At 40.4% G+C, this 72089-nt stretch overlaps 1 protein-coding gene across 1 annotated transcript; it reads left to right on the top strand.

Annotated features, from left to right (window-relative positions):
• Positions 1 to 13324: 13324 nt before the first annotated feature.
• angpt2b (angiopoietin 2b) lies at positions 13325 to 36577 on the top strand. Its single transcript, XM_061255001.1, has 9 exons — positions 13325 to 14186; positions 21903 to 22058; positions 23144 to 23265; positions 24891 to 25123; positions 25956 to 26080; positions 32179 to 32280; positions 34067 to 34233; positions 35284 to 35414; positions 35740 to 36577. The coding sequence occupies exons 1-9, from the start codon at positions 13905 to 13907 to the stop codon at positions 35904 to 35906; spliced, it is 1485 nt and encodes a 494-aa protein (XP_061110985.1). The 5' UTR covers positions 13325 to 13904; the 3' UTR covers positions 35907 to 36577.
• Positions 36578 to 72089: the final 35512 nt, after the last annotated feature.

Here is a 72089-nt window from a genome sequence, read left to right on the forward strand (position 1 = left end):
ACTATCTCGATAAGACTTCCATTTCCATTTGATAGTACCTGGTGAAAAGATGAATTGTGATAACTTAGTGAGTAAAACATTGTGATTCACTATATCAAATGCTTTTCTCAAATCAAGGAATATAGCACCAACTACACCTTCACTGTCCATTCTGGCAAATCTCTTATCTCTTTCAATTTAAAAATTTTTTCTATTCACAAAGGTCACAAGTAACACACATTGTCATGTAATACTCCTTTAAGTGAATGTGCCAAATCTCAAAAGTGCCAACATCAGTGAACAAAATGAAACCAGAATATATAATATATAATTTCCAATTAAATTACAAATTGAGCAGTATCACTGATTAAGTCAATGAAAGGAATATGTCACTTCTTCATGCCAAAACCTGGCCACAGGTCAACTGCTTTAACAGCTTAAGCATGCTGCTTCCCAATGCTGTATTGCTGTTAGACCTGGTGGTTATGCAAATTGAGACCTGGAATGAAAAATCACTACCCAAACACAGGAATGGCACTTCGAATTTCAGGAGCAGTGTCCAAGCTTGTTTGTACACCTGGGTTATGTATGCCTAGCCACTCTGCTACTTTGCCTTTGCTCCACCTCCCAATTGAAATGTAATTAAATTTGATTTCAAAACAGGACGAGTGCTCTCATGTACCTACTCCCACCACTGACCCCCAGCCCTGTGCTTTGCCCCCTCCACTTAGTCTTCATAATTCTGACATGATCCCTGTGTGTCCCCCAAACCTGCTGTGATGGAAAAAGGCCTGGAAGCTTCCATGGTGCTTGATGTAAAGGAGTGCCCATGTGTCCGTTCGGTTTCATGAGTGGGCGAGCGTGCCGGCGTTCCTCACCACTGTGCCACGCGACTCAGCAGCCGGAACGCTTCAGAGGCAGACTCACTTATCCCGCCCTCCTTGTCAAAAAGCGTTTGGCACAAGGGCGAGGCGACTGTTTTCCCTCCATTGCAGGGGCAGGTGGCTCTCACCCGTGTGCTAATGCCTGGTAATGCGAGAAGGAGCCGATCCAGGCCCCATAAAACTATATGTCCCTTGACGCAAGGCAGATGCAGTTATTTACGGAGCTTGCATGCAAATGAGATGGCAGTCTTCCCTCCCCGCTCATTCTGGCTCTTTCTGTTGGACTTGAGTGAGCAGATAATTCCTCCTAAGCAAGCAGGGTTTGTTACTATAACCAGACTATAGTTCTCTATTCCAGGAGAAGGCTGAGTAAGTAAGCTATGTTGAAGATGAGAATAAGAGGAGAGTGGGAATGCGAAAGAGAGAGAGAGAGAGAGAGAGAGAGAATAAAGCATAAAAGAGAACAGTTGCTGACTCACTGGAGTGAGCCCTGACTGCAGGTTGACCTCCATTCATTATCTTTCATCCAGGCCACATGCACCTTGTGATCGCTGAGTACACTATCTCTGTGTGTGTTTGTGGAAGAGTTCACCCAGAGGAGCAATCATTTATATTTATACAGCCAGCAGTTCCATCAACTTCTCTCTAACTAATGTTGCTAATGCTACCTTGGGGTTCTCTGACTGTTGCATGTACTTTACAGATCTGATATATATTTTTTAATGTTTTATTCCTCCTTTCCCTCCCTCCCTGGATGATGCTGAGGCTAATTATTTGGCACCCTTTAAGAACTGCAGCAATTGTCTGAATTTACACTGAGATTGTATTCCAGATATGCCATATCACCCTAACAAGGGCTTTTCCTTTTGCTGCTTATGCCATTATAGGAACTTTAAATTCCTACATTTTTCTTATATAACTTTCCAGTTCTTTTCTGCAGTGTTCTTGTCAACAAGGTGTACTGTGGTACCATGATATCTGTATATTTTGTCCATATTGTTATGTGTCACAAAAACATATCACTATCACACCATGTTTATTTACAATGCAGTTAGACAACCCTGTTGAAGAATCAACTTAAAGGAAAAACAAATGAGAATGTTATTTACATCAAAATCAGTCACAGAAATGCTGTAACTTCTCACAGTCTTGTTGTAGCCCTACAGCTGTTGCACATGCAGTTTTTGGATGTTTCAAGGCCCGGTATAGCAAGTGACTTATCTTTCCAGTTAAAGCTCTGCTGAACCTCAAAGTGATGATGGTGCGCACGTGTGTGTGTGTGTGTGTGTGTGTGTGTGTGTGCAGCCTGGTCTCACACTAATTTGATAACAGGTGGCTACTGAAATCGGCCTCTGTTGAAGTTAACAGTATGTTCTAATTCCCCAACCAAAACTGAGGTACTCGAACGCGTGCGTACAAAACATTTTTGTGTTTACATCTTAACCCCAACCCTAACCTCGGTTGCTACAATTTGTTTGCTGTTTGCCCATGGATTTTGTATAAATTGTTGGGAGACAGACGAATTTGTGTATTGGACCACTTCACATATGATAATGGCCGCTATCAGTTTCAAGGTTCCCCCTCTGGGGATTTTCCACTGGACTCCAGGGGGGAGCAGGGCAAGGCCTCACAACCATTAAGGATTTGAATGGCCCAATCCGAGGTGCTCGGGATAGGCACAATTCCTTACCACCAATCAGAGGTTACACTTGGATTTGTAGACATATTTGAATATATGCAAATGTAATCCTTTAAAACATCCCTAACACCATTGCTCTTTGGAACATTTTCCTGATTGTAATAAACTTTCCTGTTTTCTAATGACGAACATCGGATCTGCTTCTTCCTGTGACAACGGTCATCTTACTGGTTCCTGGTAAAACTTTGTTTTACTAACAAAATATATATATATATATTATATTGCAGAATGTCATCGTCGGCTGGCGCTTATTCAGGTTTCGGAACACATGAACCGATTCCCAGTGCATGAAAAATTGGTGCCAATCGGTGCAAGATCATGTTGGGATGTGAGAGGAAGTCTCTAGTCAGAGGTGTCTGGTACAGTGTCTCCCCAGTCCACAGTGGTGTTCTTCTGAAAAATTCCAGCTGCTTCGATGTTTAACTCCCAAGAGGCCTGCAATAGGTTCTGGGAACCACTGACATCACTTCTACTCCCTACACCTCCAACACACAAACCCGCAAGTGTTGAAATGATGTTGATGAATCATGACGAAAAAAAGCTCAATTGCGACATAATGAAATGAAAGTGCTGGACTATATAAAACACATAAACCTTGTGGGGGCTAGATCATTAAGGGGGCTTTTGCAGTTCATACCCCTGAAATATGCCAAGACACCCTGCCATAGGAGCCAACCACTGAAGGACAGCATTGCAATTGTACAGCAGACACCATTTTTTTCAGAGATTTGTTTGAGCAGACCTGTATTTTTTGTTCAGGCATGCAAATATAAGAATCTATTCTGAAGTGACTGAAATGGAACTGACCTAAAACACACAATAGCCAATCTATTCAATTGTAAAGAGCAAATGCTCAGCATTATGGTTTATTCTAAATTGGGCTGAAAACTGCAATTATTTATACAGATCATTCATTTGAGATTCTCTTCACAAAGAGATACATGCAGAAATGGTTTGCCTATAATTTCAAACTATGAAATTGCAGGGCTCTGTTTTGTTAAAAACAAATGAGAAAACAAGTTGTATTGTGCTTCCAAAAGTCACTGGATTCAACACATTTACTGCAGAACCCTCTTATGATGTTGAATGTTTGATAAGTCCCTAGTTTAACAGTAATGTTGAGAGTTTAAAATAAGCCCAAACTATTATGTTCACATGGTGAAATCAGAGTGTATAAAATACCCTGGAATAAATGTTGAGAATGCATAACCTTTTCCCCAAGACCTATGTAGCTGACTGTATAATACTGTGTTGCTCCTATACTCTATTCTAGCCATGAACTTCTCTTTCAAGCAGGTGCATGAATTGCATTCAAACCCTGGAACTTCTTTATAGCATTACAATACACATAAAATCCTTCAGGATTAACAGCTATTATTTGTGATCATTTGCTTGGTAGGACCTGCTTAGCTGATTTGATTTCAGTTGATTTTCCGAGTCTCAGTTTGAAAATTCATCTGTAAATCCATTTGTATTTTTTTCTGTCATAATTTCAATAAAACATTGCCTAAACATTTATTATGGGCTAGTTTAAACTCCCCATTAAACCTGTAGCTCAATACCTACTTTTAACACATTGTTTTATAACTAGCAAATAGGTAACATCGGGGCATAAACCAACACGGGCATGTTGAAACATGGGGATTGGTGAAGAATGTTTGGTTTGTTTTCACTTATGTATTATAGCAACCTGCTTCATGTGTGTGAGTGGCATGGCAATTCCAAAAAACTTTATCAAGAGTTATTAACCAATCTGTTTAAGAGCACCCTGAAAGTAATGTTTTTTCACCAAAGTTTTTTTTGATGAACTGATGATGTGCGAATGCCACAGACTCCAAAGATAAGTCAGTTAAATCACTGTCTTGTGGGTTATAAAGCAGTATAGCTTTGGCACATTTCACTAGCAAGCCGAGACTGTGAGCCATACAAGAGTACAACTAGCAGAGCCAGGGCATGACAGAAGGCTGTGCCAATGTCGCCCCTCTATTTCTTAGTCTATGCAAATTATAGACCACTTTTACAGGACAATTATCAGTTTAAAAATGTTAACTGCTGGATTCACCAACCTTTGACTTGTATTAAAATAAAGCATTTTCCAGTCCGTACTGTACAATGGGAAAAGCCACAAACAATTAAAAACATAATTAAATACAGGAATTTAAAATGATAAAGAATTCATTTTTCCTGCTTGTGGGATTTATATCACAGACAAACTGAACAGTATACAATCTATGAAAACTGTTAACTGGCTTTTGAGTTGGCTGATAATGTGCACATTGCATATGAAAGGCCAGAAATGATCAATATGCCATAGAATTGGCTTGTGCAGTAGACCAGGGCTGAGCAGGCTGGTGGCAAATGTTTACCTGTCTGACCATAAAATTACAATGAGCTTAACCAAAATGGAAATAAGCTTGACTGACACACCCCAAGAAGCAGCTCTCCTCCCACTTCAGCATGCTGCGAGTCCCGAAATTACCAGAGGCATCTGAATCGTCCGGAAAATATGAAAAATGGACAGCACGCCAGCTCCCAACGCTACAGCCACTGGCTGTAAATATGGCCCACCATATTCTCACTGGTTTTATACACATGCATCTCTCTTTCATGAGATTTTCTCTTTCTTGATATGATGCGAAAACCACAAATCACTTAGGGTAAGAAATGAGAGGCGAGGTGCTGCCTGTCTATCACAGCTGAAATCGCTCTAACCTCTTAACAGAGGACGGAAAAGATATTCTCTCTTTCTTCTGGTTGAAACGGTCAATCGTGAGCACTGGACCATTGGCTCTGAATGGAGCATTAGTAGCCTAATGCAGTTGTGCATTATACACTGCGAGTGAGCTTCATGATGCCATTCCAAAAAATAAAATAAAAAACCTCTGTCAGAATCCTGCCTTTTAACAGAAATGTCATTCAACAGCTGCTTGCTGATTTGAATTCAGTTCAGGTTTTAGGTACAGAGCAGCATTAAGAGTGGCCGTGTTTGAGTGATGTATTTCAGAACGCAGTCATTTTTCTTTGCAGTTGCCTCGGCTTACTGTGATTTTTTTTTTTTCTGTAATTTATTTATGTATTATTTGTGAATAAAGGCTTACTTTGCCAGTAGTTTTTGAAATTGTGTTTTTTTAAATGTAAATTGACAGGTGGATTCATTGGTGAGAGCTGTAATAGAAAGAGTCTACACCTCGGTTGATTCATTTGTTGGAGTGATGCCCTACTCCAAAGTGACTGACGGGTATAAAGAATTGGTATTGACAATGGAAAGTCCCAGTCAGTAAACCCCAGCATTGGGACAGTTTTACAAGACATTTGTTTGACTTTGGACAGTAGGATCAATCCATTAAGCTGCCTGGCCAAGAACATTGCTACTTGACACCCTGGAATACGGTTGTTCAATTAAATTGAGACAAAACACTGGGCTGAATTTGTGTCTGTTAATTACATCTCCTAAGCTGCCTTTCTCGGTAGGAAGGAACACTGTTGGAAATCTAAGTAACGCAGGTGGTGTGCTAGAACATGCCCACTGCACTCTGTGAAAGAAGTGATACAGACAGGGTTGAAGTCCCAGGACACCTGCCATAGAAATGCAGCAGCTGCCAGGCTAAAAGCATGGAGTCGGGAGCGAAAGAATGTGACAGAAAAGTCTAGAACTTGGCGCTTCTCTCCCGCCACGGTTACAGCTTGTCTCCAGCTATCACAGCGTTTCAAAAGCACATCAAAACATTTTTGCAATGTTTATCCCTTGGCTGCCACACCAGTGCAACAACATGGAGATAATGTGGGGATAACTTGTTACAGGTGCTTACCACTGCAGGAATGGAGGGTGCAGTTGCTGCTTGCTGCTGTATGTGTTTGGGTGTGTGTGGTTGGAATGACTTGCCATAGCCATGAATGCAGGTTAACTGGTGAATGCATGCTTTTGGGTCCACTGGTTTTGGGGAGAGGAGTCTATTACTCTTTGTTGATCAATTCTGCATATTTTTCACATAGCTGCAATATTCCAGGGGACTGATTTAATACCTGAACACCTGCAAGCATACACACACCCCCTATATTTCTCAACTATAAGGGAAACCGAAGGTCACACATGCATACACACTTTTTAACCTTTCATCTCAAATGCAAAGGTGGAAGGCCTGCGACAGCTAGTCAGAAGAAAGGAAAAAATGTGTTACTTCCTGCTCCATGCACTATGCACTCACTCTGCACACAGTCCATACACTGGATGCACACATGGCTTCAATAAACTACCAAACCATAAAATACGGCATGTCCTCTAAAACCAAACCTTCTGTGTACTCTCTGCACTCTGACCATAGAAATCCCATTAATACTTCCCGAAGCTGCAAATGTGAGTTGCCTCTTAAGGTCACAAGGTGCACTTTTATCACCGAAGGGGAACAAAGAGAAGGCACAGGACCGACTGGGATTCAATTAACATTTGTCCTTAACTTTGACATGTAGAAACATGTCATTCAAATTATTTCTTTACCGACAGCTTGGTGAGTTCGGCAATCACTAAAACTGTGTTTCCTGAGAAAAGGCAAAGAGAAAATGTGTGCATTTCTTCAACCCATGTACTTATAGTTAAGGACAAATGTGGATTGACTAACTGCTTTTGACAGTCCCAAATTGATTTTGTGTACACAAATAGGGTCAAATAATGCTATGTTCAGAAAACAGCAGAACATTGAAAAATAATGTAGGACTAAACACTATGATTAGACATAATACCTAATACCCAACAGGAAGTGATGGAGGAGTTATGTTGTTCGGCAATGTTGACAACTACTCTGGAAAAACAAAATTAGTGCATAAACAGTAATGTATTCTACAATATTCTTATTTTTTTTCTATTTATAGCTGCATAATCAGCTTTGAGCAAGACATGGCATTTTTCATTACTAGATGCATCATGCTGTGACTAATGAAGAATTAGAAGACTTGCATTGGAATGCATGGGCTATTTTTTTCCACCAAAACAATTAAATTAGCTGCAGGTTGTAAAAACCAGAACAAGGACATGACTGATTTTAATATGTCCAAGGGAGAGTATCCTCTTGGCTGATTTTGTCAGGAAAATTTGGACTCGATTTTATTGTTCTGGTTTACATGGAGTGATAAATGGTCATTGTGTTTGTGGTTGGTCTCTCTGTAACAGAATGTGAGGACTGATTAGGCAGTGGGGTTTAAGCAGGTTCAATGAGTCAATAGAATATGGATGAAAAATAGGTACAGATCCAGTGCTATTTTGATTTTCCACATATACAGTCTCACTCTTCCCTTGAATAAGACCATGGTCACTCATTGCTCCTGGCTATGAAAATGTAAGCAGTGGAAAGAGAACCCTAGTCTAAAATTGCCAAGCTTGAACCTTTCATAGTTTCAAGCTGGAGCTTCAATCTCAAGGGAAGGCCATATAGAATGAGATATGCTATGAGAACCATGCACTATTTAAATGAAGTTATTATGATGACTTGAGAGGGTATTGGTTTGAGGGAACAGACACCGATAACTCTTGTTGTACCTCAGATGTTGGTTACTCATCTGACACTCCATGCTTCACAGTTTTAAACTCCCTAAGTTGGCAGAATCCGTGGTTGCCCCATTTGAAGCACCATGCTACAATCATCCACTTTTCCAATCAATTCCACTCCTAAACTCATCTTTGTGTTCAACTTTTTCCAGGGCACAGTCAGGCATTTCCTTTCTCCTAAGAGTAGTTCACCCCAAAAAAGAAAGTTGATTTCCACTCACCCAGTACTATCTTTCCATATTTTTTTAGACGCAGTTTATTGTGTTTAATTTTTTCTGGTAATGAAAATGGCGGCACGGATGGTGCAGTGGGTAGCACTGCCGCCTCACGGCAAGGAGGTCCTGGGTTCGAATCCCCGTCGGCCGGGGCCTCTCTGTGCGGAGTTTGCATGTTCTCCCCGTGTCTGCGTGGGTTTCCTCCGGGTACTCCGGTTTCCTCCCACAGTCCAAAGACATGCAGGTTAGGCTGATTGGAGAGTCTAAATTGCCCATAGGTATGAGTGTGTGAGTGAATGGTGTGTGTGCCCTGTGATGGACTGGCGACCTGTCCAGGGTGTATTCCTGCCTTTCGCCCAATGTATGCTGGGATAGGCTCCAGCCCCCCTGCGACCCTGATCAGGATAAGCGGGTTCAGATAATGGATGGATGGATGGATGGATGGTAATGAAAATGTAAAAAAAAAATTATAAAAACTCAACAGCAGTGTCTCCTTCCAAATATAATGGCAATTAATAAACAGTTACTTGCGAACATCAACAGAGCTCAAAAATGCACATTTTGCCAATGCAAGCAGAAGTTTCCAAAGTGTCCATGTCTTCTTCATTGTCCAACATTGTGAACTGAAGCAGTAAAGCCCGGGTTACAGAATGGTCAGTGTTTGCTTGTGGAAAATTGTATTGGACCTTATTCACAGTGAAAGAGAAAAGCTACATTGAGAAACAGACTTGTTTTCCATTTCATATGGCTGTGCCGGTATAGAATAGCCCTAGAAATGTCACAGTTTCTCATTCACTCAGAGATGGATTAGCTCCCTCCATGCCAACAGTTTTACCAGTTGAAGCCAGTAAACAAGGCACTGCTTCAATGAATGGTTCCAGGAATTCCACAACTTTGTGCTCTCTTCTCCCCATGGAGTCCAGCAGGGGCATGCTCTTTAATGCCAGTGTGAACTGACGGCCACTCTGAAAACGACATTATCGGCCAGCTGATATGGCCATAGGCTTTTCCCTGTTGAGGTGTCCCTGCTGTCCCTGTAGAGCGTACAACTTGGACAGCCCAGTGCACAAACAAAGCCAGATGGACAGACGGACTTGTGTCACTTTAAGACCAGCCAGCCTCTCTGATTTAGTGATCGGAGTGTCCAGTAAAATATCCAACCCCAGACAGAGGCAAAGCAAAATAAACCGGTCTGAAGGATTTACACGCTGGTGGTATCAGCTGAGCGGAAGGGAAAAGGCTGCTGTGCCTGTCTGTGGTTAAATAAAGAGGCTGAGCTGGCCAAGGATTGTCCGTATGTAATATTTCACATGCATCTTATCACTCAACGAGAGCAGAACTCTCAGTCCCCTGAGGAGAATGGCTCAAGCGACTGGGCATTCTGGGCTTTTTTCAAATCAGAGTGATTCCTTAAGCTTCTTTGCCTTTGCTAAATGACCCCTAATCTCAATGTTCCATTGATGCTACCAGTTTCAAAGCTATTGTAATATTATTACATGAAATTTATTCTTGGATATAATTGTTTGTTCTTCAGTTACTCAATTTATTTGTATTTTTATGAATAATATGATGCTTCATATGTACATCGTAATGCTTGCCGTAAGTAACATGAGAAAGAAGCTGAATGCAATGTTGATATAGCAACATATTATTTGTGACATTTCACTAATAAACATGCACAACACATTCACTATGATTTATATGGCAAAGCTGACTACATATACGTACACCCGCATACACACATTCATCTGTCATCGTGTGTGTGTGTGCGTGTGTGTGGTGAGGAGAGGTGTTCACTGTTTTAGAGAATCTATGGGGAACATTTTACAGGGACATCTGTGAAAAGCTGTTCTACATTCTTGTTGGATTGTGGTTTGGCTGCTGGAATTGGTTCTCTGAAACGGAAGATTACTTAATGAGTAGCAAGGATGGACATTCTTACTGAAAGCTTGGATTTTGCTTATTTTGTGGCTTATTGTTTATTGGTGGATTTATTCACTAACCAATGTGGTACTTAATCTACATTTTCTTTCAAACAAATGTAATTTAATTTACTTTACAACATGTCAAAAACATTTTTGTAGTTATTAAAAAATTTAGTAAATGATAATTTAATTACATATTGCATTGCAGTGCACTAATGTGGTAATTATCAAGGGCAACTGCAACCTAATATGGTTACTTGATAAATAATGTTGTATGGATGGAAAGTGCCTGATTCTGATGTTATGCTATATAGCCTTCAGCAAACTGAAGTTTGCAGCACAAAATGCGGCCTGGCGAGGGTGTATTGGTGTGGTCGCAGTCTGCCTGAAATGTCTTATTTACAAAGGCAACAGCTACTTAAGCAATTAGGGTGGCATATTCCCAGGTGAGAGTTGCAAACCGTTAGAGTGGCAAGGGGGTGACTGGAGTTTTATTGGCCTGTTCTGCAAATAAGAGGCTGATAAGCATGTAAACTACTGTTCTTGCTAGTTGAGAGTTTTTGCATCACGTTGCAGTTTTTATTATCTTAGGAATATGAATGCAACAATAATTTGGAATGTTGACGACACAATTACAAGGGGGCAAATTGGATGGGGTTCAGTGAACAACAGTTGAAATAAGGGGATAGAATGGCCAGATAGAAAACAAAATATTTCAAAAGCTGTAACCTTTTGAATTGTAACCTCAATCAGGAAATGCTGGTCAGCTACTAAATACTGAACAGAGGTTCCACAACAATATTAACTTAATGATACTTCAATTGCTAATGCATGAATAATAGAATCAAAATCTATGGTATCATCACCAAGGTTACTATATAAGTGACAGAACAAGGTCATGCATTATGACCCTGAACCTATCATCTGTATTGATAGCTGTTGATGAGAATTGCCACAGAATCTCACATAAAAAGAGGAACATCAACAGATATTGCATGCACATATATCGTAGAGGGGGAATGAAACATCACATGAGGAATTCAGTCCTGGCCATGTGAGTACTGACTGTGTCCCAGAGCTATGTGCGGTGATGCACAGCGTTGTTACACAGTGTTGCCCAAGGAGGGAGGGTATTTCCTGTCTCATTACACAATAGCACGGTCAGTAAGGTGCCTGTTGCAACTGCAAGATATGTAGTAAGTGCAGCAGCCCAGTGTGCTGGCTGTATAGCTAAGCTGTTGGACACTAATGCCTGCATGCATTGTGGAAGATGTGTAATATGACAGCGTGGCAGGCTGCCTTCCTTACTTGACAGAGAATGTGGTTGCATTTTGCTTTATTATTTCTGTGTCTCATTCTCCGTCTCCCTTTCCCTCTTCCACTCTCTCTCTACACACTTTGCCAAGAGTTCTGTAAAGACATCCAGTGCCCTGGGGTGACCTCTGTTCAGGATTCCCTGACAGTCAACGTCAGTTGCCTCCATTCTCACATCAACAAAGACCTGGACCATTTGCTGGACGTACTCTAAGTTTGCTACTCACATGAGGGAACACTTTCTTCTCCTTTGCCACAGGAGGCCCGATAGTCCAAAAATAAAGATCAGCATAGACATGTGTTTCTCAAGACCCATTGGCTTTCCGCATTGGCTGTGGTTTCAGGGAAGACAGGAAAAAAAGGACAAACAACATTTCCCACTCACGAGCCTTGTTTAGTAGTTTCAAACCCTTTGACCTAAAGAGGTTCCGTTTAAATCCCATATCAGCTGAAACAATTCAACCGTTGACTGGAATATCCTTTTTTTAATCATTGTCATTGTGCTTTATGTTCCAAAGCAGATGTTTCTCCAGGGCATATGGCATAAAAACATATACACAAGGGTGAAACTATTTGCTCTGGAATGAAGATATGCTCCATATATTTACTTCAATGCTCCCGGATTTCTTATTTTTATTTTTGTTTTAGTAGACTTGTCTGAAGGGGACTCTTTCAAATGCTATTCCAAATACTTCCTGGTTGTTTTATGAAAATACACATAACAGAGGCTTTTGACAATGAAAAATTAGGCAAATAACATCTGAATAAAGCTGGAATTCTAAAAGAAAAAAAGTGAAAAAAGTGTTCACATGCTTCCAAGAATAGTTTTGCAGGACGGACTACATAAGTAAACTGTGGTATTAACACAGTTTACAATGAGATATAAAGCAGTACCAATGGGCTGACGTAAAGCATGGTACATTAGTTAGCACCATGATCCCAGGCCATTGGAAAACTGGGCATCCCTTCATTCTGTGAATGTTCAGCTCTGTATTCTCCCATCCTTATTCCCGCTTCTCTGGGACTCTTTTCCAGTTCCAGATACATTTGTGACTGCGTCATCCTGCTGCATCCTTTCTCTGCCTCCCTCCAACTGACAGATGCTGCTGTATCTGTTGTAGCTCAGGACTCGGCATGGCATGAGGTCATTGATATGTCTATCTATAAATAGATTATGGCATGCAGGCTACTGATTATATTGTTGTTTCTTAAACTCAGCAGGAGGTAACACCCAGTCGCACAAAATGGTTGGCCGCTATATTTCCAAAGAACATTGTGATGACTGTCATTGCCGCATGGTGAGTGTTGATGTTTTACATGTGTCCCAGAAAGCTGTTTTTAACCCTCCCACCTCCCCTCCCCTCCCTGCATGCCAACTTAAATGGCCCACTCAGTGCTGTCATCTTTGAGAGGTGTCCCACAAAACAGATAGGGGAAAGGGGATGCATTAGAACAGGCCGTAATATAGGTGTACACCCTCATTTGGCCTGTTCAAAATATGAATGTAAATTCAGAACATGATCTGCCCTTTGGGGTTTGTGAGTGGAAACATGGATTTAATTCAATTTGAACCTGTGGCTGTGCCCCCACCTCCAAACATGTGCTTTATGACACGGGTGTGGAAAAAGAGTACTTACACAGTTGAAGACAAGAGAGGAGGGGGTAAGGAGAGAGTGAGTGAGAGAGCAAGAGAGAGAGAGAGGTGGGGGGGGGGGGATAATGAGTAGAGAATGTTCCTGGTCTAAAGCATTGTGGTGGTTGCTGCACATTTTTGTGGCTTCCTCCTCTAAACCCTGAGAAGTGGGTGGGTGAATGATTATGTGTGGAAGGAGTGGTGGAGATGGGGGGTAGTGGTGGAGCCTCTGTACTTAAACAGCCCCTGGCACCTAAGTGACTACCCCTCAACAGCTCTCGACCTCCGGCTAGCAGATAAAAAGCGAGGTGAAAAGAAAACAAGGCGAAAGTGAAATAAATAGAGGGAGTGTACTCTGTGTGTTTCCTGTAGCTAGCGAAGCGAACGGCAGCCTGGGCGAAGAACAGGAAACACTCTCCTTATCCCCCTCACCAGGCAGACAGCGCTGAAGTCAGAAGACTGTGGTGAAGAGGTGCTTCTGGCGGCCAGTAAAGTGCACTGTCAGAGGAGGAGAAAAATAAATTACATCATTGTAGTAACAGACCAAGAAAGAAAAGAGGGGACAAGATAGAAGGGGAACAGAGAAAGTGAGCAGACCTTAGAGAGAGAAGGAGAAGGACACAAGCCTTGGGAACTGCCTTCAGTTCTACCTGAAAGCCGAGTGAACGGACATTACTTTCTTCTTACTCTGCCCACTCTACAGTTACTTACCTGGGATGGGATGGCTGCTAGTGATTGGCTGTCTGATGGCAGCAACGATGGCTGTGATTGGCTCGGAGAGGAAACGCCATCAGGTGCAGCATGGCCCCTGCAGCTACACCTTCCTCCTACCAGAGGTGGACAACTGCCACAAACCTGGGGACCTCCAAGTGACAAACTCCCTCCAGAGGGACTCGCCCTTGCCCCCGGACACTCCGCCCATCGAGCCATCCTGGCAGAAGAAAAAGCTGGAGACCTTGGAGAGCGTGACAGAGAATAACACTCAGTGGCTGCAGAAGGTAAGGGTCCTTCACTTAAGACACAATGCCTACCTGTTTGCTTAGCAGAAGTTAGCGATTCAAATTTATCCTTTTTTTGTACTAGAATATTATATTATTGATAGTGAGGTAAAGCACAGGATCCCATACAGAATTTGCTTCTTTTTAGAAATAATTAGTCAGTCCAATTCTATAACCCTAATAATGTACAGTATATTCATTATTCTTTTGCAAATGTTCATAAGACAGGAGCATTTGTTATACATAATATAGATTTCTTGGACCATTGCCTGCATACTAACGTGTCGCCTGCTTTCACTCTCACATTTATAAGCTTTCAGGAATTTAACAATATATTGCCCTTTTTATGAAAAAGTAAATAGAGGCACATTTATGTTTGTCAGAGTGATTTATACTTCAGGCGTATGCTTCTAAATTTCCTCAGTTGAAAGGACCTGCTTCACATTTTCTCGGTTTTCAGCAGTAATTTCCTGGGTTTGGATTCAAGCTTAGCAATTTGTTGTCCTACTGACAGTTTATTCTTTGGGTCTGAAGTTATATTTAAGACCAGTGGGAATACAAAACTCTGTTGCATGTTAGAAGTGAAAGGAAAGGCCTTTAGACATTAAATATCAGGAAAAAGCAAACTTACAGCTATTTCCTGTCATTGACAAAGCAGAATTAGTCAATGGCTGAAGTCATCGCCCTAAGAATAATAAATACAAATAATGTTTGTTAACCACTCTCATGTACCACAGGAACTCCGGCATATTTGTATGGTTACGTTTGCTTCAGAATCATTCTTGTATTAAGACCAACGACTCACACGAACAGCACAGGGTTAGGTTTTTATTTAGATCATTATCATGGAGCCAATCAGAATGAAAATAATTGTAGCTTAAATAAGCAGGGTTTTACCAGACATAAAAAAAAAACAAAAAAAAAACATAAAATAAATGTTTTGTTAAGCAAGAGATAAAGGCTGAAATATCCCTAATAAAACAAATGAAAAAAATATATAAATATGATAACATAACATTACAAATGATTTTTAAATGAAAAATGTTTTCAAATGTTGATGCTAACAAGGATGCAAAACAAAGCAACGCTATGTCATTGAATTTTAAAATTCGAGAAGCTTGACATTGCACAAACAATGATCTGCCGACAGAACAAAATATTTGTATGCTCTAAAATTGTTCTGAAGTGAACATAAACTTTTCTTGTCCCTCTGTGATCTACCTGTCTTGCGGTCCTCATTGCCACATCTGCAAAAGGAATGAGAAACATGTGTCAAGCTGAACGCAAAGCCTGTCAGCCTTTACTGTAGTATATGTTTAGTATATGATTCCTGCAATGGTGAATTTGGCTCCAGCACAAAGCCTCAACTGGTATGTTCACTATAAACTTGCAGGGGCGAGCGGGCTATGTTCACACAACTGAGCAGAGCCAGACTGGCAGCCAATGACGCGGGAGCAGAAGAGTTGGTGGGGTCTGCCTGTGTGCCGCTAAGCTAGCTTTCCGCAGCCAGTCCAACACCTGGAGTTAGGGTGCATAATTGACACAATCTGGACCCCAGGAGCCTGACACAGACCGAGCAGTTGCACTGAGAGTGAGAGATACTGTACAGTCTCGGCTTTTACCGGCAGGCAGTGGCTTCCTGCAGCCAATTACACATTCACAGCAGGACCTGGTAGATCACAGGCGGTACAACAGCTCCTGAAATTTAGAGGAACACAGCCTCCTGCAACCTTCCCTGTAACGGGGTGGAAAGGGTTTTCAACACCTCTAACGGGCTGCAAAGTATATTAGACACCCTTATTCACAGGGCTTTTGCAGCTCTGCTTGTGATCAAGACTAGAAACCAACTCCCCCCTTTGAGCTCTGAGCACTCCCCTCTTTCTCCACCCAAACACACACACACGCACAGCCTCCCAAGAAAGGCCAGTACACAACTGTGCCATGCTGTGAGATTGAATCTCTATCAGGCGACAAGCCTTGGAACTCTATTTAAACTCCAGATTCTTTCAAATCTGTTTTTCTGCCATCAGTTATTGTGTCAGAGGGGAATTTGAGTGGGCTTATGCACCGTGTGTGGTTATCTCTGAGACCCCAACAGAGGCCTGGGTGGATAGTAGACCGGAAAAAAATTTGTAGTAAAAAACAGAAAAACAGAAGAAGTACACTTGTTCTGGACACATTTATTTTCTACAGCATACTTTACTCAAACATGACAACAAGATAAAAAGAAAAGTAAAATGCAGTATAAGTGACTTGCTGCTCTGAATTGAATCTGATAAAAAGATTAGCGATGCCTAAATAATTTCAGTAAACTTTGATGGAGAGATCTGTAATTAAAATTTTTCGCCTGTCTCATCTGTCTTGCTTTGTCACCATTTGATATTGTTACTCTATGGTCTGTAACAGGCGCGCAGATATATTTCCATCACACTACACAGAATAATAAAGACACTGCTTTTATTAAATTATACACATTTTACTGACACAATTCACTTGGTTTTAGGATCACTTGGCTCATTGTATGAAACAAACGTCCTTTATCAGTAGAGGCAATTATTTAATTCAGAGAAGTTCGCTATTTTCTGCTCATGTGTAGGGGGGAAAATCTCTTAGCTAAGCAACAACATGTTCTGAAGCCTTGGATAATGTTCTGGTGGCAGATGAAAGACAGATGATGACTATTACACAACATTGGCTCTCTGACCATTCCATGTGTTTTAATCTGCCATAATCTCTCCTGAAGAAATCCTTCCAAAGTGAGAGCCAGCTATCTCAGGTTTCTGTCTTCAACCGTGCCTCTTTGAGCCACAAGAAAAATACAGTGTTATATTTAGCCCAATCCTTTGGCCTCCTGAAACCACAATAGCAAACAACCTGAAAGAAAGAAAGAAAAATAATGGACCCCATTACATGCAATGCAATTTTAATTCACAGTTTAAAAGAGCACCTAGAGCAGTTCTATAAGATAAAAAAAACTCTTAGAAGCATTTGGGTAAATGTGTAACACTTCAGGAATTTATAAATCAGTCCTCTGTGGGCCACTGAACTGGCATATGCTTGGGGCAGCTAAGGAACACTCTCCCTGGAGTTGTTTGTTCTTTTTATTTCAGTAAATCATACAATTAATTTTGAGTTCCAGTTATCAACAAATGCTTTATGATAACGGAAATCATTTCCAGTGAACAGTCCCAAGTGCTCTTTAAAAAAATGAAAAATCATTCAAAACAAAAATATAATTCAAAATGTAAATAAGGACTTGAATGCTTTCTTTTTTGCATGCTTTTTTCAAACCAGTCCTTTTCTTTCCTCATGCACCCTAGTGAACCAGCTGTACACTGAAACCTTATGATGCTTATGATTGCATGTTCTCCCCGTGTTCGCGTGGGTTTCCTCCAGGTACTCCGGTTTCTTCCCACAGTCCAAAGACATGCAGGTTAGGCTGATTGGAGAGTATAAATTGCCCGTAGGTATGAGTGTGTGAGTGAATGGTGTGTGTGCCCTGCGATGGACTGGCGACCTGTCCCGGGTGTATTCCTGCCTTTCCCCCCAATATATGCTGGGATAGGCTCCAGCCCCCCTGCGACCATGTTCAGGATAAGCGGGTTAGGATAATGAATGAATGAATGAATGTTTGATGCAATGCAGAAGCTCTCAATGTTCACAATACTCCCCTTATGAAAAAAAAAACATGTGCTAAAAAACCATGTGAACATTCAACATGTCAAGAGTACACATGAACTACAAAACTAGTCCCACTTATAAGATGAGAGGGAAAAAGGTTAACCTATGCTATTTTTATTTTGTTTTGTTTTCACGTGTCGATTGAAAATGTGACTGTTCACAAGTGAATATTTGAATTATTTTAATCTGAAGGCTATGCTAGTAGCATATATAAAAACCAGAATAACTGAGCTTTAATGAATAGTTTTCCATGCTGTCTGCCATTGGTCTCTCTTGCTAACTGATATAATTCACTCCATTCTTTCTCACACAGAATTCTTTGGCAATATTGCCAAGATATGCCCCTTTGCCCAGTTTTATAGTGAAGGAGGCAAGACCTCTGAGAGTGCTATATCCAGTTCACTAAATTCAGAGATCATGAACCCTGGTAATGTACTGTACTGCTAGGAAGCTATGAATTATACATCCTCTACATATCATGTTTTATGGCTAGCCAAGTTAAGAGTCCATTGGACATTTATTGCCTTACCTTTGCATACCTTTCTAGTGTACTCGCAGTCCTGGAATCAATCAATGACTGTCTGTCCGTATATTTGCCCGGCAAATAAATGCAAATAAAACATATTTAAGCTTGGTTAGTTAATTTAAAGTTAAAACTTTGTATAGAGAAAAATCTATTTATTTAAAGTTAATGAAGTTATACATGTTGATTTAATCCAGGTGTAAGATAATATTGATTCATTTTCCTTTGAATGAGAACATATTTGAGAAGAACATCAAGTATGGCAATGTCATTGCTCAGGCAAATATTTGCTCATAATTAGCATTATCTGGAAGTCATATTTGCAAGCAATATGGATGGTCCCTGCCCTCTTGCATCTCCTGCTTGTTTCAATTTGAATCATACCACCATTTCTAGTTTCTAGTGTTAAACATGTTACAAACAGTGATTTAAAAAAAATAATAATGTACTCAGTGCCCATGACTGTGATACAGTACATATAAAGACAGTGGGGTCCAAAAGTCTGAGACCACTAGTGAAAATGCTTTTCTAATTTAATACAAACTTTTTCATTACTAATTATATTACCAGCATAACAATTTGAGTGTTGAATCTTTGATTACATTAATTTCAGAATTTCATAGATTTTGGTATGTCCACATTTTGCTTTAATGGCAACATGCACTGAAGCTGGCATGGATTCTACAAATGTGTGCAAAACCTGATGATTCATGTTATCCCAGCATTATTTGACAATGTTCCAAAGAGCGTTTTGTGATGTTACTGAATGCTTGGCTTTTGTCTGTCAAGTGCCCCCATAAATGTTCAATGGGGTTGAGGTCAGGTAGTTGTGAATTGTTCAGCACTCCTTGCTCTTCTTTGGTCTTCAGGTAGTGCTTGCAAAGCTATGAAGTGACTTTAATTTCTTTACATTTTTTCCAAATCCTAAAACGTCCTGTTTATTTCCAGGATTACATGAAAAAGATCAATGTGTTTCAATGTGGTCTTAGACTTTTGGACCCCACTGTATATTAGGTTGAGGTGATTAGGACTGATAAACTGCCCCAAACAAACAAGGTTAATTAAAATACACATATCATATGATTACTGTTCAGCGAGGGACCACTTGTCATCTGTCTGAGCATATGCAGTTATAACAGAGACCGCAAATCATGCAATTCCTGTGCTGTCATGAACAGAGGAAGCATTGGATCCTTCAACTATGGAATGTAACTACAGGAATGCATGATCAAGTCTATGCGATGTACAGATGGGTGCATTTAATTGGCTCGAAGCTCCTGTAGTTTCATTCCGTTAACATTCCATATTGAAGCATCGTAAATATCTCCACAAGCAAGGGATTTGGCTTACTGGTAGTGAAGAAGTGCTATAGTACTGACTGCAAGAGACTCAGGGAACTATTTAACCCAGCCCTTAAGTCCTACTGTGGTTTAGTTGGCACACATACACAACACAGCCACATTGCTCTCGTTTTATGCCATGCCAAACTCATAACATTATGGAAGTAATAATGAAGTAGCAATCTCCAAAAATCATCTGTCAGTGACACAGAAGCCAAAGGGTTTTAATGCCCCTTCAGGCCTTTTAAAATTCACTCATATATTGACAGGATATGCTAGTCTGCTCTTGCTTGAGTTATCACATGCTGTTAAATAAAGCCTTATGAACCAAACCTTATGAGTCAAACAATCATCATTTAGTGTGGTGTCTACGAGCACAATGATGCCAAGTCCCTCGCAACACAAAAAATAAATATGCTACAGATATAAATCCAGATATTAAAATGAATAACCCACTTTTATTTATTGTAATGCACTAATGATTGTTCAGTGCTGATTGGATCATCATTACTCAGCAAAATTTCTAAATGAAATACCAGCATACCTGTCCTCTGCAGTTTATAAAGAAAAAATACATCAAAATGGTAAAACAGTTGAATATGTCCCCCATGTTGCATTGCAAATCATATGTTCACCACTTTGTGATTAATGGCACGATAGTATTTATGGGTCATATAAATGGTTTGGAATTGTTTTCTTCCTGCTCTATTCAACTATTAAACTGAATTAAAATAATGAGGCACACGTACAAAAAGCCACAAGTGGCAAACATTCAGTCAGCCATGTGGTCATGACTCATGGAAACAAATAAGAAACACATATTACAAGGTGCTGTGAGGTGATATCATTTATTTGTGGTGTGTGCAGTTATGCACACTGTTGCATTCTAAAGGCAACACTGAGAACTATTGAAGAAGTTAAGTAAACGTTCGGCTTTAAAGTTCTCACATACTGGTCTGGACTCTTTTACCACAGGGTACTAGATGTTGACAGTGAGATTTATATTGCAGTAGTTTTTGTGTTCAATTTTCTAGATGTTACTTCTGTCTTACTGCAAAATATTTGACATAAAATATAGCACTGGGACAAAAAAAAACTTTTTTTCACTTGTTCCCTTCTCATAGAGATTTCCCCAGTGTAATATTACAATGTATTTGAATTCACATCATTACTACTGAAAACAAAAAGACCATAGTTTCCATACATCTAATTTTCTCACACAAAGCCAAGTTCTACTGGTTCCCACACAAATCAAGTGTTGTGTAAAATTCTCCCAATCCATTCTCCCTGTGAGACACGGATAACAATTATTATTTTAACGATAAGAATCTTGGTAAAATATCTTGTCAGTGTGGACACTTCAGTTGCATGGCTATAAGCAACCCGCCACTCAAACATTTGCTCAGTAAACAACCAGTCATAAATATTCTACCCATCCCAACAGGTGTCACACCATGGAAACAAACATCTTTTTTGGTATTTAGCCTTCATCAGATTGAGCAAAAATAAATTGGGGCCCTTATTTGGCAATGAATCTGAAATACTGATAATGTACAAATATTTACACGCATCTTCAGCAGCACCAGCTGGAGCTCTGGATTCTCCCCAATTTTGTATCCAATTCCAGACTTTTTTTTCTTCAGGATAATTTCCATTTTGACAGACCCATAATCCAATGATCACGGGTGCAAATTCTAACTGAACACTGCTGTTGTATTCTGGAAGAACGTTCCTGGTAAACCATGTCTTATACACTAGATGGGGAGGGACAGAGCTCGTAAAACACCAAAAAAAGAAAATACCCAAAACCCAAAACAGCTAGGATTTTATCAACATTTGTCCCTAACTCTGACAACTAAACTATCTATTAACAAGTAAACAAATTCAGCAATCATTAAAATGAAATTGCCAAACTGCGAAATTGCCAAACCTATATGTGTAAGTTTTAGTGCATACAGCCATGCAGCCTTAAAATCCTTGTTTAAAATCCTATGCAACCAAAGATGGAACACGGGTGATAGAATGGTTTTTGAGTCTTTCTCTTTTTCAGATATTTTTTGGCCAACAGCAAGGCTGTTTTGTGCATGAAGTCACAGCTTGGTGCTTTCAGACTAGTACTTTATCAGGAGGGAAGGAGGAGTAAACTCACAGAACAGTATGTGCCTCTGACAGCTGGAGAACTACATCCAGGAGAATGTACGCACCGAGGTGGAGGAGATGCAGCGCAATTCTGTCCACACGCAGACCGCCGCCATGTTGGAGATGGGCACCAACCTCCTCAGCCAATCAGCGGAGCAGACTCGCAAACTGACAGATGTGGAAACTCAGGTGAGCCTGAGTTGGTCATGAGAATGTAAAAAAGCATTTATTTTTCTGTCCCAAGATAGACCGTTACTGAGGTTGACGTGGGAATGTAAATGAACACTGGTGGTAGTTTTGATTTGTTTTGTTTTTTCCCTCAAATGACTGCATCTTGTTTTCATATAGTTTTTACATGAAATTGTTCACTGAATTCACTGTATCAGCAATTGTTCTACCTTGCAACTGCATCTGAGAAAACAGGATTCATAGGCAATGTAAGTTGTTTTTGGACCATTGACAAATACGATTTTTTTTAAGCATAACAGCAATCTCCACAATTCCCTCCAGCATCTATTATTTCAGATCTCACCACAATGTTTGGCTTTTCTTTGCTGACTTTTTTGTCAGCTGTTTATTGTATGCGGAAGTACAACCTGCACAAATACAGTACCTGTTTTGTTCAGACTTGGTTTGCTATATCAATGAAACTGTGAAAACATTTTATGATCAGAGCACTGAGGACAGGCATTCTTTGAAAAAACCCTCAGGTGAACTCGAGAAACACATTGCCAAATGTGGACTAGAGGTTTCAATCCACACCTTCAAGTTGTCACTGAGTACAATATCAAGTCAAATAAAATAATTCACACTCACTCAGAACGATACCCATTTGGCTATGTCCATAATAAAAAGTTATGCTACAGCATGAGCTACAACATGCTTTGAAAACCGTTGTGCTACTCTTAAAAAAGATGAATCTTTGACAGCGCAATCGCATACTCCACAGCATTTTCCAAAATCTGCAGCTTCATCAGATAAGCACAAAATATATTCTAGTCTGAAGACTGAGATAAGATCTGTCTCTGATGTATTGTGTAACATTAAACAGAGCTCTGCACAAAGGTCTTATGGGAGATGGCTTGTGGGAGACCTACAAGTCATATTGTTGTGGAAAAATGCTCAGAGCACAACAGGGCAGAAGCAAAGAATCTGGACCATGACGCTTATGACCTGCTGAATGTGCTATTATGGGTACACGATAGCCCTTATATCTGTATATATGATAGCTCATATCTGTATATTCCTTTGGCTGTTCGTCTCTCTAACAACAGGTGCTGAACCAGACCAGTCGGTTGGAAATCCAGTTGCTGGAGTATTCTCTCTCCACTCACCGACTAGAGAAGCAGATCTTGCAGCAGACGCAGGAGATCTCACGACTGAGCGACAAAAACAGGTCAGCCCAGGGGTCAGAACAGGAAGTGGTGCACAAGGGAGTGTTGGCTAGATGGGGCACGGCGTCTGGGGAGTCAAGGTCTAGTGGCAGCCACGTGGCAAACAAAAGCGGCATTCTTAGTAGGACAAGATGGCTGTCTGTTTTCATAAGCGCAGTCACACAGCGGTTGGGAGCGCAAGGTGAAAGAAAATGTACTCAGGGAGAGTGTGTCTGTTTCACATCCGTGTACATGTGGGTTTATCTTTTTTTCTCTGGCCTTCTGATGAACATTTATTCATCAATGACACACCGTCTGAGCAGCAAGAATAGCCTGCATGCTTTAACGGGCGGAACATTCAAGGAACTTGTGAGAGGCCTATGCTGTGATGTTCAGGGTCTGCTTCTTTTGAACTTTTTGCAAAATGCAAAAGGAACACCTCACCCCAGTTACACGAGCACAACATCTGGTAATAGGGATAGCGATCATGAGGAAATACTCTGAGACATACCAGGCATAGAAACCCCAGCAAAATGTAAAAGAAACAGCTGGTGATACAGTCTGTTGGAAGTTGGCTGTGACAGGTTTATAAAAAGGAGGGGAGGAAAATGCACTTAGAGATATATAAGGCCTGCATTTATGGAGCAAGAGAAAGTGTCGCTTATTCAATCTGGGTAGCTAGATTGTTTCAATAAATAACCTCGGTGAAGGCATTATTCAGATCCGTAAAAGTCAGTCAACAGGAACTGAGTGTCTTAATTTCAAACGAGGTGCCATTAAAATTTCCTCTGGCTGTCAGAAGAATTGCCTTTGGGAGTGATAGAAGGGTCCAGTCACAGACAGTGTCTTTAGGTGCCAGGTTTTCACAGTCCAATCACAAATGCCATTGTTCAACAGTGTCTGCTGCACTCTACTCTCTCTACCTGTGTGGAGGCTGGCTCAAAATTGCAGCCTGGTTTTTGTTCAGAAATTGAGGCATCCATGTTCCACACAATACAAAATCCCCTTCACAGTAACTATTTTACAGTTTACAGTATATGAGCAAAATGTACTTGGTTTAACATAGTTGATTTAACACTGCATGTATTGTTTTGTTCTGTTTTGGGATTTGTGGTTTTTTTTTTTTACAGCAAAGGTAGTGCCCAATGACCAATGCATTTTATAATATCAGACTCAGAGATGAATCATTGCTAACAGTAATATCCCTTTGCTGAAAAGCAGGAATGTTTTACTTCTTGTTATGGCCACTGAATACATCCTCTCCTTCTCTCCTTGCTGTGATTTCTTTTCCTACACTATGTAGATTTCGTGAAAAGTAAAAAACTTATGGAAATGCTGTCTGCTCTATGATTATATGAATAATGTGGTACAAATAAAGAGTTGTGTGCTTGCATGGAACTTAATTTAATAAATATTAAAAATTAAGAGATGTTAGTCTAGACATCTGAGTCCTTGCACAGCAATGCTCTTTGGCTACTTTTTCCTCATCTGCAGTATTCATGTCTGCCATAGACTCCATTATTAACATCTTGTCACTAGAAAACTCCCAGTTGCGTATATAAGACAGCATCATAGCAGAGAACATCCTGTATGTAAGAACACACATATGCATAATAAGGCTTCTGTTCTTCGCTCTCGTTTGTCCCAGCTTCCTGGAGCAGCGGCTGGGAGCGGTGGAGAGCAGGCACGGGCTGGAGCTTCAGGGGATACAGCAGGAGAAGCTCCAGCTCCAGGAGCTGCTGGACAGGCAGAGCAGGCTGGTCGCTGTGCTGGAGGCCGAGCTGGGCAGCTCCACCCGCAACAGCACGCTGCTGCAGAGGCAGCAGGCCTCACTCATGGAGACCGTCCAGCGCCTTCTGTCCATGGTCACGCATTGTAATGGTCAGTACCAGGTCCAGGTCCATGTCTGTGTAGCAGGGTTAGCTTGGCTGGTTCGCTAATAAGCACAGTGAAGTGCAGTGAAAGCGAAGGCTTGTAGCAGGTTACCGCAGCAATGATGACATAACCCTCATTCAAAATAACAAAGTTGCCCTGTAGCTGACTGGTAATGTGTTCGTCTGGCAATTCTGTGGATTCTGTGGGGGGCCGGGGTTCAAATCCAACCTCGGATTCAGGCAAATCTATAACTCATTACATTGGTGCTGTGACCCAGACCTGGGTGGGCCTTTAAAGAAAAAGTGGTTGCTGCAGAGTTTCAAATGGAGGGGGAGTCGAACGGAGGTGAGTGCAGCAGGGTTAGTTCAGCTAGTTCGCTAGTAAGCACGGTGAAGTGTAGTGAAAGTGAAGGCTTGTAGCAGGTTACCTCGACAACGCTCCCTGATGACGTGACCCTCAAATTCAAAAGATCGTTGTTGCCCTTGGCTAGAGCTGATTTTGCCTCTTGCTGACTGATAAAGTGTTCATCTGGCAATTCATTGGAAGAGTGAGAGGCTGGGGTTTGAATCAGACTCAGGTAAATCTCTAGCTCGTTACACCCCAACAGTATGACCATTGTTACCGGCTTACTAGGACAGGGAGGACAGATGTGTCAGCTGTCAATACTTTTTCAATGACTGGATGAGTCAACACACATAAGATCCAAGACACAGGATACGTATGTAAATGTTATGTTGAATGTAAATGTAAGCACAATGCCAACACAGAGGCAATAGAGTATGAAACACTTTTCATGTGTAGGAGGTATTGACACAAACCCTCTTTTTCATTCCAACAGAGATCTCCAGTCCTCCTAAAGAGGAGGGAAGACGTTTCCAAGATTGTGCAGAAATATATAAATCTGGGATTTCTGAGAATGGAGTATATACCCTACACCTCCCCAACTCAACTCAAACAGTGAAGGTGAGGGGCGTGAATATATTGCTTTATTACAAGTTTTAAGTTTTATGTATCTTTAGCTGTTTTACTTTCATGACTATTTTTGCTTTACTACAGTTTGCAAATATTGACTTTTTTGTGTGACCAAAATAATAGTTTGCTCTGTATTATTTCTTGTCTGAGAGAAAATGTAACTTATTTTCTTCAGAAAAATGTAAGCACCTTACTTATTCATTCTTCTGACAAATTGGAGAGAGAGCTGCGGATCAGTGGTGAAAATGGAACCCCTCTTAATGCCATTCCTTACATATTGACCTAGACTGCTTTGAGGTGATAAACACTGAACACATGGAACAGCCAGCTATAGGCAGCCCATTAAACAGGTTTAAATGGACAAACTATCACTATGGTCCTGTCATTTAAATTAAACTGCCTTCTTTTAAGGGAAGAATAGAATAAAACAGAATAAAATACAAGTAGTCATGTACTCATCACATGTATGAACAGTCAGATCTCACTATCCATCACCTATGTATATTCAATAGATAAACAAAATAATGTAATATTGTAATCAGTTGTCGTACATAGCAGCTGCTCAATGTTTGCCCAGCTAGTTTCTGCCTGTAGTCATAACCAGCCATCTCCAGATCCACAAAATATAAATTGAAGCTGCATCCCTGCCTGATGACACAAAGAACCCAATGAAACGTTCTTGTATTATTCCCACAGCATCGACAGAATTATGGACAGTTGAGCTTTGCAAGAAATGTCAGTTGTCAACAACTATTTTCCATGCAAAAAAGGAGTCGCAGCTCCTGTAGCAGCAATTCATTTTGAGTGGTCTTGGACATGCCAGAGAACATAACAACCAGTGGACGACCTTAAATGTGCAGCCAGAATGGTGTCATAGCAGGAAAGCACTTCACTCAGCTCTCTATAGTTCCCCTTGTTATTAAAATTTTCACACGTGTTTCCCCCACTAAATGCAAGCTCCTGAGACCCAAGGATGGAATCGCATCAAATCAACCTTCTGAGAATTGCATGGTGGTTACACACACCTCCATCAATAATGAAATGGTCAATTTGCACATTTCCCAACATTCTCAGTTGCACTGACATGCTCTTTAGATTTAGCATGAATCTTAATTTAGCATGAAATTACATCAAAGCCATCTCTTGCATCAGAGCCATCTCTTGAGCCAACTTTGAGCACTCATCTCCTGCAGCAGTGCACTTAAGTAACGCACATGGCCACCAATACAAGCAGTTTGTTAGCATGCTCCTTGTTAGCCACAATAATTAGAAACTCCGACTTTCTGAAGCCACTTGTTGGGCCAAGTTTATTTTTCAGTTTAAAACGTCTCTATTTGAAAAATATAGGTCTCGTCACGGTCTTGGCTTCACTTCGCTGTTTTGCCATCCCAGACAAGCTTTTGAACAGAGGGAATTTTTGGTCTGAATAAAGACAACGGTCATTGCCAAAATTTAACAAGAAAGATATGTGTGATATACAATTTTTTGGTGAAACACTGCTTCATCTGTTGTCTCAGAGAAACCTCCACTACCGCAGATATGTTCAGACATAACTGAGATCATTATTACAGAATCCAATCAATACACAAGTGTTTCTGTTAAATGACAAACTAAATTACTTGTCCCTTCTGCTATTTAGGACTATATAGAGCCATATTTTGTGGAAGTTGTGACACTGGGTGGGGCTTCCTCTCACCCTAGATGGTATGTTATTGTACAGCACAAGGCTTACAAGACACAGTTCTTTAGAATAAAGCAGGCCACATTTTAATATGAGCATATACATACTTATATGTATTTAATTAATTACTTTGTAGATATTAATATGTATTGTATTTGTATTTATACTATATATTATATGAGTATTTCATATAATAATACCATGTTCAGCACTATAGGTGTGCTGGGGCAACACATGGCAATCAAATATGTTCAGAACGGACAGATGAAAACATTTCCCTTTTGGCTTAAACCGACTGGCACTTTGCCAGAAATGAAAGGCCTCACAAACACTCTGGACTGTCTCTGTGAAATATGGCATCTGGACACGACTTCATCCACTCACTATTCCTGCTGGGAATTAATCTAAAGGGGGTGACACAAGAAAAAAAAAAGATCTTTCCATCCTTGTCAGCAGTGACATTTTGTAGTTTTACTTTTATTTATTTATTTTTCTCAAGGATTTCATTAAAACCTAGGGGAAGTAGCGCGCCCTCATAATGTAATGCAATTTTGAGGATGAATGAATGTAATTCAATGACTTTGAAAAAGGAAAATTGCTGCCTTCAAGCCAATAATTAAAAACAACAAAAAAAAGTTACAGGGGCTCATCCATTGGAGCTGTGTGTCACAAATTAATGTCAGATATGTTTAAGTGGTGCACTGCTGAACCAAAGTGTCTCATTTGTCTGCAGTTAGCACTCGCTATTGACTCAACTCACACAATCAAATCTAATTTCTGGCTTGCTTTGCCGTGGTAGACCCTTTCGGAAAGTATTGGAGAAATTGTTTTATATTTCCTGCTTGCATTCTGTTTCCTGTGGGCATAACAGCCAGGTGTTTGGCAAGAGGAACGTTGCGTTCTGCCAGCTTGGATTTAATACTGGTTGACGTAACACACGCTGGTGGATGCAGTATTACCATCCTTTCAATTTGTGCCATGTACCCTATTGCGAGGATCTGGGTGCCTGCTTTCACGTAGGGATATTTAAATTGCCCTACTTGTTCACAGCATGTTTTTGAATGGATGAAGACAAGCTCAGAAATTTGTGTTAAGTGCAGAATTTATAAACCAATGGGAAATGTGGACCCTCATAAAAACAAGATTAGAAGAATAATTGGCAAGCAAAATGCATTTGAATTATCATTATAATTATTATAATTATTTATTAATATTATTATTGCTAGAATCTGCTAGACTAAGTGCATTTTGTATTTGACCCCCAACCTAAGCTACTGCTTGTGTAAGGAGGGTCTTGTGTGAGTTTTCCTTTTGCCCCCTTCAAAACTGTATGCCTTTGACATTGCCTGCTGGGAACAGAATCTGTTAATTCCACCACTCACAGGAAAAACTCCAAAGGCCTAAATTGAATTTTCTTGGGTTGTCATTCACTTCTTGGAGGCCTGCAAATACGGGAACAATGCAGAGCGAGCCAGGGTTTGAAATTGGGCGAATTTGTCACCTAGCAACCAAAATGCAGCATGTCTGCTTTGTGTTCACAGTTTGCTCTGACAAAGACAAAATTGACTTTGAGTCCTTCCTTTCATCGTGCCACTTCGAGACAAAAAGGCTCAGTTAGTTTTCAGCTATGGCGGTGGGCTATAATGTAGTCAACCATGCATTGATGTCAATGTTGTTTTTTTCCATGTCTTAATTTAAGAAGAATGCATTTTATTTCATTGCTCAGAATGAGGGTAATGTTATCTTAATGTTTGTTGTACAGTCCCAGTCTAGTGATGCCCCAGTGGGTGCCCTCACCATTAAAAAATAAGCTAAGTTCACTAAATTAATCCAGAAAGAATGGTCATATTTAGGCAAACTACCATTTGCAACCCAAAAGGTGTATTCCTCTGCTTTAATGTTCTTACCAAAATGCATCATTATGCAATTACCTGAATTCTAGCACCTGTAATATGATTATGCCATGGAAAAACATTGTCCACACTTCAGAGGGCCAATTGCTTAAAACTTAAGGAGAACTAGTTGGAAGCCACTCCAGTTGCAACAATAGTAAAAAAAATAATGATAATTATGAAAGAAAAAACCCTGTGGGTATCAGTATCATTCATTATATCTTGCTGAAGCATAATTGTGTGTAACTGAACTAAGAAAAATAGCACAGGTAACCAAAGCCAGGACGGCTCCGTTCCATACCTCAAATGAACGGAAAGCAGCACTTTTGGTTCTATGAGTTTGGAGCAGGTCCCCTGATGACTGTCGCGTTTGCTTACCCTGACGTGTTCAAGCCAAGCTAGAGCGGTGCAGCGTTTCACCACTAGATCTACCCCTCTAAGATCTGCAATTCATCTCACCTCCGAGCATTCGCTTTGTCGTCTGTGGAGTGCAGTGCAGGGGGAGTGTGAGCACCCAAACGCAGCTCTCGAACCCCAGCCCTTCGTCTGCCGGGACGACTAACAAAAACATTGCGAGCCGAACTCGATCTGCGTTTTCCGCACGTCGCGGCTGCCATGGGAACCATCCATCTGCGGGAGGTGTTGACCCCTCAACCAACAGCCCCTTTCGCAGCTGTGCTCTGTCAAGGTGTAAATTTCATCATTCATTTCACTCTCAGATTTTCATGAGGGAATGCTGCAAATTTTTTATTATTTATTTCAATGTCATGTACAGATACAAATAAGTTTGCTATTAATAGAGCGTACAAGTCATAGCTTAGACCAGAGGTGTCCAAACTTATCCTAAAAGGGCCGGCGTGGGTGCAGGTTTTTGTTTTAACCCAGCAGTAACACACCTGATTATACTAATGAACTAATCGTGGCCGGCCCTTTCTGGATAAGATTGGATACCCCTGGCTTAGACCTTTGTTGCAATGGCTGACCTCTCCTTACATTTACATTTATTGCTTTATTAGAAGATTTGGCGCATGGTGTAGCCTATTTCGGAAAGCGTATATCTTCAAAGACTGAGCTGATTTCTTTAGAGAGGCTCACGAGTAGGTTTCCGACTGGCCTTGCCAAAACTCAGAAGATCCACACACCTGTCCAATTCCAGAAAGTTCAGGTGCTTTCCATCCTCAGCTTCTTGGGGACTGGCACAGGACAGTGAAAACATATTGTTGGTAATTCCAGACAGCAATGTCTCTCTTATATTTTATAACTTTGCCTCCAGTTAAATGTCAAACCATTTTTGTTTTACGTGTTCCATTGTACGGGGAACTACAGGCAGAGTTTACAACAACAGTAATATCTTCCCAGGCTTTAGTCTTCCCTGACCCTGACATCCCACTGCTTATCCCAAATTTACACCGCACGCAGCACGGCTCCGGTGTGTATACAGCACGTAGGTCACCACTCCATATTTTACACTGACTCATTTTTATTCCAGTCCTGTGGCGTGTACATAGTTCATTAAGCCTACATTAAGCACATTGGCACATTGAAATCGGCTACTTATCAGAAACTCCAACACCGACAACTCTCCAAAAATTTTTGTTTCTATACAGCCGGTTCTGTGGGTCATAGCTATAGCTTTATGTTTTTTCACCTGTACAATCAATGTTTCCTCGTCCATTTTTTTTACGGAATAAACAATGAACAATAACGGCAAACAACAAAATAAGATTTTAATGGTCACATAGACAAGAAGTTGTAAAGTCGCTGTAGCAAACAGTCATATAATTATTTTTAAAAAAAATCAGATCATTTGTTGGCTACCCAGCATTTTAAAGCAAAGTTTTAATCTTTTCTCAGCCATCTCTTTACAAATTGAAGCCTTAAATTGAATTCCATGGTCCTTATAAGGTATTTTAGGGATGTCAATTTATGCTAATCGTAAGTTATGTGCACACGCATCTTGTTTGCGATTGATTGGTATCTATCAACATACATGCATGGATCCAAAAAAAAGGCAGAGTCTAAGCGTGTTTCATAATTCCGATGCAATTCCTATCACACATACATTTACAGATGGATTTATGAAAATATTGATAAATGAGGCCCAATGTCTCTTCGGTTCTTTGCTTGCTGGGTACTGTAGAGAAAGTACACAGAAAATGCATTTGTGGATCAACTCAGTTACCCACAGCTATTATTTTCAACAGCATTCATTGCAGTCTGCTCTCAGTGGCACTTTCAGCCCTTGTGAGATATGACAGGAATTTTAACATGGGAAACCTTTCACACAAATGGGAAAAACACTAATAAATGGGGGGAAACACTATACACTATGTGCTGCACCTTTCAAAATGATAAGCCAGTACTTTTTCATCAATGGCTCAACATTTCTACACTCTGACCTTCTGCCCCATCAATCCAGAAATGCATTATGTGCAGTAATTATGATGCTGATGGAGTCGCTCTCCCAGTGTGGAAAGTGGAGATGTGGAAAGTGTATTTACCCTGCTCTCCCACAGGTGTACTGTGACATGAAGACCAGGGGTGGGGGCTGGACTGTGCTGCAGCACCGCCAGGATGGCTCGGTGGACTTCCACCGTGGCTGGAAGGACTACAAAATGGTAAGTATCTGACATGTTGGGTGTCGTACGTACCGTATGTATGTAACCTATAGGAAGGGACTGTTAAGGACATGAACTGAGGAAATAAGTGTCTTGTGTTCATGTGGTTGGAATGTTGCCAAGATAGGTGCCTCATTTCAGGAAAAACCTTTTGTAATGCATTTGTGGTTGCAGAAATGTGTATAACAATGTTTAAAACATGCAATATTGCCAAACTCATTCTATATTCCTAATATGACATTGTCGGGGGGGGGGGGGGGGGAGCAATACCAAGATATCCAGCAAAACCTGCAGGACATAGGCTACACTAGATGCATGGCAATGTGTGTGTAATGCCAGTACATACACGTACTTACTGTTGGCTTTCGGAGTTGCCAAGTACGCTTATACTAACGCTTATAATGTTTTTTCTCCAAAGTCAATTGCCATCCCCTAAAACCCTAAATAACAACCCTGGTTGCTTGAAGTGTGAAGATCAGTTATTATAATAACTGTTCTTTATTTTAGATGTCAACAGTAATTAGGTTCCTGAAAAGGAGGATATACCAAGCATTTGAGTGTATTATATGTATTGCGTGCTTGGCATATCATATGACAAATTTACCCCAAGGGTTCACTTTCAGAAATGTACAAACTTATCCTAGAAAACTAGCATCACTAGAATATATACTATATATATATATTAAAGCTATATACTCAGCTTTAATACATACTATATAATGTGTACTGTATATTGTGATTATTGTTAATGATTTTTCAGAGGACAGCTCTAGGTGAATTTTAAATCCCAGTGTTTATGAATTGAATAAACCTCTGTCAGTTTTGATATAGGGAAGAGGGAAGTAGTTACAGCTATGCAAAGAGAGACCCACTCAAGAAGCTTACAATTTAATCAAAATAGTCTAAGAAAATGTGAGATTGGCTTCCAAAAACACAAAAGGAAAAAAAAACATGTTTTCACAAGTGCACAATCAATGTTTGCCTTCAGTTTTAGTGTGGGAACAGCAACCGGACAGATGTTCACCTCTTAACTGACGCATTCATTCCCACAACATTACTTTAGCATTAAGCAAATGTTGTGTTAGCCGGGTGGCCACATTGCATTCGCTTCAGGGGAAGTCAGTGTGATGGAAAACACAGATCTCAAAACATAATTAATCACAAAAATGTAATCACAATAAGGCTCTCAACAAAAGCCGATGTTGTCATTGGATGGAAATATAAACACAGCACGTGCTTGAACAATGGACCACATGGTGATACTTTTCCTGGTGGTCCTCTAGTGCTCCTTCTCATTCTATGTGAGGAGTTAGCAGCAGGATTTTTGAATGATGTTATTGTTGTTGATTAATTAATGTAATCCCCTCTCATAATTCTGACAACAGTATGTGTTGCAGTTTAAATTAAAACCTCTTTATCACATTTGGGCTTGATTTGGGGCTTGATTTGGGGCGGCCTGTAGCGTAGTGGTTAAGGTAAATGACTGGGAAACACAAGGTCGGTGGTTCGAATCCCAGTGTAGCCACAATAAGATCCGCACAGCCGTTGGGCCCTTGAGCAAGGCCCTTAACCCTGCATTGCTCCAGGGGAGGATTGTCTCCTGCTTAGTCTAGTCAACTGTACGTCGCTCTGGATAAGAGCGTCTGCCAAATGCCAATAATGTAATGTAATGTAATGATTTGATTCTTGGCCCTCATTGGCCAAATGTTTATCGGACCTCAGTGAGTACGTGGGATCTTCTTTCTCCATGGACACTTGACCCCCTATTTGATCCCTCTTTCTACAGGGATTTGGAGACCCGTCTGGGGAGCACTGGTTGGGCAATGACATCATTCACCTTCTGACCTCATCCCAGGACTACAGTATTGAGGTGCAGCTGAAGGATGCTCAGGGAAACGAGGCTCACTCACATTACGACCATTTCTATATCAGTGCAGAAGAAAAGAACTACAGGTACCAGCTGCCTTTTTGTTCAAATCAGTATTAAACAGATGTATACCTATTTTGGACATGGGCTAGGTTTGGAGTCCACCTCTCACACCAGTAGATAAGTTTAGTACACATTTTATACATATGTACACAAAGCATTTAGAGGTCCCTTGTCTGCTCAGCCCAAGTGGGCATTTTATTCCTTCCTTTTTCCACCTTGTTTCAGATTATAGCTTTGTCATTAGTGGGAATGCAAGAGCAATACCTGATAAATAAATGCATTCACATGAAGACCTTAAGGCACTTGGACATGGTTGAGAAAGTAACGATGTTGGCTATTTTGAGTAAATCAAACTAGGCATACTTTTCACATGGCAGCTATTAAAATCCTGATTGCTGACGATGGCCAATTATGCCACCCGTGAACCCAAACCAAGACAATAATGACATAATTCAAAATAAATGAACTGAAATAAAACTGTGGTCTGGAGAGATTTTGGTGTATGGAATGTCTCCTCATCCAGGTACCGTACAGCAGTGTAAACGGGCTGCTCACTGGTGTTGAAGCACCACCTGACCTGTTTTCATTTCCCCTCATACGTACATTTTATTATCACACTGAGAACATTGCCTTTTCTGTTGCGGTTTTCGGGGACCTATCAGACCTCAGCTTGATGGCCCGCAGTGAGAGGAGTTAGCACTAGTTTCCCAGCCAACATATCTCCCCAGCGCCCCATGTTGTGTGGTCCTACTACCTGGAAGCTTTCCCCTGCAAACGTGTCATTAAGGCACAGTTGCTGCAGTTGATGTGTTTCATCTGCAGATGATTGTTTATTTCAATAATAATAATAGAGAAAATTACCCCCAATTGAAACACCTGGGTACTGGGTATGCATCGAATTTATGCAGTATGTCAGTTATATTGTTGGCTTCCATCACTGTCTCTCTCTCGTTCTCTCTTCTGTGTTTCTCTCTCTCTGTCCATTACTCCTTCTTTAAAGCATGCAGTATATATACAGTCTCCTGCTGAATTAAATTAAACTGCCGCAATGTTTTGTGTTTCTTGACTTTCAGCCTACACTTCCGAGGGTTTAGCGGCTCTGCAGGTCGAACCAGCAGTCTGACCCCTTCTGGTACCCCGTTCAGCACTAAGGATCGAGACAATGACAATTGCAGCTGCAAGTGCGCTCAAATGGCATCTGGAGGTAGCTGTCACTCTCTCTCCCCCTATTTACCGTCAGCCGGAATATTAACTCTGCTGAACTTCAGCTGTACAGACTCTCATTTTCACTTCCTCTTTCTGTCCTTTGTTCCCTCTCTCACACCTTCCCTGCCCTTCCTCCTGCTCTCTCCTGTTGTTTTCTTCATCTGAACACCCTCTGTTTGAATATACTATTCGTAAACAGTATTTATCCAAATGAAATGGAAACTGAGATGACAGGAGCAGTGAAACAGTCTGTAGAGCCCATTTCGACCTGTTAATTTTGCTCAGGCCCCGACCTCTCTCTCCTCTCCCTCCCCAAATAACAGGCTGGTGGTTTGACGCCTGTGGGCCCTCTAATCTCAACGGCATCTACTATGGCAGCAGTTCCAACGTGGTCCGTTACAACGGGATCAAATGGTATTACTGGAAAGGACCTAGCATGATGGCCACCATGACGACGATGATGGTACGGCCCGTGGACTTTCAGAGATAACCGCGATGATGTCGCAAGGGGCACCACGCGATGATGTCACCCTCAGACTATCAGTGCTGGATGACCAGTGGTGGCCAGTGAAATATTCACTTTGGCCTACATTTCCTTCAGCTTGTGTTCTCGCTATCACAGAGTGGCCTATTCAAAGAGGTATTGTGCGAGACTTGTGGTCATCACTTGTACAGAATGCTCACTTTCGTCTAGTGTATAGGGTGATGAAAATTACCGCCTCAACAAAATGGATGCTGGAGTTACTGAATGTAGCATGCTTGTATACCAATCGGCGGGTTTTCTATGGCAACATCTGCTTGGCGACATGATGGGACATGATTTAATTGGGCTCCACAGCAGTAGGGTAATACTTTGCTGTGCCTAAAACCAATTGCCAGGTTAAAAATCACAGCAGCAGAGCAGGACACTCCACTCTTCCTTCATTTGGCTGTAATTAGTTTTCTCTTGCTCTTGGTTATATTTTTTCCTTTGTTCCATGGCATCTACGATTAAAATGTTGTTTTCAGGTAAGTTTAAGGGTTTAAAAGAGACTGCCATTTTCAGCTTGAAATCAAATTTCTGTGTTAAATGTGTATGAGACTCAGAAAAATGTATTTTTTTATAAAGATTTTGCATTTTAAGAATAGTTAGAATAAAAGTGAAAAGCAAAAATTCTGTAACATTTGTTTAAAATTGGTATTTTTAAAAAGCAAACAACAGTCTTGTGACTATTCCAATCCTGCGATAGGAAAGCATGAAGTGGCAATACTTTAGATACACATTAAGCTGGGACATTCAGCAACATTTAACAACAGGAAGTATTTCACCACGGTCAAATTTAGGTACTTAACACAGCCCTGTGTATTGCGAAATGAAATATCCAACTTTCAAACTATGTGATTATTTAGGCATTGCAGCTATATGAATCATCACAAGAAATATGCAGTACTGGAATCCATTTGCCAATGGCGAGGATGAAGACGCAGCGAATACTCTGACAAGCACATGCATCTGTGCGTGCCTTCCAACACAAACAACTCCATAACATGTAGAGCAGGCCAGTGACGGATCACAGCGTTTGGAAGCAGTTCACCGGCGTGCGTTTCATGAAGCCCCCCCTGATGATTAACGCGCTACGCCAGGAGGCAGCAGTACACAAGCTTCAGGTGGTGGGTGGGAACACAGGTCCAGAGACCCTCTCGCATTAATTTGGATTACGTACCGCGACACCAGGGCCAAACCAGGGTCCAATTAGGTCCCCTTTCAACAGGTTCTGCTCCAGTAGAGGGCGAAACCTTGTCCTCAAATCTATCTTCTCTCTGTCTGAAGGGGGGTAGGAAGAAAAAAAGAGAATAAGAAAGGGGTTTCCGAGGGAGGACTGACCGGCCGGGACTCGTAAATCTCTATCCGGCCTCAGAGCAGCGCGATGACTTTCACAGGACGGCTCGCGCAGGTGAAATCAGGGACGGGGTGGCGGCTTTGGCATGAGGGGTGAGGTGTGCGGGGGGGTTGATGAATGTGGGGGTTTGACCGACCGCGATGATTCGGCGAGTGTGGTCAAGCCCTGAGAGCCCGGAGCAAAATCAAATCAATCAATCATATGGCTTTATCAGAGAAACAAATTAACTTCCCCCACCAGTGAAATACAGGAACAGTACACAACATACCTGATGCGCTGTGTAGATTAAGCAGGAGTAGGTTCAGTGGAGGTGCGGGCCAGGGGTTGCTTCAAAGCGAGCCCTTTGTTTTCATGGTTTAAGATTGGAATCTTCCGGAGCCATATCGGCTGTCCGGGAATTGCATGGGGTCAAAGAGGCTCCACTTTCTATATGAGCAGCAGATGTATGACATGAGAACCAGATAATACATGCTGACTTTTATTGTAGGATACACTCCCTCTTGACATAAATGACTGTAAGTCTATTATATGAACAGGAAGCGCAAAGAGGAGTGTACACACATACTATATGCACATGCATACAAACATGAACAAGGCACAAACACGCACACACACTGTAGTACTGTATGCCCACGTATATACAGTATATATAAAACATGGTACACGCTTACAAATATGCATGCATGCTGAAATGCTTGCGCAGACAAGCATAATGCAGTTGCAGATGTATGTGTGTGTGCCCACAACTTAGTAGACGCTTTGCTGCTTCAATTTAAATTCTGTGCCTCATGCATGACTTACCAGAGTCCAGACTCTCGTACTGAAACAGTTAAACTGTATTCATCATGGCCATGTCATTTTCCCTCATGATCACCAACTGAATATTTTTTGTTTCCATAATTATTTTTGTGTCCAATGTTCTCCGCCCCATCGTTATCAGCGGACTGTTAGCTTTGACTGTTTCAGTTTTCCCTTCAAAGCAGGCACATCGCATGAATATGGGAAAGGCAGAATGAATACATGCGCAGATGGTGAATTTATTAATGATGCCGTTGCTTTATACTTTTTCAGCTGGCTGCACAACATTTACAGGCATGTTTTGCTTTTATGGGTACAGTGCCTCCACTGGCATTTATAATTTATGAAAAGGAAAAAAAAACCCCCAGAAAATCAGTGGTCCTCATTACTGTGGATTTAACTTAGGGCATACACATCACATCAAACATTAACCTCACCGCGGAAGCCCATATGCAAATTCATACAGAAATTATGTCTGTCTGCATGTGACATCATCGGGGTCTCTCGGGGCTACTGCTTTGAGTAAAGGCCTGGCTCTAATAACAAAGTGGTAATGAGGGCTTATTTGTCACAACCCGTTCATGGGACTTTGAACTCACTTTGACAGCTTAACGCCAACTAATACATTCCTCACAAGGTGCCACACAGTGGGAGACATGGGTGATTTGGGGACCACGGGTACCCTCGGTCGAACTTCATGCTGTAGCTCCCGCTGTGTTATTTCCGAGCTGTTCAAACCGCTTCGTAGCCCTGCCTGTGTGGGGCCAGCGGTGTGGCGGCATGGGGCTGCAGACACGTGGAGCAGGGCATTCCACCGTGGCTGCCTGCCAGAGAGTTCTCAGTGTTCCCTGGATGAAATGTTACGACGTACACTCTCAGAAATAGACACAAAAAGGTAGAAATGCTTGTAAATGCCCAAGCCAGCAACCTATAATTAATGAGTACAATTTTTGCTTGGAAAACATAGGGGAGACCGGGGCACAAATGAACACGGACATGTAGAAACATGGGGATGTTGCGTAGTTGCATTTGCGCAAGAATGATGGGTTTGTTTTCACTTTTGTATTATAGCAACCCGCTTCTCATATGTGAGTGGCAGGACTTCATGATGAGTTATTAACAGATTTATGTTTTAACACCATGAGAGTGACGTTTTTTCACCAAAATGATTAACTGATGATGTGTTAATGCTGCAGACTCGCGTGAATATATGACAAATCACTGCCGTGTGGTTATAAGGCAGTATCGTTCTGGCACAAGCAGAGACTGTGAGCCATAGTACAACGAGCACAGCCGGGGCATGTCACTTTAGGCTGCGTCACTTTATTTCTGAGAGTATAGACCCTAGACCCTGTGTCATGCCTGGTGTTAGTCTGCTGTTTTACTGAGGGCACCTGACAACTGTGTTTTGCTACTCCCCAAACTTTGTATAACAGAGGACCAGGGTTGTTTATGGAGCCTGTGGCAGATGTCCAAACCACTGAGTATTTCCTGGCGCACACCGATGAACACTCAGTGTGTGGCAGCCATGTCAACTTGACACCTGAGTCACACTATGCTCTATGCACTATAAAAAAGTTACTTCTTTTTTTATAGCTTTCAGATTATGCATAATCAACATTGCATATGCTAAAAACTAGGCTAATAAGTCAGAATTACAGCACACTTACCCTGGCAACTCTGAAATGACACAGGGTACTAAATCTCCCTTTCTAATGTGCAAATTTTCAAAATACGTTTTAACTGCTCAGTGATAAAAATACTTATTTCTTGAATTTTGACAATTAATTCCGTGGAGGAACAGAAGGTCAATGTGACGAAGGTATGAATGACCTTGTTCCACCAGGGGGCACTAAAAGCACAGCAAACATAAGCAGGGAGACTGCATGTGGTGGGGATGTGTGTCCGGTGTGTTCAAACAGCCTGAATCTGTCTGAAATGGTCAAAGGCTGAAGTTGGCTTTAGTTTTTCTCTGTAGCTTAAGTCTCAGTAATGTTTTAATATTCTCCATAGATATCACTTACTTTCTTTTAACTTCCTCTCTGTAAAAGGTTTGCTCCCCAGCGGGTACTGGGGGAATCTGCAGAGAGCGTTTTGTTGTCAATCATGTAAATGTGTTTCTGTCTGTGCCTGTGTTCAAATTTTTATGAAATATCTTGCCAAGCTAATGTAAGGATCTGATATTTTTCTCATGTTTGTATGCTAAGTACAGAAAATACATTAGAAATAACAGTGAAGTAGATGTTCACCGTTGCCATAATATTAATGGAATGAAATGCCTCAATTCCCCATCCATGTTCACTCATAATGGATTCCCGCATTGGCAGTGCCTTCACTGCAGTTTACTGACAGTTAGCCATCCGTATTTAATGTCTTTTCTTTTTCCAGGGGATTTCAAAATGTAATCACTGGTTCAATCAAACATTCAGGATATCAGGTGTCAGGACCGAAGAACCAATAGCAACCCAGTAGTAGGCAAAATAAGTGTTGTTATTTTGCAATGTGCAGATCAGGCTGGCAGTGGTTGAACGCAGGTGAACAGGTACATTGGAGATAATAAAGTTTGTAGTAGGGGTCACAGGCAAAAGTCCAAACACCGTGCAAACGGGTACAACACAGATAATCCAATACAAAGTCGAGGTCACAGGTATAAATCCATCCACAATAGAGCAAACAAAACAGGCAAAGGTATCAAACATAATCCAAGAATCGAAATGCAGAAGTCAAACTCAGAAGTGAAGGGTAATCCAACGAAGAGAAGTTGAGATACAGAAAGGAGGTCAGACCACAGACCAGGCTGGCAGAGAACCACTGGAAAGAACTACGGTCTAAACACATTACAATCTGGCAAAGCAATAGGGGACACATGCAGGTTTAAATTCACAGATAATTAACTGAGGGCGGCACGGATGGTGCAGTGGGTAGCACTGCCGCCTCACAGCAAGGAGGTCCTGGGTTCGAATCCCCGTCGGCCGGGGCCTCTCTGTGCGGAGTTTGCATGTTCTCCCCGTGTCTGCGTGGGTTTCCTCCGGGTACTCCGGTTTCCTCCCACAGTCCAAAGACATGCAGGTTAGGCTGATTGGAGAGTCTAAATTGCCCGTAGGTATGAGTGTGTGAGTGAATGGTGTGTGTGCCCTGCGATGGACTGGCGACCTGTCCAGGGTGTATTCCTGCCTTTCGCCCAATGTATGCTGGGATAGGCTCCAGCCCCCTGCGACCCTGTTCAGGATAAAGCGGGTTCAGATAATGGATGGATGGATGGATGGATAATTAACTGAAATGACAAACATGTGTGAGTGAAGGGAGACCGATAACAAGACACAGGTGAACTGAATGAATGAACAAAAACTATGGAGAGCGAACTGGGACATGAGGCACGAAAGACACAGGAAAACTGAAAACGCTAGGACAGGGGAAACCGAGTGCGACACAGGAGACTTGACCCACAGCTTACATTAGACATTAAATAATTAAGCAAGGGTGCAGGGGGCTTATTTTATTGCTTTAATTATTTATTTGACTTTTCTTTTTTTAGATGATCCTTAGTCATCCTGCTATAAAATAGCTGTCTCAACAACCCCATGCTAGCCTTCATGAGTCTGAATAAAAGGGGGAAGAGAGAAGGGGGAAGGGTAAAAGAGGGAGAGCAGCGAGTTTCACATAACACTGGTGTATTTCACATCAAGGAAAATAAATAATGACAAATTCTAGCCCGGGCGGACTTCTGCCTTAGGCATGCACTTATGTCCCTGACCTCAAAACCTTGGAAGTGTCTTATCAGTCAGTGGCAAAGGATGGATGTCGCTCCACTGTCTGTCCAGGCCCGAGATTTGTGTTAGGCACAAATGGTATTTATCAGGGATTATGTGGATTGACACATGCGGGAGTTGGGGCAAATTGTGCACACGCTCATGACATTACTCACCAGTCACATGTGGAACACAACTGGGGCATTTTATCCAGTGGAAAGAAGCACCACTGCAGTAATGTTGAAATGTGGCATCGTGCTCTCCTCAACCCCACAAACAGAAACATACACGCATACACACACACACACACACACAAATCCACCAACATAGCTATTCTTGTTCATTTGAATTGCAAGTGGTAATTTGGATTATGGAAACCCCGCTGTGATTTTGGTCAAAAAATGAGCACAGCTCTGGTGCTATAGTTTATCATCAACTCTTTCAGGGGCCTGTGATTTCAGCCCTATTGTGGCTGCACACGCAATTAGCACAGACAGAGAAATGGTGTTTCACTTCAACAGAGATGCTCTCTGGAGAATGGCCGTGAAATTGAGTTGGGTTCAAAAATCAAAGTGATGTTTTTTTCTTTTTCTGTTTTACTTTTTACAAGTATTCACATCAGTGCTTTCAAATGCAAACATGCTTTATGAGTACAAGGACTGTTATTCAGAGGAACATGAAAGCAAATGTGTTCGTCTACAAGATCAATTAATATAAATTACAGGGAAACACAGTGTATAAAAAAACTCACTAAATGTCATACATGGATTGAACAGCTAATTAAGAATAAATTTACTTACTGAATGGGATGCATGTGTGTGTGTGTGTCTGTGCACGTGTATGTTTGTGTGTGTGTGTGTGTGTGTGTGTGTGAGTTGGGAGGATTGGGCGGTTTCGAGTGAACATTAATAACGCCACATTAAGAACTATTAAGAAAAAATGATGTTCCTTTGTGAAAAAGCAGTACCATAGAGAGCTAATGTTCAGATGTGCATGCCCAGGACTAATATGCAACATGAAAAGCCATACATACAGCACAGCAGCACATATCATATCCAGCTACTCTTGCGTTCAAGACTAATGCGAAATCTGCACTGCTCCTTGTTTGCCTTCAAATGCATACAAAAAGCATCAGCATCAAGTACACTTCAGGTAAGCTTAATTCATCATGCTCAATGCTGGAGCAATCAAAGGAAAAGGAATGTGATTACATGAAGTTTTAAATGCATCACACTAATGGAGGGCACTGTACATAGCGATTTTATCCAAAGTGGTAAATGCATTCATAATAGCAAGAACCTGATAGCTGAAAGTAAATATTAAGGTACAAATACATTAGACGGGCGGCACGGATGGTGCAGTGGGTAGCACTGCCGCCTACAAGCAAGGAGGTCCTGGGTTTGAATCCCCGTCGGCCGGGGCCTCTCTGTGCGGAGTTTGCATGTTCTCCCCATGTCTGCGTGGGTTTCCTCCGGGTACTCCGGTTTCCTCCCACAGTCCAAAGACATGCACGTTAGGCTGATTGGGGAGTCTAAATTGCCCGTAGGTATGAGTGTGTGAGTGAATGGTGTGTGTGCCCTGCGATGGACTGGCGACCTGACCAGGGTGTATTCCTGCCTTTCGCCCAATGTATGCTGGGATAGGCTTCAGCCCCCCTGCGACCCTGATCAGGATAAGCGGGTTCAGATAATGGATGGATGGAAATACATTAGACATATTTTTTAACTTATTAATACAGAATAGCCAGATATTTTCCATATTAAATACAATGTCTGCATCAGAAGACAAAGGCAGTGATGATTGCAATCCCTGCTGAAAAACACAGGTCAAGCTTGGTTTTGAAACAGCTGGTAGCTGGTTGACCAGTTCAGACCAGTTCCCAGCTCAACATGATTTAGCTGGTTGACCAGTTCGGACGAGCTCCCAGCTTGACATGGTTTGACCAGCTCAAGTTATGTTTTGAAACTCAGACAAGCTACCAGCTCTAGCTAGCTAGACCAGTGACCAGCTTATAGCTAGCCAGACCAGCTTGGCCATGCAGGTTCACCAGCTCATACCCAGTTTGGCCAGTTCAAAGTTGGTCAAGCTGGAATAGCTGGATTTTACAGCAGCGGTGTAATAGATCTTGGCATTGAGAGAATAAACATTTAAATACAAAATGCATGTAATTCATTAATGTGCCTGTTCTTTTGCACCGGCATCCCTAGTTCTCAAACCTACACTGTAATCAACCACTCCCAGATAATACATGAATGGAAATGGGGGTTAAGTCTACTGCCTGTCCTCTGTCTGAATGTCCTGACCTGTGCTCTGTCAATCAGCACTATAATGAAACTGGAACCCAATGTTCTCCCTGAGGTGAGAGGACTGACTGCATCTTGCATTATACGTCCAGGACGCTGTGAATTTAAGAGGCAGAGTGCTCACAGGTGACCTGGAAAGCCTGATTTATTTTCCATTAGCTAATGACATGACAGATAATTCAAATGAGTCAGAATTGGGCCCATTAGATCATGCTGGGATAAGCTCAGTGTGTGAGAGCATGTGTGTGTGTGAGAGACAGAGGGAAAGAGAGAGCGAGCTGTATGACTCTTAAATCAAAACAACATGCAGGACAGTATGAAGCTTATTTTCAACAAAAAAAGTCAACATATGCAAAACCTATACTCAATTCCATATGAACAGTATTCAGTCAGTGAGTGTGTTATTACCCTTTGCATGGAGCTGCAGGGATCAACTGGAAAGATCCGCGTCTCTCACAGCTGTGTGTGCCGTGTGACATCGTTGAGAGATTGCGACCCTGGCCAGTAACCTTCATCAGAGACAGAGAGAAAATGAAAAAAAAAGGCAGAAAAGGGAGGAGAAGGACCAAACAAGCTAATGATATTCAGTATGTGAAGCCTGACCGAATTAATTAATGATTGACAACAAAATGACCTGAAAGCAGCTGAGTAGATTGACAACTGCAAACAATCACAATGCTGACCAGTTAAATACATTTAAAATGAATGAAAGCAGTTTTTCTCCTGTTGATGTTCTTATCTGATTGTAATTAAAAACAGAGTAATAGATAGATGGGCAGTGATGGGCAGGATGTTTTTTTGGAAAGGTGTCCTTATTTTAGGTCAGTCCCATGAATGAGTACAGAGTGCAGTCTAAGAAATGAATGACAAATTACAAAGTGTAAACACAGCATGAATAACTTTCTTAAAAGTATATTTCATATCCGCTCGTTCAGTTTACACATTCACAGCAATAACCTACGCGTGGCGATGAAGCAGAACCGATTCAGATCTCTTCAAACATCAACAGTAGTCAATCTGGTTAGGGGGGAAAAACACGAGGGTCACAAAAAATGTCATATGTCATCTTTCCTAATAGGTTTGACTGCAAATACGCCTTTTTATATTAGCGATTTGTTGCGTCTGGGCCACAGCTGATGCTTGGCAAAGAGCACATGCCTTGCATATATACAGAGCACCCTATTACTGGAGGGGGCTAATAAGGTCATGTTTCACATTCAGCAGCACTGTAGCTGGTCTCATCTGAGTGGAGGTAAGATCAGTCCAAGCACTCACCGGCAAGACAGAATACTATACTTATAGAGAGAGCGCAGTTGAGATGTGAAGGCTGAATCCCATTCAAAACCAGCTCACACAGAGACCTACATTGTGGAGTGCATAGCAGAAAAAATGTAAAAAGATATTTAAGCATACCCAAACATACATTACATTATTGGCATTTGGCAGACGCTCTTATCCAGAGCGACGTACAACAAAGTGCATACCCATAACCAGGGATAAGTTCGCTGAAAGACCCTAGAGGTAAGTACAATTTCAACTGCTGTAGCTCAGAGAGTTCTCATAAATTGCCATTTTAAATTAAAAATAGAAATATGACTTACTTTCTGTGTTACTTTCTGATACATGTGTGCCATTTTTTTTGCCATTACTGATACACAGTACACCACTACCCGGTTTATCCATTTGTTGGGTGAGCCACAGTAGCTTCGATGCACATACAGCTTTGCTTTGGGATCGTTATTTTCAGTTGTGGCCCTAGTGGGAGCATTCGTCCTGCTGTGCACTTGGAATCATATACTTCTTTTGCAGAGAACTAGCAGTTAGTATTAAGCTGCAATTAAAGAAATGTCTACAATTACAGTGGTAAACTTGAGCACTGGAACCCTAGGATGCAATTAAGTTTGACAGCGCTTGAGGGCAGGGGACTGCGTTATTGAGGCGGGGTGTTGGGGTTCAGAGCGTTCAACATGGTTCTGAAGTGGGTGTGAAGATCAGGAAAAGTGAATAGGAGGGAGATTCTGAGATGATTCCAGACAGGGAGAAAATACTTTATTCATACGTCTCCAGCACCAGCTGCTTGAGTATGAACTGACACATTGGGAAAACTGTACCCTAATGCCAAGGCTGGGATCTTTCTGCAAGATCGCACTGAGAGCATTCTTTCTCAATGGCCCCCTTGCACCATAACCTCACTCCTGCATACCCTTGGAAACCTGACAAGGATGAATGTTCCTTCAGGCTATTCCCATTATTTTCCATGTTGTTCCTATACTCTCCAAAAAAATAAAAATCTCCTCTGATTTGTGCACCACAGATCCTATCCTAGTGCACAAAAACACCAAGTGAGGATCTGAAACAGCCTTTAATTTTAATTACTTGGTATAACTTTGTGCATGTAATGGAAAATAAATTGTAGGTTCCTCGATTCTGGTAAATACCTGAATTTGTATATAAAGGAGAGGTTAGTTAACCCCAAACAAATCACCCCAGGTATCGTCAGATACTGATAGTTATATATTGTTAAATCCTTAATACACAATGTGCATATTCCCTACTGAACTGTGCTTATGTTAATATATTCAACTAATCTACCGAATCAGCTATCAATGTTCTCTTTTATTGCTTTCAAATAATATTGGAAGAATTGCATAAGTAAAATTGGATATTTTTCCATTTCATGTAGAAATCTAACTCTTGAAAAGGAAATGAATTAAGAAAAATGTATTCATTCTTGAAGTTCACCACTGAGCTATGCATGCAAATTGAAGCCAACCATCTATTCAAGAGCTGTTACGTGGTTCTTTAAAGAAATTCTGCATGTACTCATGCAAAATGTTTGGTGTGCTCATTTCTGAACAAAAAGAATTGTTACGTTTTTACACATTTTACAAACACTTTTTAAAATGTAATATACACTCAGTGAGCACTATGTCTTCTGCTGCAGAAGCCTATCCATTTAGAGATATGATGTGTTGTGTGTTCAGAGATGCTCTTCTGCATACCACTGTTGTAATGCGTAGTTAACTTGCATTACTGTCACCTTACCTATTGTCAAGTGAAATAAATACCTAATACACTGCTCACTGAGTGTATATAACTGTACTATACACTCAACAACCTAACTTTTAACATAACTGAAATACTGTGCAACCAAGGAGCCAAAGAAGGCAGGCAGAACTGCACAGTCAGCACGTTCAGGTCACTCTTTTTTTTTCTTTCCATTTCTTCTGGGGGTAAGTTGGGAATGGAGATAACCTCTAATGTAGCCAAGCAGCATCCCCAAGCCTGGTCTTGAGTTCTCCCAAATTAGTTTCATATGACTCCTTGGTGCCAGAGACCCGTCATTGCATTTTTGTGACAGCCTTCTGGCACGAGAGAGCAAAGCCTTGTCAGTCGAGGGAAACTAGAGCCAGGCCATGGATCACAGCCTCGAATGTTGGAACAGCCTTCTCGCTCCCATCAAGAGTAAACCGCCAACGCTTGGGCCATTGTGCCGAATCAAACGCCTCAAAAAATTAAATCACTCCCCAAAAGTGCGGCCATCGATTTCTCTGATGGTATTTTCTGTTCCCTGGCCGCGGCCCGTGGCTCATTACTGCCGAGGGGCTTGGGTCGCAGCTCTGGCCCGGCGTGTCACCGGGGAATTGATTCTCGTGTTGGGCTCTCAAAGTGTACGAGAAGAGGGGCGAGCAGAGCTAAGCAGAACTGAAGTCTTTGGGGGGTGGGGGTGAGGCAGGGGTGGCTCTCCCTTCACATGACCCCCACAAGTCCTCTCTGTGGGGCAGAGGGCAGGGAATTCAGGGTCATGCAGGTGGTGAGCCCCTCCAGATGAAGAATTTTGAATTCAATTTTAAGGGTACTGGTAGTAGCCAAATTCCATCTGCCACATGGGAGTAGTAGATTAGGCCACCCTTAAATTACTACGGTAAGGGGCCTCACTGATCCAGTTTACCCAATGTCACAAGTAATCAGGAGTACACAGTGATGCAGGTTGAGCGCAGGTTGAGCACAGTTTCATTAACAGTTATAAAATCAAACCTGGAAGGTTATTTGAGCCTATAGGGGAAACGAAGGGGAGAAGGAAACAGAACAGAACCACGGCTGGCCACTAGATTCAGACACAAGGGGGAGGAGAAACGGTTGTAAGTGCAACAAAACCACCACAAGTTACCACACTCACTGCAAACTATAAGGAGATGGTTACACTGCAAGCTGTAAAAGTAAAAATACAAATTTTAGGTCACAACCCTATAAAATTCCCACCATCTCATAAGTGCCCACCTGTCTGTGCTTTCAGAAACAGAAGCAAGTCACAAACCTAAACCAGGCCCAAAGATATATAATATAGACCGCGATAATAGCTTGCCATGCAATAACACAAATGTATGCAGACATCTTTAAAATCCCTATTCAATTATTTACACACACTTGGTAGAAATCCCTCGTTTGGATAGCAAACCCTGCAAAAGTACATTTCAATTGTGCTTGTGCAAATAGAACACAAATATCTACATCTAAAAATAGAAATATCCAACGATAGTTGAGCCAAATAAATTAGTCTTTAATTGGGTAACTAGCGCTCCCCTTAAAGCAGCATCAGCTTCACCAATTATCACAAATATTCAAGGCTAAAATAGGGGAATAAAAACCCATTATAAACACGGTGCTAAATATATATACACATGTCAAATATTTATCCAGCAACTACCTTCAATGCAACACACAAAGAAGTGCTTTATATAGACGCTCTTAAGGAGTATGGGAATTGTAGTCCTAAACTACCATGACTGTTACCCCATTACAAGTCTTTCCATAATCATCATGGCTGTCTCATGCCACACTGCTTCTTATCTCCAACTGGGTCCAACTATTTTATATTTTGCCTGTGAGGGTGCTGTTTTTTGTTTCAGCCCAGCACTGCCACACCTGATTCTATATATCAAGGTCTTGATTGAAGGCCATGATTGATTTACTTTGTTATTCATTTTTTGAATCAGTGGACCTTGTGCTGGTCTAACACAAAAACCTGCACCCACACTAACCCTTTCCAGATGAGATTGGACACCCCTGATTTACACAGAGAGAGAAGCCTCTCCAAACCCTGCTGGATGATTCAGCCAATGACTGCTTATGACAGGGAATATCCCTGGTGATCCCAGGAGAGGAGTAAAAAAGCATGCTATGAATGCAGACCGGAAAAAAATGCCTTTATGAACATTCAAAAACATTTGTAATAATAATAATAATAAGAAGAAGAAGAAGACAGTAGTGTGTAAAAATGTGGGCTCCCCTGGTGAAGTTAATTGCCTTTTGCAATTAATATCTGAGTGAACAGAAGTGAAATTGACCTCTAAATGGTACAATGTTAAATGTGACAAATGTTAAATTTGTTAAAATTTCAAAGATTACTTTTAATTTTTAAGTTTCAAAATAATAATAATCAAAAATTTAAAAATAATAAAAAATGAAAAAGGCCCTGTGCAAAAGTGTGGGAGTCAGTTGGTACTTTGTAACTCCTCCTCAGGCAACTATAACAGCTTGTACATGCTTCCTGTAGCCAGCTAGTCTTTCAATTCTAGCTTTTGGCCACATAACCCCAAAGCATAATGGATCCACCCCCTTTTTTTGCACCTTACTGTACATAACATTATATCAACTACATTTTATGTCTCTGCATACTAGATTGATAGCTTGTATTGCCATATTATGCAATGGGAAATGTCTGGGATGTTTTATGATGTAATGGAGATTTTTGAAGTAACATTCAAGATTAAAAAAAGTATTGAAACAAGATTGTCTATGTCAGTGGTTCCCAACGCTGTCCCAGTAGGTTTTCATTTCAACCTTAATTTTGCAAACCTGATTCTACTAATAGCAGCTCAAAGAGATCTCTAGCTGTTAGGGCTGGAGTGAAAACGTACAAGGTGGTAGATCTCCAGAAACAGGGTTTGTAACCACTGGTGTAGTGTATGTGGTGTAAAGGATTAGCATTTTGGATAAATAAGTCAATGAATGAGTGTTATTTTTCATGGCAAAGAAAATGGCTCTATATTAATGACTTGCCTGAAAGTTGCTATGGGCCTGGTTGTCAACTGACGACACAGTGATATATACAGCAGCTAGGTCTGCAAACAAGGCATCTGAGGTCTTCACAACTAATATGAAAGGGGTCTATCAATGGTTACAGCAAAATCATCTCACAATCAATGTTGGGAAAAAACGGTCTCAATGTGCTTCTCAATTAGGAAACGATCACAAACAGAAACACTTCAAGTGACAATAGAGAATGAGAAAGTCGAGGAGGTTCATTAATTCAAATTTCTTAGACTCTAATCTCAAATTTCTGTAAAACTGTAAAAACCAATTTAAATTGTTTTAAACTTATAAGACACTATACTCCCACAAAATCAGCACAATTAAATATGCACGCCATGATTTTCTCATATATCTCTTACTGTATAACAGCATGGAGCCGAGCCTCTGATGTTATTAAAACGATGAATTCTTTGTATAATAAAACTCTAAAAGTAATGGATAAAAAGCCACAGAGATGGCATCACTGTTATAACTTAAGTCTTGAAAGTTTTATGCAGTTTTCTTACCTTAAATTGGTTTTTAAATGTTTGATTGGTCTGGCACCAGCTATACTTAATGAATTCATCTGTAGATTGGGGGGAACAGGATTACCAGGGGTGTAACCAGTGGTGGCTGTAAAATTAAACATAGCAGGACCACTTTTGGGCAGTCAGCAATGTCAAAGGGTGATCACCTATGGAATTCCTTGCCAATAGAAATAAAAGCTATAACTAATAAAAAGGATTTTAGTGTGAAGGTCAAATGCTGGCTGAAACAAAAACAGAGCTGCTCGCATTTTTAGTCATATCAAGTTAGCTTGTTATTAAATACTTTTCTACTACATTTTATTTGTAATGTATGACACGCATGTATTTTTTGTTGGAAACTAGCAATACCTATAATCTCTGTATGCAGAACATCAGCTACATGAACCTGGTGTAAACTGGCAGTACTAATGCTATGTCTCTTGGCATTGTCTCTACTCAAATAAACATTAAATTAATAAAAAATACAATAAAATTGATTTATTTATTCTAATCCCATGGATTTTATGATGGACTACTGCACTCCAGGTAAAATCCACTCTGCTGCAAAAATCATGGGCCGTATATTAAGTTAAGCATTGGCTTGTTTGAAGGATGCTTCCACAGAGTGATACCAACAATTTCACATGTTAGATTACTCCTAAATATTAATGTGTACCACCAAGTTCATCGGATTCAACTGCTGACAGCAAAAGAGCCATTTGATCATGCAACAGCACTCTGAATGTGTCGTATGAAGTTTCATTAATTTACATCTATAGGGGAGTCTAGTGATATACCCCAGGGAAACATCATTTACACAGATTGTAAAAGCTGAAGCCCAGAAATATAATTCTCAGAAAATGACAAGATTGTCATGGAAACCAATAGATGTAGTCTATAAGACCGGAAGTATGCGTGTACTCTGACAAGACTTGCAATCATCTAAGATTTTTTGTCATAAGGAAAAAACTCTCTCCATTAGCTCCTGCCCTACAGTGTTGTCCTGGCCTAATGCTTCATGATTGCTTGGTTCACAAATAAATTCCCTTTCTTTTTTTGCCAAAATATGTACAGCTGCGCTTATAAAATCAATAAGACAGGTCTCTGTAGTAAAAGAAGCAGGCGTACACAACAGTGTTGTGCCAAGGGAACTTGATGTGTATACAGAGGGAAACAGACCTAAGACCAGGTAGGGAGGGTGTTGTAATTTTACTTTTGAACAGGGTGCTAAATCAAAATCATGTTGCACTATACCTTGCTATAAATATAGTGCAAGTGCCCTCTGGGTAAGAGCACTTCCAAAAGAAAGACAGGCTGCAGTGTGACTGGACGTCTAATATGTGGAGATGTTTAGCATGACAACCTCATTCTGCACTTTGAAGATGGACGTTGAGCCGGGGGCTGAAAGGACAGATGGAGAGGGAATGTGCCGGTCACATTGTTCGGCAGAGGGGAAGCGAGGAGTCGTTAAGGCCGTGGTGGTCACCGGCTCTCTTCTGGAGGCGCGTGGGTTCAGCCAAACAGCTCTAATGGGTGCATGGAGGGACCGAGGCACTGGGGCGGAGACAGTGAGAGGCATGCTTGTCATCTGCCACTAGACTCACGCCATCTCTGCGAGTCGCGTCCCTGCGCTCCGAGCCTGTCGGCGGCTAATGGGGCTTGCACGTACTTCTGAGACACAGAGAACATGAATCAATGTCACACGATCCACAGTCAATCAGTGACAAACTTTATATTGCAAGCTCCTGAGGTTCCTATGCGTCTGTGTGTCCTACCTCTTAAAGTGGACTGGGAAAAGGGTAAAGACACACTGTAGAACAGGTACTCTCACATTCATCTTTTAGCTTGGCAGTTGAGTGAAGAAAAAAAAAAGCCATTTGCACTACACACCTTTTGTTTGCAAGGACAGAAATAACATGAATACAAGTACTACTTTCTGTGTGTGTGTGTGTGGGGGGGGGGGGGGGGTCAAAGTAAGGGTGAGCACAGCAGAACACTTCCATTTTCCGTCTCCCTCCATATGAAAGTTTTCTTGATTTTGATACTTTTCAGCAGAGCACCTTGAGATTAAAGGGCCGGATGGGAACAGGTGGCACCTGCCCAATCTAATTCAGCCTTAAATCACGGCTCCATTTTGTCTCTCACCCATTAAATGAAAAACTTAAACACGCCTTTAAACACTGCACACGTGACAGCATGGGGAAGAAGTGCCAGCAGAGACACCCAATGACCACTAGGTCTGCCATATAAAATATGGTAGGCCGCATAGTTATTTTTCCCAAGCAAGGAGGGGGGTGGGGAATGTGGCCTTTTTTTCTACTTGATTTGAGTGAGACAACCTTGTAAATTTCCCTAAAGGGATTATGGGAAGCTCTTCAAGGAAACATGTTGTGAGGACAGACTTGGAGATTTATGTCATTTATGTCAAGGGGGAAAGTGCAATTGAAAGGCAGTTGGGAATTTGTGGAGGGGGGGTGGGGGTGGTGACGGGCTCAGCATCTGAGCTCCTGTGTTGTCTCATGGGACAATTTAATTAACCCCCCCCCCCGCATCTCAGTGGAATGACTCACAGATTTCCCATTCCCATATGTACACGACTAGAAATAAGTTGTGTATGAGTATGACAGCATATGACTAATGACCTTTAATTTTCCCTCATTCTCATCATCTCGCATTTAGGTCATGCGCAGCAAAGGCAGTGGTAAATAGTGTCAAAGTTCTCTCTGATGTATTCGGTGGGTGACAGTGAGTGACTGTCAACACTCTGGATAATTCAGCTTGGGGCCTCTGTGGTCAGCACCTGAGGCCTGGGATCCGAACACTGAACACCTCTGATCAATCCCTGCATTAAGTAAGCAAGTTATTGTTTAACTGAATGTGTTGTGAACTTACTGAAATGCATATGTATTTACACTGCATATGTAAGTACACATCGATTTGGACAATGAATAAGGCAGACTGTCACAGGGAATGAGCAGGGGCAAGTTAATGTTCTCACTGAGTGGGAGTGGAATTCTTTGTTTCCCTTTGTTTGAGAATTTATACATGTTGTTATAAATATTACCTTCTGGGTTTTTGGTGAAAAGAGCTGTCTGCCCTGGTAGAACATTTTTATGACGCATAGAACTTTGGTTGCCAGGGCTATTTTAGTATGACTAGTTTTACTACCTTAGAAACCTTAATTTTACACATCATTAATGTGATTCATGTAATGAGAATGCAAAAATGTAAATTCCACCTGCTCTTTTGTGGTCTTGTACAGCTTTATTTTATCATTATTTCCCGAGTCGATAGCATACTATACACTTTTATGTATCTAGATTTAAATTACAGTGTGTTTTATTATTCTGAGTCACATTACTTAGAAATGGGCAGTTAATGTAATGATAAAATTTATTTTGCAAAAAAATTGGCCATGGAGCAGATGTTTAAGAGCAGAGACTATTATTTTCCCAAAATAATTAGAATATATTTCCTCCTCTCTTAAACTCTAAAGTATAAGTAGAGCGTTTCGGTCTTCTTTGATAATTTTTCTTTAGGGTTTATTACAGTCTTTGGATACCTGGCATCCAGCACCTCATTACAAACCCTTCCAAATGTAATTGCTGTAGACACCTTCTGCAATAACTGCATTATGTATAGTTTTGGCCCTCCAATAGTGGGATAAGCTTCCCACTGCAGTCAGAACATCAGAAACCCTGCTCATATTCCTTTCTCTCTTTCCTTCTTTGGATTTCCCTTCCAACAATGGTGACGGACAGGTCGCCAGTCCATCGCAGGGCACACACACCATTCACTCACACACTCATACCTACGGGCAATTTAGACTCTCCAATCAGCCTAACCTGCATGTCTTTGGACTGTGGGAGGAAACCGGAGTACCCGGAGGAAACCCACGCAGACACGGGGAGAACATGCAAACTCCGCACAGAGAGGCCCCGGCCAACGGGGATTCAAACCCAGGACCTCCTTGCTGTGAGGCGGCAGTGCTACCCACTGCACCATCCGTGCTGCCGTAGCGCACACAGTCAAATAATAACAAAAGATGTGATAATGTGTAGGCTACACAGCCTGAAAAGTTCCTACATCTTTTCTCAGCCATCTCTTGGTCCTCAGGTATTTTAGGGGTATCAATTTATGCTAATCAAAAGTCCAGTTCACATGTTTACGACTGATTGGTATTTATCAGCTTACACACAAAACAAAAGCTGTGCTAATGTGCGTTTGATGAATCAGGTGGAATTTGTTTGTTCGGTTCCGATCATATGTAAATTTCCACAGGGAATTACGAAAATATTGATAACCGATGCCCCGTGTGTGTTATACAGATATTTGTTCCCTCTGAATTTCTTCAATATTAGATATTCAGAAGCCTATAACTACAGCTGCGAGCATGAGGGGGCAGAACAGCTATAGTCGACTGAAAATAACTTGCTCGACTAGCTTAACTTGAGATGAGAGGAGGCAAGGTTAATTTGTGCTCATGACACACTGTGCATGGCTTTACTCATTTCTAAGAAGTGACTTGTTACTAATACTAAGTTTAAGTGTAATTAATCTAGCTGCATTTCCTTTTCCCCCATTGGGTCTGCTCACCTATTCTGAAACTTAAATGACTATACTGGCTGTTCTAATATTACCGCCATTTACTACAAATGTTGTGCTGCCAAGGCTAATTTATATTGCTGCAAACTAATTTTCAAATCATCCAACAACTTTTTAGATTGCTGAATTGGTTTTTCCTCCCAGCCATTGGGTCTATGCCAGCTTCCATTAATTTCCTTATGCTATGAATATCATATTGTATACTTGCTCGATAGGTAGCCTAATCCATGCATGGCAAATGATTTCTGAAAAATTTTTCTAAGTTACATTATCTATGCATTTTAAAGCATGAATTGATAAGACATGAAGATGAAAATGTAAATATGGAATTTTTTTAACCATCCAATGACATTCTATGTTCTTTGGTAACTGTCAGTCACAACCATCACAACAAAATGTTTTGCTGCCATTGTGAAAAAGTAAATTCAAATTCAACAGAAATTAAAATATCCATCCCTCTGAGATTGCGATCAGGAAACGTAACATCCAAAATACCGGTATGATTCTTTAAGCGGAGCTTGTTTGACCAGAACATATAGCATTGTATTGTTACCTATCCAGTATTTGGCTCACTTCTGGTATTTAGCTACTTGTTTTGCGACATGAATAGTCCAATTATTTTCAATTGTATCGAACATTTGCAAGGACATTTCTGAGTTGCATTGCCTATGCATTTTCTCCTGCTGCAGGAGGTAACAGCTCATTTGCCGGGTATGGGTGCCATCTGCATGTCACAGGATGTTGTTGTACTTCATTATTATAATATGTGATTGTAGAACAATGACTTTAATGCTTTAATATCATTAGCACCTTAAGTATTGCCAACATCTACTTCCGGTTCAAACCACACACAGGTCTGTTTTATAAAAATAAACGTACAAATTATTTTGCTGTCAACAAAAACGGTATAGATATGAAAATTGGCCTCTCTGAACACAGATACTGTATATATAGAGCTGAAAAGTTCACATTATTCCTTTAAGAGCTCTTTGTCTCACTAGATCTTGAAGTTGAAATCCACATAAAGATTCTTCAAATAACCAAGGTACAAGGACATCAATGAATAACAATCTCACTAAACCCATTTTCACCAGATAATCAACTGTGCACCGCTCCTCACCTCCTTAACAGCTGGCTATTGTTGTCCTATAGCAATGCATTAACTTATCACTTTAATTAAATGTAAATATATCGGGGCCTTTGGATTGATTTTGTCAGCGTTGATCACACGCATCCATTGACAGGCAGTTATGCAACGCTTAACAATGTAATCCCAATGAACCTCAATGCTTATATCCCACTGTGGTTTATAACTGATTTTCCCGAATGTGAAATGGCAATCCAAACAAATGAAACATGGAAACTGAAAAGGAATATGGGATGAACAAATGTCTCTTACAAATAACATACAGGCACATTTATCCCAAACTTACATGAAGTGAATACTGTTAATTCAACCTGACAGCAATGTTTTGCCAGAAAAGCATGAATGGATATTTGGTATGTGTAGCTGGGAACATTAATCAAATGCTGGTTGCTGAAAACAATCACCTGGAATGCAAATGACTTAAGGTGATCAGTTGAATCATAATTTAAAAACAACATCCTGCCTCCTTTGCAAAGAAAAAAGCGAACAAAATTACCATGGAATCTCCAGGATGAATGATATTAGGGACAGGGATAGTTATATTTTCAGATTATCATCTATGTTAGTAAATCTGAAATACAAAAATGCGCTATAGCCTGTGTCCACACAACATACCACATGGCCTTGCGTTGTCCTATATCAACCTAGGACCAGAAGCAGTTGGACACTTCTGAATTCTTTCAACAGGAAATTCCATTGTTAAAATGTGGAAAGAAATCAAATCAAACCAGCTCATCGATTATTGAAGTTGACATTTATAGACATTTATAGAGTTTATTTGGCTCCTAATAATATTTTTAAATTCTTAAAATAGAACTTGTGGTTCTGTGGATTTTCATATTATTAAATGTCATTTGTTCCAGGGCAATCCACTGTGAATAATTTGTTGGTTGCTATGCACTTCTGTCAAAATTGTTTGTAAAGTAGAATTTAGCCGTTTTTATTTATTAATCTGTTTTAACCTTGATGCATGTGGACATTTATCTCTTTAAAGAGTCTGAAAATACCAAAATATGTTGTAGAGAATTCCAGATGCTGGCTGTACCCACAACAATACCTTTTTCATTTTAAGCATATCATGTTGAGTGATTGCTAATGAGAACTCATTCATCTCATTCATGGCTGTAACACACAGAAAGTATAAAGTATTTTGCATTTTCATAAAATATATTAATCCTTAACAAAGAGTGCTTGGTATTTTTTTTCTTCCAACGCTTAATATAAAGTTTAACAACGAAGTAGGCATGCTGTGTTTCCTAATGTCATCAGATAAGATGCATAAAAAGTGGGTACTGTATATAACTAAAATAAGTTAAAGCCGTTGGGCCCTTAAAGCCTTGCTCAAGGGCCCAACGGCTGTGTGGATCTTATTGTGGCTAGACCGGGGATCAAACCATGCTACTGGCCATCCTGCTTGATACCATGAACATGGCATTAAACGCACATCCCGAAACATGAAGCGGATTATTGTACAACTGACATGTCATAAGGTCAGTTGAAAATGACCAAGGAAAGTGCAACTTTCTGTAAGAATAAAAGCAGATAGTGTGCAGTTTCCAGGCACATATTTCTTATTACCATGTATACACAACTATATGGATTGTGGTATGTGAAATACAGTTGTCTAAAACTGCATTCCTGTCTCTAAAAGTTTTTGCTCACTGTACCAACTGTACCATAACACTGGCCATACGCTCTATGTCAAATTAACTGCTCAACTTTTTAGTTCCCTGTCATTCCCTTAGGGTTCACATATGTTCTGCAAATCCCTGCCCTATTTTTTTGCATCACCGATAATCTGTTAATGCCAACAATTTTAGTGCTTGACAAAATTATGAAAGTCATGCGTCACAAGGATTGTGCCAGTGCAAGGGACTTGAGATGATGCCTTCAAAATCTCATCTTCTTTGGGACATACAGCACATATTGATGTAATAATGGTGAGGTGGTCTGAGGGAAGATTGAAAAGTCATGAGAAATGTGAAAATTCAAATTGACTTCCAGAGGAAGAAGAATTCCTTACTTATTTAATCAGGTCTGAACATAATCTTGTGTGAAGGGCCCCTTTATCAAAAGCAATTTGGAAGGTGAAACAAATTTGACAACCATACCACCAAGGAAACAGGGCAGGTATCACAGAGCCTGAAAATATAACCTTCAGTCAAAGATAAAATACATGTCAGAATGTCCTCTCTATGTTCCTCTAAATGTAATGTTTCACTACACGATAAAGAGGAAGATATTGCCAGAAATTACTACCTCTTGGACCTATTTTGTCTTCAAAAAAATGTTTCTGGAGAATTTAATTTCAACTGGAATGAGAGGGAAAAAGAATAAGATTTATGTGGTTACAATAGACTTGAACATTTTGAATTAATGCATTGCAGGAACTCATTTTTCAGACGTAGTCAGCCCACATGAAGCCCGACACAGGCCTCTCTCTTTTAGTAAGACGGTGCCAAGGAAAATGGCGCCAGTTTACCCTATTCCAAACATATGCACGTGTAAATGTGCAAACATTCATGAGAGTACCATCAGCAGTATCAAGCTCTTTTACTTTTTTAAATGGTACATAAAATTGCAAGGTGACACAACTTCATTCATTTGGAAGTTGGCATACAGTAGTGTGCAAAAATGTGGGCACACCTGCTCAATCATCCATTTTCTAATGATGTTTCTGACAGTGAAAATAGGTAGTTTGAAACATTGAGAGTTTTTGTAGCTTTCTCCTTCTTGGCGGAAATGAACCATCTTTATTCTGAAATTGTGAGTGATGTAAGTACATTAAAAGATAAGTGTGAGTCTGAGACACAAATCATGAATGAAAAGTAAATAAAAAATATCAGGTATTAGGAGAATCAGCTGTTCTGAATTACAGTAATTGTACAAACATTTGCACTTGCAAAATTCTCATCAAGTCCAAATGATAGCCATCCAATGATTTTATACTGACTACTATTAAGGTCTGTGTAATTTATTCTAAACAAAACTAAAGATTTGTTTTTAAACATTTACTGCAGATCCATAGATCTAAAATGCATCCAAATTTAACAAGCCTTAATAGCAGCCAGTAGAAAATCATTGGATGGATATAATTTGTACATGATAACTTAGTGGTTGTAAATGTTTGCGCCATTACTGTAATTAAGAATTACTGTATATTGAGTGACTTGCTGTATCTCCTAATACCTGATACTTTTAATGTACTGGAATACCATATTCCATTTATTAAGGCAATTTCTTGAATAGAGCCATGGTACCCTTTAAAGCTGAATGTGAGTTAAAGGTTGAATTGCTCAGCATTGCTTCACAAAAGACTGATATGTTCTCAGATGCAGGCCCCTTCTGTCAGTAACAGCTAATGGAATCAACCTCAGTGACGGATATACCAGGGAAAATAAGTTGTCAAAAAGCCTGTGGCCCTTCATCAATGGTGCCGCGATTTAGGATGCAAGCATGACCCTCCAAAAGTTTCAGGAGAAGTTTATCATTGTCAGGCTGAAATTGCAAGAATCTTTTTTCCAGCCTGACATAAAGGATTGGGTAGGTTCACTCATGAAGGTCACTGTGATGGATCTTTCAAGATCATACACCCACACCTGAAACCGTGCAATCGTGGTCATGTGGTCAAGGAAGGTATTTGCCTTTTGCCATGGAAGGTTGTTATTTGTTCCAGAGTGGTGTTTGTTGTTAAGAGTTATTGCTAATACCTGGCACAGATGGCACACCTGAGGTCGATTGGCCTATAGGAAGGATAACCAAGTGGAAGTGAAGCATAGTCTATAACAACTGACTTTTTTATGAATGTGTCACTCAACAATTGACAAAAAGCTAAACATTTTTTAAACCTGAGACATTCAATTCTAAATTGGCATTTGGATAAAACGAGGACAGGAAAGGGAAGTGGTAAATCCTGATTGGTGTGTTAAATTGCAAGAAAGAAAATGTAGACATGAAGACACAGGTGACCCACAATGCATTTTAGCTTTGACCCAAGTTTTCTCTCATTTACTGTTTATTTCATTTTGCTCCTTTCACAGTCCTTTCAATCTGCCAGAGACCATCTGATAGAGAAGGAAATCAAAAGGGAATTTGATTCTCCCTAACATCTTCATGAAACAGGCCCCTTCTGTGAATTTTGTTCACTGACCCCAATAGATCTGGTGTCATCCAAGAAAATGCAGGTCTGAAAATACAGCACATGCCTTTCAGAGATCCAATGAGTATGCGTATACTGTGCTCATAGTGGGACAGTGACACATTTTTGTTGTTTTAGCTCCATACTCCAGGTTATAGGTTTTGAAATAAAACAATGAATATGACGCATTCAATTTTGATGACCAAATGATGACTGCTTACCAGGGCTGACAGGCGACAGTCAGCGGGCGCCCCCCACCGCTGACAAATGAGCTGATTCTTCTTTTCATAATATTTAGGTTTGCTTAATCTAGTGTTTCCCCTTGGTTTTGCATATGGGCTGCTGGGGTAAAACCATTAACTTTGTTGATGTAATTCAAATTGCGATCATGGACCGGCAATAATTTGCCGATAAATAACACAATCCTAATGTATGTCATTCATAATTTTATTTTGACACTTGTTACAGGAGCTGTGTGAAATGGCGGCATTAGTGGGACGATATTAAGATAAGCTACATGATTTGTCATTCTGATACAAAAAAGAAATAAACAAAAACATAGGAGCTGTTGAGCAAGCTAGCTAGAGGATGACTTTTTTTTGAGTCATTCAATTTAAGCGCATGCAGGTTGCATGGGCTAGCCTTTGTCTTTTTAGACTGGAAGGAATGTATTTCATATAGGCTAACTGAAAAACACTGAACTCTGTTCTTCTAATGTAGCCTATGTCTACATTTTGATTGAGGGAGGGGAGATGGGTTGGAGGTCGGCCTGCCAAGTCATTTAAATCCTAGAAAGTGAACTGGGCAGAAAATGAATTGGGAACCCCTTATTTTAAGGGACTGATTAAATAATGATACAGTATACTACATCCCGGTGTCACGTGTGAGGATATAGAGGTATTTGGAAAATTATATTTGGCCCTGCATCTTGCAGTGAACCCTTTGAGGTGATGCTGGTGTAGTCTTATCTTTATGGTACACGTTTATGCCTACATCCCGGAGAGTGCTGTTTGACTGCTGAAAAGGGTTTTTTCTTCATGTTTGAAAGTGCCCTTTGATCATCTGCAACAGAGATCTTCAGTGGCCTTCCAGGTCGCTTGCTATTGCTGAGCTGACTAGTGCGTTCTTGCTTAATATTTTTTCATTCTGAATAATTTGTTCTAATTGAAGATTCCAAATGAACAGTTAACATGCATGCTGAATACATTTGTATCAGATTAAGGTGTGTGTTTACATGCCAAGCCTCAGAATAAAACATTTTAACATGCACAGAATGATTTTGCACAGCTAAACAATAGACGTTTCTCGCACATCTCCAAATATGCGTTGCATATTAGGTACAATAATTGCATTTCTGCTGTGACTTTTCAGGCAGCTCGTCTGCTGAATATAATGATCTTGCAACTAAATGAAAAAAGGTGAGCACAAGAGCAGCTTTACCACAGTCTCCCCTAAATTAATCCGTAAATTCATAACATAATTGGCCGGGTCGGGTGTGGGCTGTTTTTATTTTATTTTATTTGGTTGGTATTTCAGTGGATTCTGCCTTCAGTCATTTTGTTGAGTAACTTTCAAGTCTTTTGACAATCGAAGTGCTTCCAGATTTTTACGTCATTTAATGTTTAATGTTGATTGCAAAAGGAAAAAGCAAGTCTCCCAGAGAAATCTGACTATTTCCCCGGCTGGGGAGAAACTCATGCAGAGAAAGACGTTTCATCCAAAGAAATAGTCAGTTTAAGTGTTTACATGGCATATATTCTGCTGTTAATCGGATTGTCAAAAGGTTTAGACTACCCCTTTTAAACCTAATAATATTTAAATCGGAATAGGATCATTTGTTCCGACTGAGTGGTTACATGAGCCATTCTTATTCCGATTATTTTGTTAATCCGATTAAACATCCATTAAAGGTAAACGGGGCTAATGTTTCAAAGAGTTGATTTTGACACCTCATTTATTTTGGGTATTTTTCAGCCTGATTGTCTGCTATACTGGCATTAACACTTATTTTATCTGCATGTTGAAAGACAACAACAAATGCAAATTCCACACTGAGAATGAACCTTTTGTTAGTCAAGTCAAAAACAAGTCCGGACAGAATTGGCAACTGCTGTTTCAGTTATAATGTGTGCAACCATTACATAAAACACACATACAAACTGCCAAATATTAAATTCAACAGGCCAATCTCATGAAGCATTTTAGGACGGCTAGGGATGGTAGTTGGGTAAACGATTTTCACACAGCGATTGCCCACTTGACTGGCGCCAGGTGGGAAGTGGGCCCAGCCATTCCCACCAGGACTTAATTCCATGTTAGAGATGAATGACCCAAGCAGACGCTGAAAACAGATTAGTGACTAGCCCTCCATCTCCTTCTTTTTGCTTCCAGGCAGGCAGGACTGTTCCAAGAACCTGCCAGAATGTGGTCCAGACTCAGTGATCCATGGGGGGTAGTGGTAAGGGGTTGCTGGGGAATTGGGGTAGGGGGGGGGGGGGGGGGGTGTGTGCATTGAGGGTGCAGTACTAGACTATGAGTAGTGGTAGTGGTCTGGGCTGCTGCCTCACAATAAACAAATGTACTCACTCACCCAAACCCATCTCTCCACATCCTGACTGACAAAGAACCTGTGGGAAATGTTATTCAAGCCTCTGTCCTTCAGAAGATTTTGTAAAAATGTTCTAAGGTATGTAAAAAATTAACACATCTATCAATTAGTAAATCAAGTTATGATTACAACACCCCACTTCCTCTCCTCCCCCAAAAAACTGTATTGCAAAAATTGCCAAGTAAGTATATACAGTTGACAGGCCATCACTCTATACCAAAACATTGTACAGCTTTTAGTCAATAATTCAAGCTCATTGGTTGAAAATAATAAACTGTATATTTCTGTTCGGCTGGTTTGTTAGCTTGCTAGGCTGTCCGTATCACTGTTTTATAATTATGGGAGAAATCACTCCTAAGACAGTTTCCTTCCATTCAAGGAGGGAAATTCTAAACAAATCTTGTCAAGATTCACGTGAATGTGTCCCAAGAATTTCCCATCAATCTTTCCTCTTTTTTAAGGCTAGGCCTTGCTGTTGAGATCCATTTGCATTAGTCCCACACATTGCTCATTGATTCACAGAGATTAATGAGCAACACACCACACACAACTAAGTAGGTCAAGGATTCCAAAGGCACTTATTTGCAGTCAGTTCAGTACCTCTATCAGCCTCAGTGTGGCACTGTAGATCCATTAAACCTCACAGTATGAGAAGCCGCATCCTTCCAGATACATCCAGAATCTGCTATACACCAACATCTGTTTAGTATAACCCACTTGACAGGATTAAAATGCCACACAAATAAACAATCTACATCTTATTGTGTTTGATCAGCAGTGCAGATATTTCTGTTCACTGGAGCAGAGGAAAGAGTGCCAACAAAAAGAACTCAGAAGCTGGTAAAGTTTGACAAAAAAAAAAAAAAAAAAAAAACCTTTTCCGGATGGGAATATATTGAACCACTCTGATTTTGTTATATTTCTCTAGGCTCGTTTCTCTGGTGTATTTTACATTTTAATATTGGCTCCAATTTGCACGTCTTTCCCCTTCCCAAATAAAAATAAAACAATCAGAAAAAAACACAATCCCTCTGTGTGAATACTAAATGTATGGGAAATCTCATTGCCCTAGATGCAAAACCTACAAATGGCAATAATGGCTTAAAATGTGCAAGGAAGCAAAACATAGAGGATGGAATGAATTCTCCTCCTCCCCATGGGGTTCTTTTGATCAGCTCGTGCAAAAACTTTTCTATTTGACCTTTGGGCGTGAGTGATGCCCTGGGAGAGGCCTTGGAACGATAGCCTTCCAAAGATCACGGCAGTCAAGATGCCCACACCCAAGCAACCGGACATTTTCCCTCGGCCGCCCTGAAACCATGGCCCCCTTCCCCACCTCAATCAGTGCACAGGTCCGTCTGCCGTCTTCCCGGCATTTCGGAGGCAAACAAACAAAAACAAACGGGCAGACCCTGCCTTGGAGGAGCTGACAGGAGCAGGCCTGCTGAGTCACATAAACCTGTCATTAATCATCATCCCAGCATCGCCCATCCAGGAGGCTCGAGTGTGTATATACAAAAGCCGGCTGACCGCTGGCCAAAAATGTCAGATGAATGATAAGGCAGCCATGGAGGCTCTGTGAAATGGAGACTGCCGGTGTATGCAGAAACAATAAGCTCACAAACAACATGCACTCAGGCATGACCGTAGGAGAGAATTCACATCACAGTTAAGTTGACATTAACATACATATGTTACTACAAGCAAGTGTTGGACAAATAGAATAACAAAAGTCTTCAAAGGAGACAAAACACATACTCAACAAGCACTTTAATAGGTATTTATTAGATGTATTTTTTAGACTTCTACTGCTGTAACCTATTCACTGAGAGTTATGATGCGTTGTATGTTCAGAGATGCTCTTCTGCATACCACTTATTATTTGCGTTACTGTCACCTTCCTATCAGCCTTGAGCAGTCTGGCCATTCTCCTCTAACGTCTCTCATTAACAAGGCGTTTCTGTCTGCAGAACTGCTGCTCACTGGATTTTCTTTGTTTTTTGCACCACTCTTTGCAAACTCTAGAGACTAGTGTGTGTTAAAATCCCAGAAGATCAGCAGTTTCTGTGATACACAAACCACCCTCTCTGCCACCAACAATCATTCCACAGTCAAAGTCGCTTAGATCACATTTTTCCCCATTCTGATGGCTGATGTGAACATTAACTGACGCTCCTGACCTGCATCTACATGATTGTATGCATTGCACTGCTGCCACACAATTGGCTTTTTAAATAATCACATGAATAAGTAGGAGCAATAAAGTAAATATGTTCCTAATAAAGTGCTCAGTAAGTGTTTTCTGATAAATTATTGTCCAAGTTCCTGTGGTTGTGCAATGAGACTGATAATTATGTGCTTTCGCTAGTTAGCGATATATCTCTTTTGGTTGCTATCTTACCAGCTACTGATCATCTCGCAATAAATGGATCAGTAGCAATCACTATCCAGTGCTGTATAAAACCCAGTAGCCTATGAGTATTGGTTGGCAAGTATTGAATGAAATATGTTATGTACGTATGATTATACTAGCTAACGTTAGTGCTTCTAAGCCAATTTTTCCTGGCGATGCTGTTACTTTTTCAACCTATGGGCAATTAATAACAAGATATTAAGCTTGCCAACAGTCATTGTATAACAAACATCATTTTGTAAGGTCCTGTACTCTTTAAAAAAAAGTTTTATAAAACCCAGTTGGATTGTACCATCATCCCGAGCTGTTCCTCAAATTTTTACACCGAAACTGGGCAGAACAATTATTTACGATATGGTATCATATCGGTTGGACAAATATTAAACCCAAGATTCTCATTGGCTGTTGACGGGCAATGCCCATTGAAAGTTAAGCCATGGGCAACTTTATTCGGCCAACTTTCATCATTCAGTTGCTCATTTCATGTTGCTGCCCGTCGCTGAGGTTCATAGAAAATTACTTCCATCAATTGGTCGACCAAATCGCTCATATTGTGAACACAGGGTTAGTGTCTGGGATAGCCAATAAGCAACCATAATCATAATCCAATTTCCTATAACTATGATTGAATGGACGTTAACTTCTGGTGGAAACGGCCTCTTCCCCATGTTCTGTTCGGAACATGGTGAGTTTACGTTACTGATGTTAGCCACTGTCATTGAATGGCCACAGTCAAGAAAAGTTTTTCAAACAAGAGCTAACTAATATACATGCCAAATATAACTGGGACAGCAAATAAAATATGAATCTTACTGGCGGTGTTGACCCCTATGCCATGGGTAAATCGATATTTAGCTAAGATAAGTATTACATAACACTGCAAAATCATAATGTTGTAAACACACAACCATGTGCTTCAAACAAGCTATTGTACAGACCTACTGTAGATAACGTCATAAATGATCCAGGATGTAAAAAAATGTATAAGCTGTAAGGATGGATGATACGGTCATAATTCTGTGAAATGGACAATAAAGCCTATTTTGCTTTCTGGTGGTTATTTATTCTGATTAATTATTCATTTTAAAGCAAGTTTACTAGTTTTCACTTTAGCTAACCAACTATATTATGAGCAAGCAACTTATTTGGCTATAGAACTAGCTGGCTATATAACTAAGATATGATGTACCAAAAACGATGCAACTGCTACTTACAGTTTGACACAAAGGTTTAGCTAAACATGCATGATTGAACACGTAAAGAGATAAAAGGAAAGTGCCCAAATTGCACTCCAGACAAGTGATCAATGAAACTATATATTGTATACTATTGCTTATTGTCCAAGCGGAGAATACATATCTAGTTATACGATGATACCAGTTTGTTCTTTTCAACCAATGAGCTTGAATTATTGAATCAAAGCTGTACAATGTTTTGGTATAGAGTGATGGCCTGTCAACTGTATATTTTGAAACCAGAATTTAAGGACTATAAACACAGGCAGAGGGTGAGACAAACCTCTGTTTACAAACATTTGACCTATATTAAGTTAGCGTTTGAAAATTCAGATGAGCACCTATCATGGAGGTAGCTATGGTAACAAACAACAATGTGTGGAATCATACTAATAGACAGTTCTCATTACCATGCCCAGACTGTGAACCTTTATAGTGGGAAATTTAGGTTTATAAAAATACGTTTTAAAATAGATTAAAATGACTGAACAATAAAAATGCACTTTCATATTATTGTTGCCTAAAGACAACTGGCAAGAGTCACATTCACCACCATGTAATAATGAATATATAATAGACCATATGCCTGACATGAAATGCCACCACCTTTCACCATGTCTGCTGGAGTAACATTATTTTCCTTGCATTTTACATGTGAAAGAACTTCTTATGAGTAATCACTGGCTGAGTGGACTGGTGTGCATTCAAAACCACTCGAGTTTACAATGATGACCGAAGCCAAAAAAATTACCAGGAATGTATACATTCCACTGTCATCCAGTCATGTTCAGCACAATGACAGCACTGCATAAAATTACTATCTAGCTTGGCAAAACGCTACTTATTGCTAATAATGTTATCATAACCCGAAGATAGTTTAGGTCTACATCAACTGGTAGCCTACTATCTGTGGACTTTTGTGAACAAATGGCAGTCGGCCCAGGGCCCCATGTTAAAAGTTTACTCTGACATAGGCATGGACCATTGAACCCTCCCCATCCAAAAGCGAGCACAAGCATATGCTCTCAGTATCTAAATGAAACTAATTTCACTAAGCTGGCAAAAGTGTTATGTTCACATATAAATACATATATATATGGGTGAATGGCTTACAACCACTAGATACATGTAAGCAGTGTTGGGGATCCTCCAAACTGTCTTGTAAATTGATTAGTGAGTTCTGTAACCCATGAAACTGAAAGCTCATTCTCAATGACATGACGATCCCAGCAGCTGAACATCAAGTTTAATATGTTTAGGTGATTTGAATACATTCATTCATTCATTCATTCATTCATTCATTATCCTAACCCGCTTATCTTGAATAGGGTCGCAGGGGGGCTGGAGCCTATCCCAGCATACATTGAGCGAAAGGCAGGAATACACCCTGGACAGGTCGCCAGTCCATCACAGGGCACACACACCATTCACTCACACACTCATACACTCATACACTCATACCTAAATACCGAAATTCCGGTGAAATGTCAATACTAGTAAATGAAATGGTAAATGAAAATGGCATTCATGAATTTTAATTTTGACACAAAATATGCATATGTAAGTGAGAAATTGTTACTTGAATATATAATTGCAATCCAATTTTACATATTTCATTTGCCAACATACTGACCTACAGCACATTGTTGATGTGCCGTTGTAAAATACAATACTTTTTTTTTTCTGTGCAGATAAGAGTATGGATTTTGACTACTAATTTTTCTAGTGTCTTTCTTGTGTACATGGTATTTTCCAATATAGGCTACTGTCTCCCTCACACGCAAAGACACACATTAATTGTGTAATGCATTAATAAAAAATAAAAAAAGGATTATAACCATATTTAAGGACCCTCTCATTCAGTCTAAAGCATTCAATAACCCAACCATCGCAGGAAGAACTGGGCCTGTTTTCTCTGTTGGTTCTTAATTACAGTTTTATTTACTTACAGAGCTGCCTTTTAATGAATGAAGGAATTTAATGCCCTCAATCAACCTTTCCTCTAGCAGGGATGACACTAGTCTCCTCCAGTCACATGTAATTGACTCTTCATGTTTGAGAGGCAATAAAAGTTTATGACTATTTGACAAAACATCCAGTAAGCTGTCTTTCACAGACTATTCACCACTTTAATTAATTGCTTACTCTGGGGCACCTAATTTCCCATTGTTGCTGTTATTAACGTATTAGCAGCGCTGCTTGACAGTTCCTCAAATGTTGTGTCATATATCTTTGTCAAAGTTATTTCCATGCTGTCCAGCTCACTTGGGTTTGCAGTGCTGGTCTATAAATTCTGCAGCTTTGGTCCTTTCCTTCCATTCTCCCTCTGTTTAGAAAGGTCCTCAGTCTTTGTTGGGTTTTTTTCTTCTACTTTTGAAGAATAAAGTAGGGTAAAGAAAATCAACCTTCATTTGTGTTTTATTCACATATAGCAAAGTATGTTTTTCTAAAGCGTAGTTCCATAAATATGTCTGTCAAATAATTAGCAAAACAAGTGTATATTTCTACCTGGAAATATATAATGGCTGGACATGCAATAAAAGTGAGCTAAGAAAAAAAACAGTGAGCTTTTGGCGTAGAAATGATATCAAGAATATGCCTTTTATTGTCTGTGGAGGGGTGAGGGTTGGAAACCGTGACCGTGGTGAGGAGGAGGCTGGAGTTTTAATGCCCTGCTTTGCAAATAAGAGGTTGATAAGCATCTAAAGTGCTATTCTCGCTAGCAAGTCTTTTTGACAATCTGTAAAAAATTGCTGCTTTCTTTTATGTAGGACTTAATACCAGTTATGTTGATGGTGCTTTCAAATGTTTCAGAGGGAATGACATGGATCTCTCAGCCACAATTACTGGGGATATAGCATTTAACCAAACCAGTGCTGTTCTCAGTTTTTTGTATTCTATAAATACGAATGAAACAATCATTTGGGATGTCGACTACTGAACCACAAGGGAGAAAAGTAGATAGGGCTAATAATTCTTAATTCTAATTATTCAATTGGACCTCAATAATATTAATAATAATAATAACAATAATAATAATAATGAATATTTACTTACAACTTTTTAAAAATCATGTGAATGTTATCCATGAGATGGCAAAATGAACTTGAAATCCATATGAAAACGATATGTCAGACTGCATATTTTATTGTATTTCTTATGTATTTGTTTGCCGATTGTGTCTTAAGTAATGCAGTTGTGTAATAAAATGCTTGGAAGGAAGACTCTTCTTTGCTCTCTCTCTCTCGCTCTCTGACTTGCACTCAGGACATTCGTTGAATGCTAATCTACAGAATTTCTCTGATCTGTTAGCTGAGCTGTGAGCTAAAAGTCATTCATAATTCAGTATCTTCCACTCCTTATTTCCCACTCCAGATTCAGGAAGAGAGCAGAGAGGGAAATGTGGCCTCATCTGTAAAATCTACACAAAACCACAGATCTGGCCCCTGACTTTTGCGGATAAAAAAGAGTTGAGACTAGCGGAGCATTTATATTCCAGGTAGATCCTCGTGAATAATTAATGAGGGGATGGGATATGCACTGAGTGGCTAGGAGAACAGTGCATTTCAGAGATGTCTTTCAGTGACTAGGTCTCCGATTTGGGACAGAAATGATGCGAGACGCCTTTCTGAATATTGACAAGGAGGTGCTAGCACTAGCCTAGGGAGTACCAAAGCATTTCTTCCCCTTATAGAGTAAGTAAACTTGTGTTCTCTCTTCTTGTAGATACCTCACTCGATAGCTTTTTAAAATCTCTGTCAGTGCCAAGACAGCTCTTTGTGAGCCTGTCTTGTCTTGAAATCATTACCACTTGCCTTGACAGTCTAGAAATAGCAAATAAAAAGCCTTTCCTGAATCGTACAAGAACAGTTGAAAGCACACAACTGCATACAAAACGGACACCTTCAACATTTTGAGTCTACTCCTGTTAATATGCCCCCTGCTAATGCTTTCTTTTATGTAGGACTTAATACCATTTATGTTGATGGAGCTTACAAATGTTTCAGATGGAATGACATGGATCTCTCAGCCACAATTACTGGGGATATAGCTTTTAACCAGTGCTGTTCTCAAAATATGATGATAATAAGAATGCATATCATTTTGCTACAATGTTTGCCCATATTTAAAAGCAATAAAAAAAGTTGTCCAATTTCTGCATGGATAATTTGATAATCAATGGATCTGGCCACTTGCACAATGCTTCAGCCAAGTTTTGTTAATTATTCTTCAGCCAAAAGTTGCAGATGCAACATATCAATTGTGCACATACATTTTTTTATTTGAAAGTAGTAGATGCATCTGGGAAAATACTGCCAGTCCTGACTGTGTTCGGGCATTTTCAGTCTTGAATAGTTTTGTCTGACAACCAGAAACAAAGCAAAATTAGTCCCCTTACTGCTAATGTGGTTTCTATGGCTATGATGGACTTTACGTTTACATAACGGTACCTGGCTATAACTTTCAAAACACATGTATTTTTTATATCAATTCAAATTTGATATTCTTTGATGCAACAAACTGACATCCTTCTTGTTTTGACAATGACTGTTATTGGCGTGATGCAAGGTCTGAATGGACTAACACTTTTTTCACAAATTCAAGATGATTTGATATTTGATTCCCAAGTGTGCAAGGATTTCTTGACATTGAATTATTTCACATACTGTTCCCCCCTTGAATTCATACAGTTGAAAAAGGCATGGTTGGTGGACACACTTACATTCAAGCCAGAAAATTTGTAATGTGACTAATCACACTTTATAAGTAAAGAATTTATGGTAAATATTGATGTGAAATACATAGAGTGGTGTGAAAAAGTGTTTGCCCCCTTCCTGATTTCTTATTTTTTTGCATGTTTGTCACACTTAAATGTTTCAGATCATCAAACAAATTTAAATATTAGTCAAAGACAACACAAGTAAACAAAAAATGCAGTTCTTAAATGAAGGTTTTTATTATTAAGGGAGAAAAAAAATCCAAACCTACATGGCCCTGTGTGAAAAAAGTGATTGCCCTCCCTGTTAAAACATAACTTAACTGTGGTTTATCAAACCTGAGTTCAATTTCTCTAGCCACACCCAGGCCTGATTACTGCCACACCTGTTCTCAATCAAGAAATCACTTAAATAGGACCTGCCTGACAAAGTGAAGTAGACAAAATGATCCTCAAAAAGCTAGACATCATGCCGAGA

The sequence above is a fragment of the Conger conger genome, chromosome 9, assembly GCF_963514075.1.
Source record: "Conger conger chromosome 9, fConCon1.1, whole genome shotgun sequence".
In the NCBI taxonomy this organism is placed as follows: Eukaryota; Metazoa; Chordata; class Actinopteri; order Anguilliformes; family Congridae; genus Conger; species Conger conger.

What these genes read in the sequence shown, in the direction of transcription:
- angpt2b (XM_061255001.1), top strand. Translation starts at nt 13,905, where the DNA reads ATGGGATGGCTGCTAGTGATTGGCTGTCTGATGGCAGCAACGATGGCT. An exon ending in TGACAGATGTGGAAACTCAG is followed by an intron (nt 22,059 to 23,143) that starts GTGAGCCTGAGT and finishes CTCTAACAACAG; the next exon opens with GTGCTGAACCAGACCAGTCG. An exon ending in GCTGGAAGGACTACAAAATG is followed by an intron (nt 32,281 to 34,066) that starts GTAAGTATCTGA and finishes CTCTTTCTACAG; the next exon opens with GGATTTGGAGACCCGTCTGG.